General features: G+C 42.7%; 1 protein-coding gene and 1 non-coding gene across 3 annotated transcripts; both read left to right on the plus strand.

The window, feature by feature from the left end:
- The first annotated feature begins 3,368 nt into the window (after positions 1–3,368).
- On the plus strand, positions 3,369–60,367 carry Prkci (protein kinase C, iota). 2 transcript variants are annotated; one of them, NM_008857.3, is made up of 18 exons: positions 3,398–3,712; positions 26,177–26,298; positions 32,757–32,846; positions 33,880–33,930; positions 37,113–37,198; positions 38,711–38,851; positions 40,805–40,856; positions 42,126–42,184; positions 45,473–45,649; positions 46,077–46,174; positions 46,656–46,742; positions 46,995–47,130; positions 49,069–49,156; positions 51,318–51,443; positions 52,509–52,588; positions 54,100–54,189; positions 54,599–54,714; positions 57,817–60,367. In NM_008857.3, the coding sequence occupies exons 1-18, from the start codon at positions 3,612–3,614 to the stop codon at positions 57,902–57,904; spliced, it is 1,788 nt and encodes a 595-aa protein (NP_032883.2). In that variant the 5' UTR covers positions 3,398–3,611; the 3' UTR covers positions 57,905–60,367. The 2 variants fall into 2 exon arrangements, with proteins under 2 accessions (XP_006535474.2, NP_032883.2); XM_006535411.4 differs by lacking the exon at positions 32,757–32,846 and having other exon boundaries at positions 3,369–3,712; positions 57,817–60,359.
- Positions 46,593–46,655, plus strand: Mir7008 (microRNA 7008). Its single transcript, NR_105975.1, has one exon. It is a non-coding gene; the product is annotated as a microRNA 7008 (primary transcript).
- Positions 60,368–60,948: the final 581 nt, after the last annotated feature.

Genomic DNA, 60,948 nt, shown 5'->3' on the forward strand with positions numbered 1-60,948 from the left:
ACAGCTGGGCACTCCCTCGAGATGTTAAACAGTGATCATGTGACCAGGGAGCTCGCTTAGGGCATTGCCCAACAGAATTACAAGTGCATCTGCATCGAAAACATAAGCAACAGTAACAGCAGAGCAGGGCTTCGCCAGTTCTAAAAACAATGATAGCATCAGGAAAACGACAAGATCATACACAAATGTGCATATAAACATTTCTGTATTGTCCCCTGACTGTTGACTATTATTTAACCATATAAAGGAAGTACAGGCACTTGATGCAATGTGAACAAGCCTCAAACATATTAAACCAAGTAGAAGACACGAAAAACGACATAGTCTATGATTCCCTTTGTATAAAATACATAGAACAGAGAAAATCCACAGCTGCACAAAAGGTATTGGTCCTGAGAGGCTGAAGATAATGGACCCAATTTATTGCCAGCGGGTATGCTGTTTCTTTGGGGTATGATGAAGATATTTTGGATTTCAATAGCAATGATCGCTGTCCAACTTTGTGAACATACTGAAAAACTGAACTATGTGGTTTAAATGTGTGATCTGTAAGATATGTAAAGTATAGCTCAGTAGAGTTTCAAAAATGTGAATGTTAATGCTTTCTGTGGTCATCACAATGGATGGACTCTTCCTGTTCTCCTAGCTGGTTGGCCCCTTTCTTCCGTTCCTCATTCTCTATAGACTTAGAGGTAAGTTGGACTTGAACTCATGGTTTCAAATGATCCTTCTACTTCATCCTCTGTAGTAGCTAGGCTTCCAACCATATGCCACCTGCTCTTAAAGTTGTTATTTTGGACAGGCAAAATAGTAGTGGTGGTTTGAATATGCTATTGGCCCATGGGAAGTAGCACCATTAGGAGGTGTGGCCTTGCTGGAGTGGGTGTGGCCTTGCTGGTGTGGGTGTGGCCTTGTTGGAGGAAGTGTGCATTGCCCTGTGTGGAAGACAGTCTTCTCCTGGCTGCCTGAGGAAAACAGTATCCTTCTGGCTGCCTTTGGATCAAGATGCAGAACTTAGCTCCTTCTTTAGAACCATGTTGGCCTGCATGCTGCCATGCTTCTCAGCATGATGCTGGACTGAAGCTCTGAAACTATAAGCCAATCCCAATTAAATGTTTGTTCTTATAATGTTTGCCTTGGTCATGGTGTTTCTTTACAGCAATGGGACCCTAAGTAAGATAATAGTTCAACTGACAGCTGCTGTCAAGGTCTGATACCCAAGTTTAATCCCCAAGACCCATATGGTGGGAAGAGAGAACCAACTCCTCTAAATAGTCCTATATCGCCACATGTGCCCATCCCCAGTAAAAGGAATGTAAATTTTTTTTAGTTTAATTTAATCTTATGCATATGGCTGTTTTACCTGCATGTATGCACCATATCTGTGCCTGGTGCTCACAAAAGCCAGAAGAGGGCATCAGATCCCCTGAAACTGAAGTTATAAACCACTGTCAGTTGCTATGTGGTTGCTGGGACTCGACCCCCAGGTCCTCTAGAAGAACAGTGAGATCTTTAAACTATTGAGACATCTCTCCAATCTCTGTAATGATTATTTTTAAATCTATCATCTTTAAGAAAAGTGATGTGTGTGTGTGTGTGTGTGTGTGTGTGTGTGTAGTGCTATTTATACAAATTATAGTTACAGATTCATATAGCTAACACATTAAGTAGTTAAAAAATTCTTGGGTAACCTTTAAAACCATATTATGAAGCCAATAATGACAGATTTTTCAAAAGTGGTAAGGAATAAGAATTTTTTTTAAAAAAAGAATTTTCTGTGAATTACCTTTTATTTCTTCATAAATATCTACTTCTTATATGCTAGTTATTTTTCTAGAGCTTTATATAATTGTAAACTTGTCACAAAGCATTAAAAAGTTTCAATAATGCAATTAAAAATTGGTGATCTCTGCCTGGAGAGATGGTTCAGTAGTTAAAGGCACTGGCTGTTCCTCCTGGGAACCTGGGTTTGATTCCCAGCACAACTATCTGAAACTCCAGTTCCAGTGTATCTGGCACCCCTTTCTGACCTCTGCAGGAACCAGGCGGTGTGTGGTGCTCATACATAAAATAATAATTAAAAAAAATGACCATCAGCAATCAATCCATATTTAACGTGATGATGCAGCCTCTAATTGTTAAAAAAAAAAAAGTTATTTAGTGGAAATTTTCATATACTCCAAATTTGTGGACGTTGGATGAAGCTAGTACCAAGCTAAGTGTCACACATAGTAGCTCTGATAAAGCAAGCAACCAAATCTAATGTATGATTATAAAGAAAGCTGCTGGGTAGTGGTGACACATGCCCTTAATAGGACCCAGGAGGCACTAGCAGGCGAATCTCTGAGTTTGAGTCTAGCCTGACAGAATGAGTTCAAGGACAGCTACAGAGAGAAAACCTCTTACCAACCAAAAACAAACAAACAATAACAAAAAGAAAGCCATATCTTTGCTTATTTCAACAATTTGCACATGTTGCTATCTGAGCTGACCTGGTGGCTAGATTCAAGCTACCTTAAGGGTAGAGTAAGTGATACAGGCAAGATCTGAGGAAGTCCGAAAGTAAGTTACACGGACAGATTTTTTTTTCTAATTCTCGACCAGACTAGTGTAAGTAAAATAAATGCTAATGAACTGACACACTAGTTAAGTATTCACTGGGCACTTTCTTCTATAGAATGGCAATATTCACGGGTTGAGGGCCTTGAAGAAGTCTCTCTCCTGTGGTATCTCCCAATTGAGTTTCTTCTTTCGTTGCATTCACTAATGCTTTTGCTACCTACATTATTAAATTCTCCCCGAAAAGGATTTGCTGAGCAGGTAATCAAATCTTGTTCCCCCAAAAGGGAACTGTTTAATTTCAATGATCAATGAAATTGACATGGAGAATTTAATTGGAAGGAGATTCTACATCTTGACGAAGCCATCTTTCCAGTGCCCTCAGATACTCAAGCGGTTTTCAGGACTTCCATGCCTACAACTCCCGGGAAGCACAAGATCGAAAACGCGGCACTCTACACTTAAGGAACAAGTCCCAGAATCCCACCGGGACTCCAAATCCCAGAATCCCGCGCAGCAAATACATTCCGGAAGCGTGGCGGGCTAGCTGGGACGAGACTAAATAGAAGAAATAGGGGAAGCAACCTTGAGCGTGGGTGCTCTGTAGGTTGTTTTGTAGAAATCCTTCCATTTAAAGGCGTGGTTTACAATTACTTATATTAATATCCAAGTATATTCCCATTTCAGAGCGTCTGTTAGTAGGCTGGTGGGTTCTGTTCCCTCTGCTAGCCTCTTCTCCCCCCCGTGAGGATGAGAGCGCCGGGGCTCCGCGACTCCTGAGCCCGCCCTGCCGCGGAATGCGGCCTTGGGAGCGAGCGTGGTGGGAGGAGCCGCGGCGGGAGGCGTGTTGTGCCGGGCGGAGGGAGGAGCGCTGGGGCTCGGGCTTGGCGGCGAAGCGACCCCTTGCTCGCTCCGCGCCGCGGGCTAGGCGTGTTGGTCGGCGAGGCGGGCGGCCACGGCTTCCCGACAGGCTCGGGAGGCCGAGACCCTCGCGGCGCCCGGCGCTGCCCCGGCCCCCTCGGCCTCCTGCGGCGAGGCGGGGGAGTGAGGAGATGCCGACCCAGAGGGACAGCAGCACCATGTCCCACACGGTCGCGTGCGGCGGCGGCGGGGACCATTCCCACCAGGTCCGGGTGAAAGCCTACTACCGCGGGTGAGTGTTGGCGGTCAGGGACCCGAGCGATCGTGGGGGCGGCGAGAGGTGCGGTTGGTGGCACCCTGGACGTATGAGTGTAGGTCGCCAGGAGTCGGCGGAGGAGAGTGGGCGCAACCGGAGGGGAGGACAAATCAGCTGACGGAGAAATTTGCAACTGTTTCGGGACTGGGTGGATTGAAGATTTCGAGGGAAGCCTCTGTTCACTCACTACTGTGGGCACGCAAGCCTGGACTGCTTCGTTAGGTGGCTCCTTTCATTGCAGACAGGCCTGAAGCCTCCGTCTTATAAATCAGGTTTACATCTATCCTTCGCCGTGGGAGAGTTCATGAAATAAGTCTGGACTATGGTCAGAGAGCCGCTATAGGTGTTAGAGTTAGTACCAAAGTCGATACTTTTTAATAGGATGTGCACTGGATCCTGGGTGGTCAGAATTAAGGTGCAAATGTGCTGACCCACATTTTGGAAGTTAGGGTGAGCTATCGAAAGGTGAGAAGCCAAGGCTTTAAATTCTAGAAACGATCTTTACCCCACTTGATTACCAAACGTTTAAACTAATGTCTCTGCCAAAAGTAATCCAGTTCTGAGCATAGCCCAAATCATTTTCTATCGTGACTTATCATAAAGTTCTTCCTCTCCTTTGACTTCAGTGTGTGGTTTGAGATAATTTAGGATCTCTGCTGAGGTGAAAGGCCAGCGTGAGCATAAAGACTGGAGAGCAGGGATTAACAGAAGACCTCTCTGCTTGTCTAGGCAGAAATAAATTGCTTTTAAAAGCTTCAAGTGCTACAAGGTTAAAAGAGCTGTGCGTGCTTTCACATTCCTGAGGGGATCAGTGAAGATAGCAGACCTTCCCGGTTCTTTCTTGTTTTCCTTTCAAGAGAACTGAAGCTGCACATGTCTTAATGTGTACATGTAAGGCCTTAGATTTGTGTGTTATCTTCCAGCCTCTGACATTGACTGATTTGGGACTAATTCGTAGAATTTGCAGTAGACAATGTTCTTTTCACTTAAAACAGAGAAAATGAGGTTAAAATAGTCTCCGCAAACGCACTAATTTTTTTTTTTTTTGAAATTTTTAAAAAGTTGGTAGTTGTCATAATAATTGCTTTAGGCATTTTGGTTCATGGTCAGCCATGAACAAACTTTGCAAGATTGGAAGAGCCACAGCCCATCCTTCCGAGGACAAACACACAACTTTCTGATAATTTGAGAGACATTTGTTTTAGAGCAGTGGTTCTCAATGCTGCAACTGTTTAATACTCTTCCTCATGTTGTGGTGACCCCAATTTATTTTGCTACTACCTGTAACTGTAATTTTTCTACTGTTATGAATGTAACATGAATATCTGTGTTTTCGGATGCTCTTAGACCCCTCCCAAAGGGATCTAGATCTACGGATTGAGAAACGTTGCTTTTGAGTAGGTTCCACTTATAAAGTTAGCAGCCTGTGGCGTATTAGGTGTAGAGGAGGAAATGCCGTGGATTCTAAAGAAGCTGTCTAGTTGACAGGTTTACAGACGAGAGTTCAGTGTAAATGCGTGTGCTTGGTAAGAGAGTGCATATTGTGTACATGTGTCAGTAGCACTGTGGCTTTTCACCCTCCAGTCTCCAAAGGCTCTGTTGTGGGTAACTTCTTCTGCAGCTTGCATTTACTGTTTTAAAGGTTGTACTTATGGAGCTGGAGAGAGGGCTCAGCCATGAAGAACACTCGATGCTCTTCCAGTGTATCCAGATTGTGTTTGAAGAACCTGTGTTAGGTGACCCACAATACTGCAATTCTAGTTCCAGGACCCCAATACCCTCTCCTGGCCACTGTGGCACCCCCACCCCACCCCCCATACATATCACATGTGTGTGTGTGTGCATGTGTGTGCGTGCACACAGACACATCAATCTCAAAAAAGTTGCATTTATGTTTCTTTATTTAAATTTATTTTATTTTTATGAGTACACTATAGCTGTCTTCAGACACACCAGAAGAGGGCATTGGATCCCATTACAGATGGTTGTGAGCCACCCATGTGATTGCTGGGAATTGAACTCAAGACCTCTGAAGAGCAGTCAGTGCTCTTCACCACTGAGCCATCTCTCCAGCCCACATTTATGTTTCTTGAGAGATCATCTGTAGATAGTATTTATCGATTACTTCCACTGAAAGATGAACATTATGTTGTATAGTGCCTTCTGTCTCCTGTTTCCTGTGGGTCTTAAATGTTGATTGTTCAGCGATTGATTTTAGTTTTTGACTTTATACTTAGCTTCCAGTGACTTGGTGAAAGACCAAGGAATTAATGCTTTTTCATTTTTCCATATTTTTATTAGTAAATAGGCGCATCATATAAATCATTTCCAAAATTTCCTTGGAAAGAAATCAATACGTCGAACTCTAGAAATTCAGGTATTCCATATGGATTTTCTTTATTTATTGCTCTAATTATTAAGATAAAGAAAATGAGAATATGGATATACGATTTATTTTGTCTAAAAATTTCTCGAGGTACTTTAATATTATCTTTTAAAGTTTAGGAAATTTTACTAAAGATAGGCACACATAACCCCATGTCTTCAGTAGTCAGTGGAACCGTCCTAATACTACATGGTTTTTCAAGCTTCCTCTGAGGACAGCCTCAGCACTCTTAACCGTGCCATTTTCTTTTTTCTGAGTTAGACGTTAAGATTATATGTTTATTAACAGTAATCTAAACTGGTAGTTATATTACAGCCAGCTGCTTATTAGCGTTGATGAGACTAAAATGCGTCACCAGCAAGGAGAGCTAATAAATGTGTTGGTTAACAAGTCCCATACATGACTCCAAAGTAGACTCCCTTTCCCTTGTGCTGGGAAACAGGAGGGTTTGCAATTGGAAAATGTGGTTTGGGGCTGGGGATCTGGTTAGAGGAGTGCTTGCTTAACGCGCACAGGCCAAGGTTTCGTCTCCAGCACTGCAGAAACCTGGTACATGGCGCGCTGTAATCCTCCACTCAGAAGGTGGAGGAAGGAAGAGCAGAAGGGTGAGTTTGGGACCAGCTTGGGCTACATGAGGTTTTTACCTTAGCAACAAAAACAACCTCACAGAGACCATTTTCTTTTCACCCCCTCTTTCTGTAGCTTTCCCCTGCCTCCTCCTAACAGTAGTTCTTCCCAGTGAAGCTTGACTATGAATATTTCCAGTGAATGAACTATCCTCTCCTTTTAAATAGGTTTCATTTTTGGGAAAGTATTTGTCTTCCTATATATAAGAGGCATGTGATTTGACTTTTTTCCAGTTTTTAAAAGCAAGAGACTTTTCTAGTTTGTAAAGGCACTGAGAATCTGGCGTGAGTAGAGTGCCTGTCTCATGGTCTGCGCCCCTTTTTCCCAACATGGGAACTCTGGAGTCAGCGGCCCTTTTCCTTACAGTGCTGTTAGGTTGGAGGAAGAGAAACAGGTTTTTTTGGTTAGTGATAGATTGCCATTGTGTGCTAATCCCTGTATAAAGGTACTTGTGGGATAGAATTTAATGAGGTAATGACTGGGCCGCGCATACCTTGACATTGTATGTGTACAGGACTTTGGCAGAAAGCTTGTAAAAAAGTGAGTTATAAGCCATTGTCGTTGATCAGTGATCGCAGCCCAGAGGATTCCTTCTGTGAACAGTAACTGGTTTGGCAGCACAAGGGATCCTACCCCTGTTTGCAGCCTCTCTGCTGCTGAGCTATGTCCACAGCCCAGGACTGACTCTGCATATTCGGAATGTCGAGTTGTTTGCATTTTTCCTCTTAGAGTGAACAAGCCCTGTCAGGTCTTGTTTTTTAAAGTATTGCAAAATGAGTTGTGTGCTCTCGGTTGTTGGAGCTGAGTGTAGTTCAGCTGGTGCAGTGCTTGCCTAGTGTGCACAAAGCCCTGGGTTCAATCCAAACCCCTCATTAAATCAAGTATGATGGTGCCTGCCTGCAATCCCAGTACAGAGTGGAAGCAGGAGGGTCAGGACTTCTCAAGCTCATCCTTGGCTACATAGTCAGTTAGAGGACAGCACGGACCGTGTAAAACCCTCAGAAAGCTTGACTTTGTAATGCTGAGCTCAACAGCTGGCCAGCAGCACTGAGGCCTGAAAGTGAGGAGTTGGAGGAACTGGGGAGGCCCGAGAGGAGCTCACTGAAAGGCTGAAGCAGCAGCAGAAGGCAGCAGCTGCTTAGAAACTCCCCAGAGGGAGAGGTGCTTCCTGCCTCCCTACCCCTCCCCTCCTTGATGGTCTTTACCTGGTTAGCAGGCCTCAAACTCACTAGTAACCCAGGCTAGCCTTGACCTCTCCTCCATCCTCTGGGCGTGGTGCCTGAGTGCTGAGATTATAAGGTGTTTGGTCACATTTTTGGTATGTGTTCTCTCACCTTCCCTCCCTCCTTCTACCCCTGAGCCCCCCCCTTCTTTTCTTACACAGGGTCCCATGTTACATGCCGACTCTGACATGTAACTTACTCTGAACTTCTGATGTTCCTGCCTGCATCTCACTAGAGGTGGGATAACAGGTGTGTGCTACCACATCTTGGTTTTATGCCATGTTGGGCATAACCCGGGACCTCATGCAGGCCAGGCAGTCATTTCTCCAGCTTAGCTATTTTTCCTTTAAATTTGTTGATGACACATTGATTTGTCTATTAAAATTGGCAGGCATTTCTCAATCTATTGTTTACCTGAAGATTTTAAGATTTATGTAATTAAACCTCCTTTTTATTTTTTCTGTGAGTGTGGTTCCTTGGTTTGTTGCCTTAGATAGATGAGTTTTCATTTACAAGTAGTCTACAGTTCTGTACTGTGCAGAGTTTTAAGTAACCATCTTCTCAATATTATGTTTTGAGGTATAGTCATTAGTAGTTTTCTGCTAATATTTTTAAAAAAGAGGTTTCTTATCACTACTTGTTTGAAATAACTTTTACACGCTGTATTTCTCATAGTGTAGATAGATAATTGTCTATTCTGTGCCATTGTTTGGGGAGAGAGCTTTTTGTTTTGGTTGAATATTGTGCATTTCACCAAGAATTTCTTGCTTTTACAAGTGGGAACTTTTATTTCCTGTTATTTGTATCACTATGGCCAAAATATCTGACCACAACTCCAGGGATAAGTTGTTTAGGCTGCTGGTCTCAGAGGGTTCAGCTCATGATTTCTTGGTCCCATGCAATTGAGTGAAACATCACTGTGGCAGAAGATTTGAGGCAAAGGACAGCTGCTCACATCCTAGTGTACCCAGAAGCACAGAGCAAGGCTAGAAGTGACCATAGATAAACTGTCACACAGATCTCTTCCCCAACGACCTCTGGGTAGGGGTCACCTTTTAATGTTCCCAGAACTGGTCAGAATGGTGCCTCCCGCTGTGTACTACACATTCAGACTGTGAGTCTGTAGGGCGCACTGCTGTTCAAACTTAACTTTCTCTTAGGGTTACTGTATCCTTTCTTATGTTGGTGGAGTCTTGCTGTGCTCCCTGACTGCTGCACACTCCTAGCCTCCTGGGATTTTCTTGCCTCAACTTCCCAAGCTGCTGGAATTGCAGGGCATGCCACTGTGCTCAGCTTTATGTCACCAGCTTTCTGTTTTTGTTTTAAAGACAGGATCTTACTGTGTAGACCATGCTGGCCTCAAACTCAGTTTGTCTATGTCTGCCTCCTAAGTGCTGGAATTAGAGAGGTGCACCACCAGGCCTGGCCTATCAGGTTTGTATGCTTACACTGAATTGTCATTTATTAACCATTTCTTAGTTAACTATCCTGGAGTTTATAGGATAATAACGTCTCTGACTGACAGTCTTGCTGGGGGTTTGTAGACAGTGTTGGATTGCAGTAATGCTTTTATCTTAATGAAGTATAATTGCTACTGAGAATGTTTACCAACTACTTAAAAAATGTAGTGTACCTATGCCTTTGAAGAATTGCAGATACATTGTAATCGCTGTTTTTAATATTCACAACAGTTCTCAGGGAGTTTGTCATGATGTCCATGTTATAGACAATATTGACACTTAGAAAACACTGATACAAAATTGAGTATAACTTTCAAAGAACTCCTTTCCCTTTTATGTGCTTCTTGGCTTTATGCTTTTCTTGTCAACTTTTTTTATTTCAGTTGTTGCTTTTATGTTCATTCTCTATTTTATGAAAAATGGAAATTGCTTTGTGAGTTTTTACTTAATTTTTTTTACTTAATTTTTATTTCCTTTTAAGGTTGGTTTATTTTTGTATTGTATGTAAGATGTATGCCTACATTTCAGTATTTGTACCATGTTCGTGTCTGGTGCCCGTGGAAGCTAAAAAGAGTGTGTCGGATGCCCTGGAACTGGAGTTACTGATGGCCATGAGCGTCCACGGGGGTGCTGGGAACTGAATCCTGGTCCTCTGGAAGGACAACTGGTGCTCTTAACCACTGAGTCTTCTCTCAGACTCCTCTGCTTAATGTTTAGAATTAGGATTTAACAGAATGGGTCTATTACGGCATTTTCATACGAATGCTGTCTGTGTTTTTCTGGATTGTCCCCCTCACTACCCTCTCGTTCCTCTTGCCCTTCCCTGCTGGTTCCCTTCCTAAAGTCACTGCCTTCCTTCTCATCGCTCTTGACTTCTATGACACATACCACCCCACCGATCACATAAATTAAAAATAAGTTCTTCATATGGGAGAAATTATGAGTTAATTGTCTGAGTCTTACATCTTTCCCTCAGTGTAGTAATTTCTAGTTCTGTCTATTCTCCTGCAGATGTTATAATTTCCTTTTTCTTTATGGCTAAGTAAAATTTCATTATGTATATGTACCATGTTTTCTTTATCCATTCATCTGTTACTGGATGTGGTGGTTAGAATAGAAATGGCCTCTATAGACTCAAAAATGCACTGCTTGTAGGGAGGCACTTTCCTAATCCAAAGTCCATATTCCTCCAAACCAAAGCATGGTCAGGCCTATCACAGCAATTCCCCAGTTCCTGGTACCAACTTCTAAGACATGACCAAGGCAGCTCTTATAAAGGAAAACATTTAATTGGGGCTGGCTTACAGGTTCAGAGCTTTAGACCATTATCATGGAGGGAAGCATGGCAACGTGCAGGCAGACACGGTGCTGGAGAAGGAGCTGAGAATTCTACATCTTGATCAACAGGCAGCAGAAGGGGACTATGAGTCCCACTAGGTGTAGCTGGACTGTCCTCTGACAAGGCCACACCTTCTAATAGTGCCACTCCCTATGGCCCAAGCATTCAAACACTTGAGTCTCTGGGGGCCACATCTACTCAAACCACCGCAGGCTCAGAAATGCAGTGTCATGAGGGAGGGAGCAGCGCTGCCTGAGAGGGTTAGGAGGTGTGTGTTGGCGATTGGTTCTAATGCTCTGAATCAACCGGAATCTGTGTCCAAACCCTAAAGGTCCCTTGTCTGCAATTGTTTTTTGATGGATCAATAAAGATGCCAACACGGCCAATGGCTGGGCACTGGGCGGGACCCTTACAGTTGGGCTGGCTAGGATGCAGCTGGGGAGAAGAAAGGAGGGTCACCATGACGGGGAGGGAAATGGATGAGATTTAGAGCTGCAGGAGAGAGAGCCAACCAGCCATGTAAGAATTCACTTCCCTGATTGGGCCAGGGGTAGCAGGGGAAGGTTTAGGAATGTCCAGTCTTTGAGGTAGCCAAGGCATTTTAAAATTAACTGGTGTGTGTGGGTCTTCCATTCTCCAATCCAGATAGTTCCTGGGCAGTTGCGTGTATATGATTCTTAAGGAGCCAAAGCAGTGTAGCCCAAACTCAACGCTACAGGTGTGGCCTTATAGGAGGAAGTGTGTCACTGGGAGTGGTCTTTAGGGATTTCAAAAGCACAAGCCAGGCCTCTTTTCCTGCTACCTATGGATCCAGTTGGAGAGTTCTTAGCTCCTTCTGTACCATGTCTGCCTGCCTTCTTCCATGTTTCCCACCATGCTGATAATGCACTAAACCTCTGAAGTTGTAAGACAGCCCCAATTAAATCCTTTTCCTTGTAAGAGTTGACTTGGTCATGGTATCTCTTCACAGCAGTAGATCAGTGGCTAAGACAGTGGACATCTGGGCTGATTTCCTCCCTCCGGGACTTACTTTCTTTTCTTTTTTTTTTTTTTAAAGATTTATTTTATTTATCATATGTAAGTACACTGTAGCTGTCTTCAGACACCAGAAGAGGGAATCGGGTCTTGTTGCAGATGATTGTGAGCCACATTGTGGTTGCTGAGATTTGAACTCAAGACCTCTGAAAGAACATTGAGTGCTCTTAACCGCTGAGCCATCTCTCTAGCCCCCACTGTGACTTTCTTTTTCTGATTGATAACTGTTATAAGCAGTGTGCTAGTGAACATGTATGTGCTGCTCTTCCTGTGGTGTGCTGACTTAGACGCCTTTAGGTGTACGCCCAAGCATGGTGGTCATACCCTAGTTCCCTTTTGAGTTTCTGAGGAACATACTGATACCTGTAGTATCACACCAGTTGACAGTGTTATCAGTAGTGTACAAGGCTTCACCCCCCCCCCACACACACACACACACTCTAACAGCAGTTGTTGCTTTTTTTTCTTTTTTAAAAATTAATTAATTAATTAATTAATTATTGTTGTGTTTGAAACAGAGTTCTGTAGACCAGGCTAGCCTTGACTCTGCCTGGTTCCACCTCCCAAGTTCTGGGTGTGGCATATTTATTATTTATATATTTTATGTGTGTGAGTGCTGTGCCTGCATGGGCCCACAGAGGTCAGGAGAGGTCATCAGATGCCTGGAAGATGAGTTAGTTGTGAGCCACCATGTGTGTGCTAGGACTGGGACCCAGGACTTCTGTAAAATCAGCAAGTGCTCATAATGGCTGAGCTATCTCTCTCTCCAGCCCTCCGGCTTGTTTTCTTGATGGTGGCATTGCTGACTGGGGTGACTGGGATCTCAAAGCAGTTGTAATTTGCATTCTCCTGATGCCTAGCATGCTGTGCATTTTCTGTGTACTTATTGTCATTTTGATTTCTTCTGAGAACTTTGTTCAGTTCGTAGCTCCTCCCTTTCTTGATGGGGTGATGTTTTGAAGTTTAATTCGTGTTTATCCTCACATATTCTAGACATTAATCTCCTGTCCTGTCCTGTGTGGTCAGCAAAGGCTGTTGTTTTCCACTCTGTGGGCTGTGTCTTCACTCAGGTATTGTTTCCTTTGTTAAAGAGGTTTTTAATTTCATGTATCCCTGCCTATCAATTCTTGGGATTATTCCCTGTGTTTTTGGAGTCTTTTTCAGAAAGTTTTTGCTTCTGTGTATATTTTAAAGTCTTTTTCTGTAGCATTTTAAGAGTTCTAGGTCGGACATTAAGGTTTTTTGATTCATTTTAAGTTAATTTGAAAATGTTTACATTTATTTTTTGTCTGTGCGGTGTGTGTTGTTTGTGTGTTGTGTGTGAGGGAGTACACACATGCTATCACAGATGTGTGGAGGTAGAGGATAATTCTCAGGAGTTAGTTCTCTCTACCATGTGGGTTCTGGGGATGGCATTCAGGCTTAGGCTTGGCAGCAAGCCCCTTTATGTGCTGAGCCATCTCACAGGCTTCCATTTTCAATGGAGTTTTATACAGAATTACAGGTAGAGATCTTAGTTTTCTACTATTTATTATATTTTACTACATGCTAAATGTGGAAATACAATTTCCTAGGACCATTTTAAAATTTTTTTCTTAAAATTAAAGTTTAATTACATCATTTCCTCCTTCTCTTTACTTCTTCCGACCAGTACCATGTTTCCCACCCTCCCCTCTTGCTCCTTCTCAAATCTATGATCTCTTTTTCTTTGTTACTGTTACACACACACAATACATGTATACATAGATGCATTAAATATGTAATATGCTGAATCTGCTCAATGTTACTTATATGTATAAGGTTTCCAGTTTGACCACTTTGTTTTGGATAACCAATTAGAGCCTCATCTTGGGAAGACTACATCTACCTCTCTCAGCAAGCCTTAATTCCCTAATTGCCTGTAGTTCATTGTTCTGGGTGGGCTCAGGTAAGATTTCCCTCTTCCATGCTAACATGTTGGTAGCGTCCTTAAGGTCTCCGTTGGTCAGCCATATTATTTGAGGTTTAGCTTCTCTGTCATTTGTAGGAAAGAGCTGGTTCTCTGGACTTGAGTCTTTCCAATCCCTCTTCTGTCTTCTGTGGTGGTGTTCCCTGGGCCTTTGGCCTAGGACCACTTGGTGAAGAGGCTATCCTTTCCCAGTGTATGTTAGACTAAGGTGGCAACTGCTGTGAGAGCTCATTTCTGCTGTCTTGGTTCTGTCCCAGTAACTATGGTCTGCTGCTGTGGCTCTGTGGTGTGTAGTGTAGAGGTCAGACACTGTGATACAGTTATTGTCATTCTCTCTGCCTAGGACTGCTTTGGCTATTGCGGGGGGCGGGGAGGGGTGTTTCTGTATGAATTCCAGGATTGTAATTTCTAGTTGGTTGAGAAATGTAACTGGAATTTGATGGGAATTCTGTTGAATCTGGATATAGTGATATAGTCATCCTTTATTAATTTCGCCAGTTTTTGAAGATGGAAGTCTTCCCGTCTTCTCAGGCTACCTTTAATGTTGACTGTAGAAGTCTTTTACATTCTTGGCTAAAATTACATTTAGGATTATTTATTTGTTTACTTATTTAGAAGACACTATGGATGGTTTTTTTTTTTCCCCTCCTGATTTATTTCTGATATATAGAAAAACCGCTGATTTTGTAGTTGTTTTTCTTCTTTTAATTTCTGCCAGTTTGCTGTGGAAATGCTATAATTTATATGATTTTGACTCTTGGCTCGCCTGCTTGAGCCACTTTTTTCTCTTATGACTTTTGTGCAGACATAATGTTATTGTGCACTATGTAAAGTTTACCCTTGCGTTATTCAAATGCTGATTTGTCATGCCTTGCTGCAGTCTGGGCGCAGCATTGTAATGCTTATGTCAAGAGTCTCCTGTCCCAAGTTTGTGTAAACAATTCTCATTATGCTCTGCCTTATCAGTAAAAGCTGGAAAAGCCAATAACTATGCAATATAAAGAATAGGGCAGTACTTCTGCTGCCAAGGGCGGTGGGAGAGGAAGAGGGATGTCACTGTGAGGAAGGGGTCCAGAGAGGCATCAAAGCAGAACACACCTGAAGCCCAGAGGGACAAAACAATACAAAAATGCCAGTATCTCGGGGATTTTGGCTGGGAGGTAGCCAGATTAGAGGATTATGATATAATTATAATGCCTAGTTGTTGTGATTTTAAGTTGAAGATAAATCTTGGGGCACTAACTAGGATAAAGAAAAACAGCCGCTGTATTAACTTACTGTGTACATTTATTTTAAAGTTACCATTACAGCTCTAGCTTAAAGATGGAATACTTCTAAATAGGAATATGAGCATATGTCTTGTTCTTATTTTAGAGGAAATGTTCTCTCTATAATATTGGGTGATTTGTCATACACAGCCCCTTTTCATTCTTTGTTTATTCATTTATGTGTGTGTGTGTGTTGTATGTGTAAATGTATGTGAGGGAGTGCTCACCTATGCATGTACACATGGATCAGATGATGTCAAGTGGCTTCCTCGATTGCTCGCCACCTCATTTTTGAGACAGGGTCTAACCTGTCTCATCTTGAGACTAGAGCTTGTTGTTTTGGTAGAGTGGTAGAGCAGCAGACCCTTGGACCCTCCTGTCCAAGGGTGCTTGGTCCTCTTCTCCACAGGTGCTTGCTGTCATGCTCAGGGTTTGTTTTGTGTTGTTAACATGGGTTCTGGGGATTAAAATTCAGGTCCTCTTACAGGTATGGCAGCCACCGCTGAGCCATCTTCACAGAACCCATTTACAGGCTTGTTATTCACTTCTGCTCCTAGTTTCCTCAGGGCTTTTATCATCAAGGTGCGTTAAACTTTGTTGAGGGCCTTTTTTATGACTATTGGGATGATCATGTGACTTCTGTCCTTAAGTCTACTTATGTGTTGTATTATAGTTAATAATTTGGGTGTGCTGAACCAACATTGCATCTTTGGGATTAAACCAGCTTGGTCTCAGCCTCTGATCTTAATGTGTCCTTAAATTCAGTATACAGGTTTTTTGTTGGAAAGTCTTATGTCTATGCTCATCAAGGATCTTTAGTCTTCGCTGTTGCATCCTGATTGTCAGGATGGTCCTGTGGTGCTGGCCTCCTAGAATGAGGATGGGAGCGCGCCATGTTTCCGTTGTGTAAGCAGGTTCTGAGGGTATGGGGGACCCTCCTTAGAGGTTCGATAGGACTGAGCAGTGAATCCATCCACTCCTGAGCTTTTCTGCTGCTTCAGCCTGGTTGCTTAAGTCGTTCATGTCTTCTTGATTTAATTCTGATAAGTCATGTGTGTGTAGTTATCCATTTCTTGTAGGTTTTCTATCTTTTTCCAGTGTATGTTTCAAAGTACTCTCTAATCATCTAGATCTCTAGGAGAGTCTTAACTGCGCCCTGCTTTATCTCCGTTTTATTAATTTGAGGCTTCCTTTGGTTAGTTTGTTGTCTTACTGATTTGTTCAGATTGCTCCGATTTTTTTGGTTTGGTTGGTTTGCTTTGGTTTGCTTTTAGTTGAGACAGTTTCTTTGTGTAGCCCTAACTGTCCTGGAACTCACTCTGTAGACTAGGCTAGCCTTGAACTCTGCCTCCTGAGTGCTGGGATTAAAGGCATGTAACACCATTGTCTGGCAGATAGTTCTAATTTTTAATGGCTATAGACTTCCTTATCTCTTTCCTGGAAGTTCTGGTAAATCGTGCTTTCATTTTTAAACATCACCTAGATTTCCTCAGTATCTCACTGGTCATACAAGAGTATATTGTTCTGTTTTGAAGTAATTGAGTACTTTTTGTAGTTTCAGTTGCTATTGATTTCTACTTTCTTCCACTATGATATGAAAAGTAAATAGTATTGCCTTTTCTTTTTTTTTTTTTTTTTTTTCCATTTTTTATTAGGTATTTCGCTCATTTACATTTGCAATGCTATACCAAAAGTCCCCCATAGCCACCCACCCCCTCTCCCCTACCCACCCACTCCCCTTTTATGGCCCTGGCGTTCCCCTGTACTGGGGCATATAAAGTTTGCGTGTCCAATGGGCCTCTCTTTCCAGTGATGGCCGACTAGGCCATCTTTTGATGCATATGCAGCTAGAGTCAAGAGCTCCGGGGTACTGGTTAGTTCATAATGTTGTTCCACCTATAGTGTTGCAGATCCCTTTAGCTTCTTTGGTACTTTCTCTAGCTCCTTCATTGGGGGCCATGTGATCCATCCAATAGCCGACTGTGAGCATCCACTTCTATGCTTGCTAGGCCCAGGCATACTCTGACAAGAGACAGCTATATCAGGGTCCTCTCAGCATAATCTTGCTAGTGTATGCAATGGTGTCAGCATTTGGAAGCTGATTATGGGATGGATCCCCGGATATGGTAGTGTCTACATGGTCCATCCTTTTATCTCAGCTCTAAACTTTTATTGTATTGCCTTTTCTAAGACTTGCTCTGGTATGGATTGTGCTCCGTTTCTGAAAATGCTTTTCTTTTCTGTTCAATGGGATAGTCTGTACATCTGCAAAGGCCATTTGTTCTGTAGTCTAGTTTAATTGAAGTTTATTTATTGGTTATTTTTAATTTGTATGGCCTCTCTAAAGATGCAATTGGGGTAGTGAAGTTACCCTCTGTTGGCATTCTGTCTAAGCTCCTCCCCACAGTTACCTGGCAACAGCCAGGTATGCCTGACTCACTATAAAAGGGGCTGCTTGCCCCCTCCTTGCTCTCTTGTTCCTCTCTTACTCTTGGGTTTCCCTTCTGCTCCCGTTTTCTCACCATTCTCTTCCCCTCTTTCTCCATGTGCTCATAGCCTGCCTCTTCTCCTCTATTCCTCTTATTCTCTCTCCCTCCTTCCTCCCCTCTCTCCCTCCCCCCATCCCCCTTTCTCCGCCTCTCCTACTCTCTTGACTCCCCTCCCCATGTCCTAAATAAACTCTGTACTATACTGTCATGGCTGGTCCCCCATACCTCACCACACCTCCATAGAACATACTCCCCCTCTCTTTATCTTTTTATAAACACATCATACTCTATTGTATCCGGACTTCTGGGACCATTTGTAACCAATAGTATTTTTTATAAAATTCGGAACCCCAGTATTTAGTGTATATGCAACTACAGTTTTTCCATCCATCCATCCATCCATCCATCCATCCATCCATCCATCCCCGCCCGGTTCCAGGTATCCCAGGGTGATCTGGAAACCTGCTGTAGCTGCAGGTGATCTTGACTCTGACCTTCCTGTCTCTGCCTCACCCACCATACCTTGGTTTGAGTGGTATGGTTACCAAATCCAGGGCTTTGAAAACTGTTTTTAAATTTTATGAGTATTTTGCCTGCTTTGTATATATGTACATACCACGTTTGCCTCTTGTACAAAGGGAGGCCAGAAAAGGGTGGTGTCAGATCCTCTAGATCTGAGAGTCACCTGGTATGGGTATTGGGAACTGAACTCTGCCCCTCTGGAAGAGCAGCAGATGCTCTTAGGGCAGAGCCATTTCTCCACTCAAGGCTTAGTGCATGCTAATTAAACACTATCAACTCAACTACATACCCAACCTCGTTTTATCCTTTTGATTAGTTATTCCTTTTATTAATATGTGGTGGCCTTGTTTATCTTTAATTTTGCTTTGAAGTCTACTTTATCTGATATCAGAACAGTTGTACCCACTTGCTTTCAATTCATTTGCTTGTTAGGTCTTTCTCAGTCTGTGGCGTCTACACACACACACACACACACACACACACACACACACACCTCACCTCAAGCTCAAGGCCACCAAGCTTCTGACCTATTCTCTGTTGGTGAAATCCGCATTCAGACTGAGGCTGTGTCTAAGCTTGACAGCATCCAGCCTTCCTGCTCTCCACCACTGAGACCTGAGGTTGTGGCGGGTTAATCCCCGGCTTTCTGATTGTGGGGTCCAGGTCTCTGGTGTAGATCCCCAGGGTAACTCAGCATTCATCAGCAAATTCCCTCTTGACATAGCATCTTACCTCTGCCCTCTAAATCATGCAAACTGTAGAGAGATTTCTGATGTAATGTAGAGCTGACCTGTCAGCCATATTCTCACCTGTTTGACCAAAACCTGCAAGGGATTTGAGGCTTGTGAGTGGAGCCTGTGGGCAGACAGCCAGTGTTTTCTGAATGGAGCTTGTTTCCTCTCTTCCTGTTAGGAGTGGCACTAGCCTCCATACCTTTCTCCTATTCTGTCACTATTTAAATTTTTTATTTTTTTTGTTTTTCGAGACAGGGTTCCTCTGTGTAGCCCTGGCTGTCCTGGAACTCACTTTGTAGACCAGGCTGGCCTCGAACTCAGAAATCCTGCCTCTGCCTCCCGAGTCCTGGGATTAAGGGCGTGCACCACCACCTCCACCCGGCTCTATTTGAATTTTTGAAGAGCCTCTTCCACTGTTGGAACAGAGTAAATTTTATTTTGTGCGTGTATTTTGCCTGCATGTATTATGTAAGTGGCACCACGTGTGTGCCTTATACCTACAGAGGTCAGAAGAGGGCACCATTAGATGCCCTGGAGCTGGGGCTATGGTTGGCCATGAGCTTTCATATGGCTGCTAAAAACTGAATCTGGGTCTTCTGCAAGGGCAGCAAGTACTTTTAACTACTGAGCTATCTTGCCAGCCTCTTATTATTTTTTTAATCCATGTGTGGTTGCATATATATGGGTGTATGCTGCAATACTCCTTTGGACAACATTGGGTGTCAGTATTTCAACTTCATTGCAGACAGGTGCACCCCATGCTGGTCTGCAACTGACAGAGATCCATCTTCCTCTGCCTCCCAAGTGCTGGGATTAAAGTGGTGTCTCTAAGTGGACACTTAGAGAGACAGAGTCTCCGGATCACTCCTGTGTACCCTGGATCCTGCCAGCGTCCGAAGTTTCTCCCATCTCCCCTCCAGTCTCAATATAGGTTACCACGACCTGCTTTAGGTGAAATCTGGAGATTGGAACTTCTATCTGAGCCATCTCCCGAGCCCTCGTCTGTTGCATTACTTCGAAGACATCAATGACATTTTACATAATTACTAATTTGAGATTATGTGACTCTTTTCTACTTTGAATACTTTGATCCAATGATTTTACCATATTTGGGTAATCCTGTGAGGCCAATTATTACTGATGAATTCAAATAAAACATTTTCTAAATAATTTATATTTCAGAAGAAAAGTTTATATTTAAATAGCAGAACTCAATGTTGCTTTTAAGCAAAGGGACTTTTTTTTTTTTTTAATTTATTTCACGTATGTGAGTACACTTGTCACTGTCTTCAGATACAGAGAGGAGGGCATCGGATGTCCATTACAGATGGTTGTGAGCCACCATGTGGTTGCTGGAAACTGAACTCAGGACCTCTGGAAGAGCAGTCAGTGCTCTTAACTGTTGAGCCATCTTTCCAGCATGTTGCTTCTTGCATTTACTTTTAAAATCAGCCCCCAGGAAAGCTTTAGCTTTATATTTTACAGAATAGTTTGTTGAGCGCCTGACCAGTTAGTCTGAAGCCCACTAACATAGTTAATGATGTCCCACCTTTTTTCCTTTAAGAATTAAGTTAAACTATGCCTAAATTTACCATTTAGGGAATCTTTGCAGTAAAACACTTTTGATCTGTGGCCATCAATAAAATAATTTATGCTAATGACAGAGTGAAGACAGAAGAATCCCGAGTCCAATCTGTTTTCTACCTTCTGAGTGCAGTGTCTTCATCCGCAGCCTGTGCCTGACTTGGTTATTGTAATAGCGATCTGGGAGCTGAGGAGTATTGTAGACATGGTGCTTTCTTAAGCAGAGAAGTGTTTACACAGACGTTCCTTAAATGCTTTAGTTCCTGGGACTTACGGAACGACGGTTGATAAACCACCACCTTCATTTAGTCTCTTAAGGAAGTTCGTACTTAGGCTTTCTAAATATTACACATACAGTATGTGGTATTGTGATTATCCCTATCTGTAAACCTTTCATTTGGGAGGCTCAGCAGAAGGATCAAGAATTCAAAGCCAGCCTGGGTTGTTTTTTAAACATGATTTTTAAAAATATATCGGATAATTGACTTCTGCATTCTGAGTGCTGGTGTGACTTGCTGAGAGGAAGGAGTGCTTGTGTCCGTGAAGGCTCTCCGATTCTTCTCACCTGGATGGTTTGGCCTGCTCTAATCTGGGCTGAATGTGTCCTGGCTAGCATGAGCCGTCCAGACCTGTCTCATACTCTCCTTTGATGCTGGTACTTTTTAGTTTCCTGCAACCTTGCTAATTATTGTCTCCTATTTCTGTCACACGGGGGCTCTGAGGGGAAAAGTGGGGAATACACACATTTGCATTCTACTAACTTAAGTAGGTGCATCCCTCTGTTAACCTTTCCGAAGGTGGGGTACTTTTTAAAATGACGTTTCACTTGTTTAAAGTACTGTATAAATATGTAATTAAAATTATTAAATACATAGTGTGTTATATCTTAGTGGTATTTTAAGTGCTAACATTAATTACAGGTTGGAATTTATACCTGAGTGATAGAGTGCTTGTCTACCATGTTTGAGACCTTGGGTTCAAACCCCAGCACAATAACAAGGGAAAATATTCTTTAATTTAATCTATTAAATCTATAACATCATCTGAGGTATTATTATCCCATTTTATGGATGAGACAAGTCACAGGGAAGGCAAATAACTTGCTTCAGGTCACACAGCAATATGGAAAAAGATAGAGTTTAGATTTAAACATAGTCTCCTGGGTTTGCATGTCAAGGTCTTACCTGTTTTACAGTGACTACGTACTGTGTTCTAGTCATTCAGTATGGAGCACTGACACCTTTGTTTGTTCAACATTTATTCACTGGAGATCCGCTATAGGCAGACATTGCTTCAGGTGTTGGTAATATACAACAAAATGCTGTCCTCCTTGATAGCATGTTTAGTCATGGGAGACACTAGAAACTCTGTATACTTTATGTGTGTTTATATACATATATGTATGTATATGTGTTTATGTGTGTGTGTGTGTGTGATCACTTTATTTTAACTGAAGAATAAAGATTAACATCATGTATTTAAATGGACTAAATTATTTTTTTAAAAGATTTGCTTAAAACACTTAGATTTACTTTATTTTATGTGTATAAGAGTATATTTGCCTGCATGTATGTATGTGTATCATGTGCAGGCCTGGAGGTCAGACATCAGCTTTCCCTGGAACTAGATTGTAAAGATAATCATGTGGTTGTTGGGCACTGAACCCAAGTCCTTTGCAAGAGCAACAAGTGCTCCCTGCTGAGCCATCTCTGAGCCCTAATATTTATTTGATTATTTATGTATGTGTACATACCTACATGAGTTTATGTGTGCCCATGAAGAGGCCAGAGGCATCAGATCGCCTGGGATTAGTTACTGGCAGCTTTGAGTCATGGGAAACCAACCTGAGTCCTCTGGAAGAGCAGCAAGTGCTCTTAACCACAGAGCCATGGCTCCATGCCCAAAACTAAGGTTTTAAATCAAGGATTAAATTATTCACTAGCCAGGCTCTTAAAAACAGAGCTGTATCCATTGCGCTTTTTGTTGACAAATATAAATATAAATCTTTTATATACTGTAGTGGTCTAAATATTTGTGTCCATCCCCCACCCCCAGTCCCAGCATTTATTGTAGAAATTGACATAAAATGTCTTAGAAGGTGAAGGGTCTACTGGAAGTTGCATTGGCTCTCATGAATGGGATTAGTACCTGTGTGGAATGGCGCAGCTAAGGCCTGTTTCTGAGGACACAACTAGAAGCTGCAAGTCTTTCAAACAGAAGGTAGCTAAGGCGCTTTCATCTTGGACTTGTCTCCAGATAGACATAATAAACTCATTCTTGTTGTTTGTGAGTATTGCATGTGTGGAGTTTATTAAACCAGAGAACTAAGCATTGCCTGGCATCTGCTGTGGAAAGGCATGGTGCAGGGTATGAGCGCGGCATGGGTGAGTGCTCCTATGATTGACAGTTATGGAGGAGAAGGGAAGGGAGGGGGCTTTGAGAGTCTGTCTGTGCTTCCGTAGCAATATTACAGAAAGCATAAGCTATGCCGGACAGTAGTGTCTCAGTTCGGAAGCTGGAAGGTATGGCACCAACGGGTTTGCTATCTAGTTAAAGGCCTTATTTCTCTGTGCAGGACAGCACTGGCTTGCTCTGTTTTCCAGTGAAAGAGATATCCTCACATTAGTGGTAGGCACAGAGGATGTGTAGGATAGCTGGGTGAGTAAGGTGTACTTCAGGGTTAATCTGTATGGAGTTTTCTTTTGGTGTTTTGTCTTGCTGGTTTTTGGTCTTGATTTTTGGGGTTTTTTTTTGTGGTTGTTTGAGGAGGGGTGGGAAACTTAAAGAGCATGACATTAGGTGGGAAGGATCTAGGGGAGAGGAAACATGATCCAGGTATAGTGTAAGGAGAACTTTTGTTGTTCGTGTTTCTTTGATTGAAAATAGACCCTTTAACAAGGTACTTAGATTATAGTCCGGCCCCCCCCCCCCCCGTTCTTTCCTCCTTTTATCCAGATCCATAGCCTTTCTGTCTCTCAGAAAACAGCCATCTAAGGAATAGTAATAAAATACAGTAGAATAAATCAAACAAACAAGTCAAATATGACAAAACACAGGCATCCCATCAGAACCCAAACCAGAAGCCATAACAGTATTGGCAGAGGGTCTGTAAGTGTAAACAATGAAAGCCCTGCTTAAAACCTCCAGAGCGGCTCTTGAGTTGGGTTGTATTTCCCTCTACTGTCGGGGATAGGGCCTGCCCTTGAGAGTGCTTTCCCTGTGAAAAAACTGATTTTTCCTTCACAAGCAGCTATGAGTTGGAGCTAGCTTCTGGGTTAGGGATGGGGACGGGCTCTGTTCCTTCTCTTTCAGCTCTAGGACCCATCGGGTGCAGACCCATGCAGGCCCTGTGCACGCTGCCGCAGTCTCTGGGAGCTCATGTGCGTGCCAGCCCTGTTGTGTCTAGGTCTTGATTTCTTGATGCCCCCCACTCCCTCTGGCTCTTACACTCTTGCTGTCTCCTCTTCCTCGGTTCCCTGAGTTCTCAGGGCAGGGATTGGACGGAGGCATCTCATTTAGGGCTGAGTTCCAAAGACTCCCTCAGTGCCTAATGCCTGGCTGTGGCACTCTGTACTTGTTCTGTCTGGTGCCGGAGGAAGCTTCTCTGATGATGACTGAGCAGAGCACAGATTTAGGAGGAGTTGAGGGAGGGGAAAACATGATCAAAATATATATAAAATATTTAAGTAAAAATAGTGTCTTGTGTTTTGTTAATAAAGACGGGAGAGTAAGTGTTTAGACTACTAGCTGGATTGCCAAGAAGCAAGCACATTGTTAGGGAAGCCATGGCGAGAGGCGTGCGTGTGACCGTCCCTGAAGAGGCAATCCAGTTTCTCTGTCCTCTTGGCTATCTGCTTACCTTCTGTAGCTCCTGAAGACTACAGGCAGCTGTCGCTTCTTTGGCAGAGAGCACGTGGCAGCTCTGCGGTTCCTTGGAGGCATCAGTAGGCCTCAACTGCCCAAGTCTGTTTTTCACGTTTCCTTTCTGTCGTCATTTCCTCCCTTTCACCAGTGAACAGGCATCTATTGTGTGAGTGAGAGAGAGTTCCTGGAAAGAGCAGTACCTTCCACCACACCTTCTGCAAGCCTGTTAATTATTGGTGACCCTCAGTGATAGTGGAGAGGTTGGAACACTGCAGGTGCAGAGCCCAATAGTTTATTTGGAACTCTTTTTAGAAGCTCCCTAAGCAGCCATTCCTTGCCCATCTCTGTATCTGACCTCACGTCCTGTGTCTAGCAAGTGAAACATTTGGAATTTATTAGCTTGACTGACCACTAACTTTGATCATCCAGAAGGCTAAGAATGTGCTCAGCTGGAATCTGAAGCCAAGAGAAGGGGGTGGCCCGTTTTGTTGTAAGCTGCCTCTGTGATGGTCCTCTGGTGTATTTGAAAAGTGCATTTGATTGAAGACTTTCTTTCTTCTGTTACTAAGAGAATTTCACGAAAATGTTACCGTGTTGAAACATGGAATTTGGGGTAGCTTGAATCTGTGACCCCTGGTCATGGCACTCACATTTAGCTCCAGATAAGGATCTCTTACGAATTTTGAGGTGAGAGCTGTGTTTTGACAGTAAAGTATTATTCTGTGCTAGGAACTGCATTGACCTCTAGGAGTATAATGGGGAAAAAAACAACAACAACAACAACAACAAAACAAAAAACCACATCTCTGCCTTCACTTCACCAAGTTTCATTGTGTTCCATTTGGGACAGGGGGTAATACAAGCACACGTTTGTGTGCCATTGGAGAAGTAGGCCTGGCAGGTAGCCAGGGACAGCTCCTGAGGGGCCTGTAGACCCCGATGTTCAAATCTTCTTCCCAGTCGCTGAGATCAAATCCTCCAATAAAAGCAGCCTAGGGGAGAAGGGGCTTATGTTAGCTCCACTCCATTGCAGAGGGGTCAGGTTAAGGGTGGACCTTCCAACCTCAGTTTCTTCCACCTCAATTAACTTAAAGACAATACCACACAGGCATGTCCCCAGACCAACCTAAGCTAGACCTCACTCTGCACTCTTTCCTGGTGATTCTGGACGTTATCACATCCACAGAAAAGCTAACCCTCCCACCTGCCTAGGGACATTAACATTTACTCTGTATGATAGAGCCGTGTGGGTTACTGCAGGAAGCGAATAAATTATGTTGATTTTATCAATGGCTTACAGAGAGTCCAGCTCCTCCAGTGCTGAGTAGAAGTGGCTCCTGTGTAGAGGTCCCAGGGCTGCTTAGCTGCAACGCCAGGCATCTGCTGGACAACAGCACAAGGCACACTGGATCTGCTCATCTAATGGAAGGAAAGGAAGTGTGCATTCATAGATATTATTCACTATTTTATATTCCTTATTGTCACTTTCAATAATAAAAATATGTTCCTGTGTTTGGGGAGGGAAATTTATACTAAAGGAAGCTACTTTAAATCAATTTTTGGAAACTATCTTTGGGGGAAAGCTGGAAATGAGAGAAGAGATGTACAACTCGTGCTCTACAGATTGATGCTGGGTTATTTGTGAAGTTAAGGGAGCCAGGGTAGCAGAAGCACGGGTCTTCATGGGGTGCGGGACCTGGGGAAAGCATTGAAACAGATTTTCCGTGAGTACAGGGCTAGTGCTTGTAGAGAGTGGATGTGGGGTTGCAAGGCCTCCCGCAGGAGATGGAGCAATGAGGGTGGCTTCCTCAGTGAGAGGACATGGAGGTTCATGGGTCCAGCTTATTTCATCAACATTTTAATGTTTCATGCAGCACAGAATGACCAACTAGTCTGTCGCATAGGCGTTGAGTCACACGGAGCTCAGTATGGTTTTAAACATAAAAGTCTTTCTTTTTCAGGGATATTATGATAACACACTTTGAGCCTTCCATCTCCTTTGAGGGACTTTGCAGTGAGGTTCGAGATATGTGTTCTTTTGACAATGAGCAGCCGTTCACCATGAAATGGATAGATGAGGAAGGTGAGTAACGGGGCGGGCGGGCGGGCGGGGTGGGAGCGGGCGGGTGCTCTGTGAGCTTGTGCTTTAAGATAAAACTGGGCTTCCAGGAAATTCAGGAAACTCAAGCAGGAAGGGTAAATCAGAAACTTAATGCCATGCACATAGATTAAGATAGAAGATTTAAATCAAAGCATACAATCTTTGTTTTTTGCCTCTTCAAAATGAAGCAAAAGTAGTCCTCCCCGCCCCTGGCAGTTAAGGTGGGTGTTTCATCAGTGTGATGTCTTAACTTTTATTTATTTATTTATCAGATCTCATTACAGATGGTTGTGAGCCACCATGTGGTTGCTGGGAATTGAACTCAGTACCTCTGGAAGAGCAGTCAGTGCTCTTAACTACTGAGCCGTCTCTCCAGCCCTTAACTTACATTTTAATATAAGAGTTTTCCTGTTCTTGACTGAAATGTAGAGCAGTCCTAGCAATTGTGTTCATTTAGGGTGATGTCAGAGCCTTAATCACCTAGTGACATGTACTCACAAGCATTTATGACCTGTCTGAGGATAGTGGGGCCTTGTTACCCATAACTGGGAGTATGGAACATCTCAGAGATACTCAGTTTCCACTGGTCAACTCAGTCTGTTAACAACAGCCCTACTAAGTTATGGGGGTATTAGAAATTGATAACCATAGGAGAAGATCCTAAAAGACATAAACTCCATTAGTTAGCACTTTTATAAATCTCTTCAAATGCCAGCACTCACATGGTAGATCACCACCATCTGTAACCAGTTCTGTCAGGGGGACTAAACCCGTGCAAGAGCCACAGTGAGTACTTTCAACTGCTGAGTCATCATCATCTCACCAGCCCCTAAGTGGGCCTGTTTGTTTGTTTGTTTGCTAAAAGCAGGTCTTGTTATGTGGTCCTGGCAGACCTGGAACTTGGAGTGACAGGTCCCCACCCCTCACCCCCACCTCCACCCCACCCTGCTTCTTTGGTCTCCTAATGTGAGTGAACTAGTAGGCCACAGTAGCAAACCATTTTAGGTGAACAGTAAACTATCACTAAGTATGTTCTTGCACAGGACAGGGAATGATGGATGTAAGTTATTTCTCTGATAGTTTTAAAGGTTAGTTCTAACTGAAAGTGATTATAAGGTACAGTATGATGCTTTGTCTTTGGTGTGTGTGTGTTTAATGTATATGGGTGTTTGCTTACATGTATCTCTATGCACCATATGCATACAGTGTCTGAGCTGGCTAGAAGAGGGTTTTGGATCCCATGGAACTGCAGTTACATTTTTAGCCACTATGTGGTTACTGGAAATAGAACCCAGGTTCTCCAGGATGGGGCTGTTTCTGTGACAAACTGACCTTTTTTTTTTTTTAAAGAATTGTAGAAGACTTTGGGATTTTGAAAAGTTACATTTGAATGCTGTAAGCAGGGTTAAGTAGTCCATCCTAGAAGAGCTTGGAAGACAGCAGTGCTGAGAGCAGTGTGGGCTGTGTAGGCCCTGCTCAAAATGGTTCAGAGAAGCACTATTAGCAATGGCGCCAGCGAAACTATTCCTGTGGCTGGCTGCTTTGGCAAAGAATGTGGCTTCTTTCTTCTGTAGTTCCAAGAATTTGCCTGAGGCTCACGTGAAAAGAAAACTTGTTGGAGGATGAGGTTTCATGACGACCTGCTCTTGTGCAGGTCTCTAGTGAAAAGAGCAAGTGGGACAAGCAAGAGAAATACATAACTACAGTTGAAGAGAAAAACGGGAGGCAATGTAATGTTGTGGCCAAGGCTTGTGCTGAAAGAGGAGAGAGGATTAAGACTGCTCTTCCAGAGGTCCTGAGTTCAGTTCCCAGCAACCACATCATGGCTCACAGCCATCTGTGATGGGTTCTGACGCCCTCTTCTGGTGTGTCTGAGGACAGCAACAGTGTACTCACATAAAATAAATAATAAATAAATCTTTTTTTTTTTTTTTTAAGAGAGGCCCAGGACCCAGGCGGTCACCCGACCTTCCAGCTTTAGAGTAATGAAAAAACCTGAGGAAGGGTTATGGAAACTTCTCCACAGTTAAGGAGAACCACTGAGGGCACTGGGGCAAGAGAGTTAGTTCCGGCATGGAAGTCACAAGATGCCATTGTGTGAAGTTGTGAAAGCGACTGGATTGTTAGAGACCCCTAGATGTTAGAAGTGCCAGAGTCGTGGGAGATCTGCCAAGGGATGTGCACACATGGAGTGGAGCCAGCCTGGGAGTATCTTGCAGGCAACAAAGCTAAAAGGGCGGACCCATTCAAGACTTGCAGTTTGCCCTGCTGTAATTTAGTCTAGTGGTTCCTCTCTATGCCCTCATAACTACCTTTTTGAATGACAATATATATTCTGTGCCATTGTATGTTAGAAATATGCAAATTTGTTTTATTTTCTAGAGGGTTACAGTTAAAAGTTTGACTTGAGTCTCAGAAGAGACTTTTGACTTTTAAGCAGTGTTGAACATGAACAATTTTGGGGACCTTTGAAGTTGGACTAAATGCATTTTGCCTTATGATATGGCCATGAGCCCAAGGGGGGCAGGGAGTGGAAAGTGGATTTAAATACAGTGAACTGTTTCTGCATCTTGTCAGGTTATTTTACACAGTTGGATCTTTCATATTAACATTTTGTTTGAAGCCTGCTGCTTATTTGCTTCTTTTTATAGCTAAAAACAAACAAACAAAAGGGCTGTGTGGAAAATAAGAATAAGCCTACTGGTCAATATCCAGATTTTATTAATTCTTTAATTACCTCAAAATTAACTACAATGAGCAAATACTCAGAATGTACTTGTATTTTATTTTAGACATTTAGAATTTGGTAATAGTGTTAGCTTTGAAAAATACCTTTCCTGGTCATTTTTGTTTTGTAATGACTTACATAGAGTGCTTTATGCATCAAACATATGGTCGAAAAAGGTCACATGTATCACGCAGGCCCTCAATCCAAGAAAAACAGAACAGGTTCAATGTGTGTGGTGTCTGTGCAGGGGTAAGTTAATGTATGGTTAACTAACAGGTTGAATGTGTGTGGTGTCTGTGCAGGAGTAAGTTAATGTATGATTAACTCACCGTCTTCTCACAAACCCCCTCAGAGCCTAGCTCATCATGACATTAGGTCCACAGTCCAAAGATGGTCATCTAATCCTGTGTCTTGCCCATCTATGGTTTGGGTTCCTTGACTGCCTCTCTGCTAGTTCTAAAGATCCATGAAATGGTGACAGGATAGTAAACTAGAGACAGGAGTAGTATAGTAGCTACCCCTAGTCACCAAGAGGGGAAGGTTCTGGTTCTGAACTATAATAGAATGTATTGTCATTCCCTCAGGAAAGCTCACTGCTACTCTCTGGGATTGGATCCCATGACTCTTAACATTGATGCTCTGATTCATCCTTCTCTCTTCCTAGGCTCTGTTTTGTAGTTCACTAATTTGCCTAGATTCTCTCCCACAGTTGAAAGACATAGCTCTTCATTTTGAACATTGTAGACCACCTGTGTATGGAGTTGTAACTGTTCATTGGACAAAAGCCATACTCACATCAGACTCTTCTAGACAAGGACTACATGTGTCTGAGGTTTGGGGACTAGAGAAATGGCTCATCAGTTGAGGGCACTGGCTACCTTACAGAGGACCCAGGTTTAATTCCCAGCACCTTCATGACATCTCACAACTATCTGTAACTACAGTTCCAGGGGATCTGACACTTTGACATATGCACATTCAAGAAGACACCACACCAATGCATATAAAAATAAAAATAAATTATTTTACAAAAAGAAAAGCCATTTGCTACTTTGGCCCTTCTGCCCAGTCTTCTGATCTTTGTATTTGCAGCCACTGATTCTGTAGATGCGTTTTCTGTTTGCTGTATTGCCTTCAGTGAGTGTCACCACACTCGCTCATTCATTTTGTCTATTGTCCGAACCGTTTTCTCTGTCTTCTGGCCTTCACAAGCAGTCCGTGGCTGCCATCTTCTGCCTTTCATGAAATAGAAAAGGCCACGTAAGTCTTCTTTTTGTGCCAGTTCTGGTTAGGTTTTCTATTTCTGTGCAACTTACCTTATAACTTAGTGATTCGAAAACTGACTTTCACAGTTCTGTGACTTATCAGAGCTAATGTTATAAATGTCCACAGAACATAAAAGGGAGTGAGGACTTGGCAGCTGAGTTGGAGAAAAGAACAGACACTGTTTTCTTTGAGACCATGTAGATAGGAAATGGTTTCTCTCAAGTAGTAAGCTGGGTTCTGTGCACTGTGTAATTGAAGATTAGTCAGAGCCAGTGGCATGTAGCATGCAGGAATGTGTCATAAAACCACAGGAATGAGCACCAGAGTAGCAGAGGGGAGGATCCAGTTCAAGCCCAGCTTTGCTCTAAGTGACTTGTTCATTGAGGAATGCACCTCGGATTTCCAGGGATCACTCTGCACTTCGCCTGCTTAGTTGAGAGAGGTGTGTCCTCCTCCCCTTCTGTGTGTGTAACTAAAATTCACCACTTACATTTAAGAGTAGCTGGAGCTGGTGTCCAGCCCTAGGTAGGACATCCTTCCCACCAAAGGCTCGGAACACGTCAGAGGAGGGGCATCTCAGAGGAGGGCTTCAAAGAATGTGAGAGATGCAGGAAGGCGAGGAATGCAACGCTGCCTTTGGGCTGTGCTGTGGCCTCTGCAGCCGAGGACTCACTGCAGCTGTGACCAGTGCAGGGAGGTCAGTCATCATCCCAGCAGAGAGGGCTCAGTGGGCAGCTGTGAACAAAGAAAGAGGCAGAAGGGGAGAAAGGCTCGTGGGGTGCTTCAGAGGAGTGGGAGGGAAAGTGGAGCTGGGGTATACATCATCAGGACGCATTGTTTCTATCTATGCAGTTGTCAAAGAGTAAAAGATGCTTTGTTTAAAGAGAGAAGAGAAACAAAAAGAAGGTGATGGAGAGGTGGGTGAGCAGTGAAGAACACTTGCTGTTCTTTTTGCAAAGGACCCAGGTTCAAATCCCAGCACCCACAAGGTACCTTACAACTGTCTGGAACTCTAGTTCCAGGGGATCTGATGCCTTCTGACCTGCCATAGACACACACACACAGTGCACAGACATATCTGCTAGCAAATATTTGTCAAATAAATCTAAAAAAAATTTTTAGTAGCTCAAGCTAGACTATTCTTAGTCCAGAGTACTTTAGTGGTTTCTTTCTTGTGACTTAATTGACCAAGGTTGTAATATGATACAATATCCATTACAGTCACTGCCTGTGTTAGGGTCCAAGAATCACCAAGGAATGATAACCCAGACTCAAATAGTATGCAAAAGCAAAGAGCATTTTTTTTCCAGCGGAATTTCCTGCATGCAGGGGTCTTTTCATTCAGGAATAGAGACACCGAGTGGGCTCGCAGGCCCAGCTTTTATTGTCAAGGGAATTCCAGTGTGTGTGTGTGTGTGTGTGTGTGTGTGTGTGTGTGTGTGTGTGGTATGTGCCCCTTTACCGTGATTGGTTAGCTCTACTCTAGGGATCCTTCAGGCCAAAGGACAAGGTGTCCTCAGATTGGCTGCCCATGGCTGCGGTTGGCTGACCACAGGTTCCTGGATCCCAGTTCTGTTTGTGGGAAACACAAACTTAGGCCTAGTCTCCCAAACTGTTTGCAGCCTGTCATGGAGTCAGCCTGGCTCTGGCTCAGTCCTCTCACCTGGAAGCCCTACCCATCCATAGTGTGGCAGTGGAACTGCTTTAGCTCCTTTTTAAAAGAAACTAGCAGCCAGGTCTGGTGGCATTAGCTTATAATACCAGTACTTGGTAGACTGAGGCAGGAGGATTGTCTGTTTAAAGCCAGCCCAGGCTATAGAATAAGTTCCAGAGCAGCCTGAGTAAATTACTGAGATCCTATCCCCAAACAGAACAAAACAGGGGTGGGGCTGGCTCTATGCTCTCCGTGTTAGAATGCATGCCAGGCCTGGTCCTGGGCTCCATCCACAACACTGAAGACAAGGAAAAGAGCTGAAAACTTGTTCTTAACCATACCCATGTGAGTGAGCCATGCCTGTCTGAAAGTGGTTAGAGTACATTTGCTTCTCTCCCTCCCCTTCTCTCACCCTCTCCCTCTCCCTCACCCTCTCCCTCGCCCTGGCCCTCACCTTCTCTCGCCCTCACCTTCTCCTCACCCTCTCTCCCTCCCCTTCTCTCGCCCTCTCCCGTGTGTGTGTGTGTGTGTGTGTGTGTGCGTGTGCGTGTGCGTGTGTGTGTGTGTATTAGGAGTAGAGTGGTTTTATATGTAGAAGATGGTGCATCTGCGTCCCATGTGTCCTTTTGTGCAACTAGAAATGGATGTGAGAACATCTGCAGAGGTAAAGTTGCCTAGGGTAGTGTCTAAGCATCTGTCCAGGTACATGCTCCCTCAGTCACAGCCTAGCGAATTTGCTTACTGTTATCGTGCTCAGAGGTTTGGGGACTGAGCTTTCCGTTTTGTTTTTAGGAGACCCATGTACAGTGTCTTCTCAGTTGGAGTTAGAAGAGGCTTTCAGGCTGTACGAGCTGAACAAGGATTCTGAACTCTTGATTCATGGTGAGAGAGCCATCACTTGACTCCCAAAGCTCTAATTAAGACATAACTCTTTTATTATGTGTGCCCTCCTCCCTATGTAATTGGCCTTCAGATTCTTTTTCCTGGAGTAGAGCAAGTAAGACGATTATGCGCTCTATAGTCTAGGAGAACTGTATATCTTTCTATAGTCTTTTAGGATACTAAAGTGCCGTCTCCCATTGCTTCACAACTTAGACATTCCTGCACAGCTTTAGAAGTCTATTTGGGGTGGGGGCAGTGGCCACCCTTTTCTAGTGTAAAGTTTTAAAATGTTGAGAGAAATGATCAGTTACGCAGGCAGGCAGCACCTGCCTATCGTCCTACAGCTTGGGAGGCAGAGGCAGGAGGAGCCAAGATAGGCCACAGCAGCCTGAGCTACATAGTGAGACCATGTCTGAAACAAACGGGAGCTGAGATGAAACTCAGTTGTGGAGTGCTTGCCTGGCACGGTGCTAGGACTGGAATCCTGCTCTGTTCTGTGTACTCTTCCTCAGTGTGGCCCTTGCTTCACCACAGAGCACATTAGTTAACAAGATAGTCTTCGTTATGAAATGCTTTGTTTGGTGTGTTGATAAATTTCCAGCCTAGAATATATTCTTATATTGGAGGTTGGTACTACTCCTGGTATTAATTCACTCTCTAATTGAATGCATATCTTTTAAAAACTGATTTTTGCCATTTAATTCTTTGTTGTACAAAAGTTCTCTGCAATGAGGATTTTAAAAGTAGTAGTGAGTTTCTTTGAGGACCAGTGTTTAAAAAGTGATTATTTACAGGGGACTAGAATTAGTAATTTAAGCTTCTAATGTATTACCTATAGACACATTTATTTTCACAGAAACTTACTTTATATAGACTTGGTAAAAGCAAGAGCCTTTAGTAGACTAATATTAGCCATATGTTGGAATTCTGCCTCTAGTATCTCAGGGCACTTTAAATTTGTGTTAATTTTAATTTTGTATAGTTTGTATTATGTAAATATTCTGCTGATTAATTTTAGTTTATTTTCTTTCAGTATTTCCATGTGTACCAGAGCGTCCTGGAATGCCTTGCCCAGGGGAAGACAGTGAGTGTTCTAGTGCTCTGCACACTTATTACTCACAGTGGAAAACTAAGAACTTTTTGTTTTGTTTTATTTTTTGAGACAAGGTTTCTGGCTGTCTTGGAACTCTCTTTCTAAGACCAGGCTGGCCTCCACCTCTCAGATCTGCCTGCCTCTGCCTCCTACGTGCCAGGATTAAACATGTGTGCTTCCACACCTAGCTTAAGAAACAGAACTTTTGGTTTGTGTGACTTATTCTGTTTTTCACTCTAATTTAGAATATATTACAACTGCCTAAGCTGTGCTTTTGACAGATGGGACTCACCTAACTGTCTATATCTTACATGATGGTCTGTTGTGCATATGAAAAGGCATGTGGCTTCATGTTTTTCAATGTTGAATGTTTTCAAATCTGTGGGAAATTTGAAACCTCTGAGAAAAAAGGATACCTCCATATCACCAGATTGGACAGTACTTCCTCAGCGTTTTCCGTGTGCCTGTTTGTTTACCTGTGCATGTTTTCTAACTCTCCTGACTCACTCAGCATATTCTCAGTCACTGTTTTCTTATGCTTGCTATAGCATGTGAGAATAATTGACTAGACACTCCACTTCTAGGCACCTTTGTAGATCGCACATTGTTAGGAATTGTTATGGAATCTCATTTTCATTATAGTTTCACTACATATCCTTCAGAAGGAAAAGTAGTAAATGCTTTGCTTTGAATTACATGAAATTTCCAAGTGTCAAATTTTTTAAAAAATTTATTTATTTATTTTATGTATATGAGTATAGTTTCGCTGCCCTCAGACACACCAGAAGAGGGCATCAGATCCCATTACAGGTGGTTGTGAGCCACCATATGGTTACTGGGAATTAACTCAGGACCTCTGGAAGCACTCAGTGCTCTTAACTGCTGAGCCGTCTCTCCAGCCCCCCACCCCCCAGTATAAGTTTTTAATTGTGCTGATTCTAGTGGAAGGAGAGTAAAAGCCATGCTGGCTGGCTGTACAGAGCTGCTGCAGACAGTGGCTGTCTTCTGTGCCTAGAGCCAGAATTTTGAAAGATACCTTGTAGCATATCCTGTCTAAGAGTTCCATGTCCACCCCAGCCCATTTTAGGTTTATGGTGTCCTTCCCAGGTAAAATACAGTTCCAAGTCTTTCCACTATACTGCACACTCTTTTCCCCTTTTAAAATTTAGTGGTGGAGGGCCAGCATCACCTTCTCCCCAGCAAAATAAATATTAAACTAGAGTATAGAGGAAAATTGATAACCATGACTGTGGCCTCTTAGTCATTTAAATCCTTGACAGCAGTAAACTATTTAAATTTGGGAGATATATACATATATACATATACATATATATACACACATATATATACTAGTTTATATATATATACTAGTTTATAAGAGTGTGTGGTAAGCCAAAATGTGCTGGCCCTCGAAGCATTGGTTTTTGCAAAAGAATGTCTAGTGTTAGCAGTTTTGCACAAGGCTTCTAGTGTTCAAGGCTTCGTTCCCCAGCTCCGCAACGAGCAAAAAGATTGCTAAGAGCACTGTAGCTGGGACTTTGTACTTTAACTTGAAATAGTGAACTCAGTGCTACGTCTGCTTGAACATAGTTTAGAAATGTTCCCTACTATAGTTACCACTGAGGGAAGTCACCAGTACACAGTACAGTGTCTGCAGTGTCTAGGGGACAGTGCGTGTAAGAGTGCTGGGTAGCCACATTACGAAGGATTAGATTTGATTATTTGGAACCTCTGCCTATGCGTTTAGGAATGAGACATGGCTCAGAAGTTAAGAGCCTTTGTTGCTCTTCCAGAAGTCCCATGTGGTGGCTCACAGTAACTCTAGTTCCAGGGATCCAACTTCCCCTCCTCACCTCCACAGTCCTAGGCATGCACATGCTATACTTACATATAGACAAGCACTAATGCACATCAAAAGTAAGCAGGAATAATAACATTCATACACAGCTTAGGAGCGGGCTAGGCTCTGGCTAAGAGTAGAATGCTTATGTAACTAACATGTCTGAGGTCTTGGGTTCAACACCTAGTATTGTACCAGAAACAAGCCAAAAAGGATAAACGTTTGTTGTAGATGAAGTGATGTAAAATTCACTTATAAATAACTCGCATGAAGTAAAATTAAAATGTACCTCACTACTTGTAAAGGTAATTATCTGTAGTGGGTGCTCACATTCTGACATTTGTATGCCTCTTTGATGTAATACCATAAGAGAAATATAACTATCTTATCTGTATTTTTAAGATCTATTTTATTTATTTATTTATTTTGTGGGTGGGTGGGAGGGTGCATGCACACACGCGCACATACACAGATGAGTGCCTAAAAGTTTGAGAGCATCAGGACCCCGACCTCCGTCGTCTGTGTGCCTGCCGTAACTGGAGTTAGAGACGCTTGTGAACTGCTTTTGATTAGGTGCTAGAACTGAACCCAGGCCCTCTGCAGAGATAGTTCTCTAGTCCCTCCTCCCTCTAAAGATATCTCTACTATTTTTGCCAAAAGTATTTAGCACTGACTCTGATCACCCAGAGACAGAAAACCTGGATGTGGAGCACAGACACACTGCCTAAGGTGTGAGGAAGACACGGCGGAGCGAGGGCTTTGATAATGCGAAGATCAGCCGAGCCTGGACTGCAGCTTGCTCCTCTTTAGAAAAGGACAGCTTTGAAAGGCACTTTTGGGACAGCTCAATCTTGAACATGAACTTTCCCCTGAGGGATGCTAAAGTTCATTCTCTAAGGCACAGCAGTTACGTTGTTATTGTAGATGGCTAGAGCGGATGCCCGAGATCTTACTGTCAAATCATTCTGAGGGGAGAGGGACTTTTGTTGGTCTTTGTTCGTATTTGTTTGTTGGGAAGTTGGCTAGACAGAAGAGTAGTGGCTGTAAACTCAGGTGAAGGATGCAGGCAGGCATTCCCTTCCTCAGCTTGTCCGTGAGTTTCCGTTTTTCTCAAACATTAAAGGTGAGTCCCTTTAAAGAAAAGCGGTACTACTCACTGACTGCAGTGTGGGCACCCTGGTGCTTGCTCTCATCCGGCCCTTTAGCGAATCCATTTTTCAGTTTCTAGTTTGTGTTTCTGTATTTTTTTTCCAGCAGTAAGTATGGGAAACTCAGATTTAATTAAGTGGCTTTATTCAAACTTGCTCTTTTTAAACTTTCAATCTCTCTTCAGAGTCCATTTACCGGAGAGGGGCACGCCGGTGGAGAAAGCTGTATTGTGCAAATGGCCACACTTTTCAAGCCAAACGTTTCAATAGGGTAAACCTATTTTATTGAATTCTAGTATTTTGAGACGTCTATTTTTTTTCTTTTCTATGAGAGAAAGATAAGTTTGTTATTAAGGTTGATAGTCCTTTTAACAGAGGTAAGCAGCAAGGCCTTGCACCCCGGTGCTACGGCCCCTTGCGTCCTGCTGCGTCAGCGCCTCCAGTTTTCACAGCCCTTCTTCTCAGTGCCCTGCACTCTGCTTCACTCTGCTGCACTCATAGCCTTCTCTCTAAAAATACCTCAGGTTTTTTAAAAAGGTCAGGCCCTTTTTAAATTCGATGAATGACTGTCATTAGTCTTAGGTTAAACTCCTAATGTCTGCTCCTTATTGTCAAATGAGTCTGAAAAAATATATGTTTTTAGAATTACAAAAAAAAATTATGTTTAAATGCATTCAAATTGGCAGAAATTATCAGAGTTTATTGTGTAAGCCCTTTAATCTCACTGTTTGGAAAACAGTGATAGTAGCAAACACTTGGCCAGCTCTAACTCTGTATCAGTTTCCTGAGGCCTTTACCTGTGTTGGTTCACTAAATCCTCACAACAGCTCTGTGACATAGGTACTATATATTCCCATTTTATAGATGAGAAAAATGGAGTCTTGCCTTAGAAGTTTCAGCCAGTAAGTGCAAAGCCGGGGTTTGAGAGCATGCAGTGTGCTGGCATAGCCACCCCCACCCCAGCCCTTTTCTGACACAATGCTTCCTTCCTATGTTGCTGCAGTTGCCCTGATGCTTAGTATACCGCTGGAGTTAGCCTAGCACTCATGGCAGTCGCTCCTGAGTGCCTCAGTGCTGGGAGCGCCTGCTCCTAAACATCGGTGTCAGCACGAGTGCATGCCGGGGGCCCTGGCATCACTGAGATTTGGGCACCAGGCTCTAGGAGAGCAGGGCTTTGGCTTGCCCTCTCCTCAGCCTGCAAGGCTGCATGCTTTATCAGCCACTCTGTTCTGTGTTCATTACTAGGACATTTTTATAAGATGAGGCTTTCTTGAGTGTGACATTGGAAAGCGGCATGGCTGTACATTCACTGACTCTTTGAAACCCAGTCTTGTTCATTTCTCATTGGTCCGCAACAACCTTTGAAGACAAATTATGAGGGAGGAGATTTTATTTTGTTTGAGTTTTGCCATAGGCTGACAACTGATGTCATGATGAGAGGATTTAATTAGAGAAGAAGAAAAGCCACTTATTTTTAAATATCTTAGGTTTATTTGTTTGGCTTTTTTGAGACAGTCTCACTCTATAGCTTTGACTGGCCTGGCAATCACTATGTAGACCAGGTTGGCCTTGAACTCTGTGTGTGTGTGCCTCTGCATCATGAATGCTGGGATTAAAGGCATAGTGAGTAAACTGTTGGGAAATAACTGGGAGACAGGTAATGAAACCCTGGCGGGCCTGGAACTCCCAGTGATCCACCTGCCTCTGTCTCCTGAGTGCTGGGATTGAAGGTGAGGGCCAGCACGCCTGGCTGTGATAAAGTGGTCTTGAATTTACTCTGCAGCGCGCCCACTGTGCCATCTGCACAGACAGAATCTGGGGCCTCGGACGACAAGGATACAAGTGCATCAACTGCAAACTGCTGGTTCATAAGAAGTGCCACAAGCTGGTCACAATTGAGTGTGGGCGGCACTCTTTGCCACCGGTAAGGCATGGGGTTCTGTTAGTTATATACACGTGTGGGTGCTTCAGTTAACAAGGCTGAAACAGGAAGGCATTGTAGAACTACATCTCAGGAAGTCTTGAAACTGTCTATAGCCTCATTATTTTAGCATAATAAATAGTATATGTCTTGACCATACATTGTTTATTCTGTTGTTGAACATTTAGATCATTTTCTAGGTTTTCCTATAAAGAAAATCATAGTGAACTTCTGGCAAATAAATCTTAACTCCTTAAAGGTCCAGTAGTAGAGTTACTTGGTTAAAGGATACACATTTTTAGAAAAATCAGGATGTATTTTATATTGTCCAGTAGAATGATCACCCCATGTTTATTCCTAGAACCTTGTTCTAGGAACCTTTCTGTCGTGTTGTGCCATGACTAAAGGCTGCTTGGGGAAGGAGAGGACTTAGTTGGCTTGTGCCCACAGGTGACAATCCGTCAGGGAGGGAAGTCAGGCAGGAGCTCCTGGGAGAACTCAGAGGCTGTGGAGCGGTGCGGTTTACTACCTCTCACGCGCATGCTCAGCTGCCTTTCTTATGCAGCCAGGCCCATTTAACCAGGGTAGCACCGTTCATAGTGGATCAGTCAGCAGTCAGGAGGAACCCCTCGGTGATGTCCACTCTGGCGGAGACAGTTCTTCATCACAAGTTCCATCTCACCAGGTGTCGAGTTGGCAGCCAGCCTGTTTGGGAAATAGGTCATTATTTTGTGGGTAGCTCATTTCTGTGAGGATAATTTGGCTGATTTGTTCAAGTTTTAAGTGAATTTATAGTTTGGGGGTTGGGGGGTGGGTTCCAGGTTTTAGGGAAGAAAAGAAATACTAAAAATTGTAAGCATAATTTACCCAACTTCCTGTTTGTTCTGGTTATTAACTGTCAATCAACACAAAGTAGAATTACCTGGGAAGTCTTCATGAGGAATTACGTCAAGTGGATTTTGGGTGGTGAGATTGCTTTGCTCCGTAATTGAGGTAGCATGACCCTCTCTGAGAGAGGCAGTACCCACGCAGGAGCGGGCCTGGGTGCATGACTAGAGAAGGCTGCAGGCCTGCCTGTGTCCATTCCTCTTATGCTTTCACTGTGACTGACTGTCATGGCACTAGCTGCTTCGTGTCTTCCTTGACATGTGTCCTCCATGGTGAACGGACACAGCCTGGAATTCATTGTTACCCTTCTCAGCTGAGGTGCTCGTTTGTCAGTATATTTTACCACAGGAATGAAAATGAGTTTCCTTGAGTAGTCTTAGTTGGTATGCACATGTATGGGAGGGAGGAGGTGGCCAGGGTGAGCGAGTGTATGAGATGTCGGGGTGGGTACTGAGCGCATGCTTAGTTAGCGTGAAGGCATCCTAGAGTTAGAACTGCATACCTAACCCTCATCGTATGAGTTAGGGACAGTTGGCCTGGGGAAGCCTTGTCCCTAGGGTGCTGGCAGGGCCTTGCTTGAGTCCATGTCCCAGAGGTGTTTGTTCCTGTTTTCTGGCCCATTGATATTTTTGAGAATATATAGAAAAATAGGAAACCTACAAAATATTGTGTATAGATTTAAGAGGTTTATAGACTCTTACAGCCAACCTCTGGATCATAGCAAGAACTCCTGTTCTAAACCTTTCTGCCAGAGATTTAAAATGCAGCTCAGAGAAAAAAAGGTAATTTAGAAGGAGGAGTCACAGTAGATAGTTCAGTTTTATTTTCAATTGACCTGAAGTCACTGTGTTTTTCTTTTTTTCTGAAAAAAGTGCAAAATCACATCATTCATAGGAGTATTGTATGGCTTTATAGAGCTAAGTATTATAATGATAATGTCATTTAGAGTTTTTCACAGTTAAGTCTTGGTAGGATACAAGTCATTGAAATACTGTATTTCTGGATTTATAGAGGTTTGGGGAACTTAAAGAAAATCTTCTAAGTCACTGTCTTTGGCAATGTTTGTAGGAACCCATGATGCCAATGGACCAGACCATGCATCCAGACCACACACAGACAGGTGAGTGGGAGCAGCCGCCCCAGGTGCTGTGGGTGCTTGCTTAAAGTGTCCTTTCTCATAGTAGGGCAGCTGGCTTCCTTCCTTCCTCCCTTCCTCCCTTCCTCTTGTTTTTTGAGACAGGGTTTCTCTGTGTAGCTGTGGCTGTCCTAGAACTCACTCTGTAGACCAGAGATCCACCTACCTCTGCCTCCCAAGTGCTGGGATTAATGGTGTGTGCCCCGCCACCTGGCTCATTCTTTCTTTTTTGAATTAGCATACAGAGTATAAGATTTCATTATAGCGTTTTCAGATAAAACTGGTTGCTTCTCCTCTCCTGTTTTCTCCTACATGTCCCCTATCCTAAGCCCTTCTGCCCCCAGGAGCCTCCTCTCCACTGTTTTGCGGTAACTTTTTTTAAGTCTAAGTTTAAAAGCATATTGTACCTAAGGATATTTTGTGGTGCTAAAACTGGTCACAATATTTTAGTATACATATTTGAAAAACCAACTGTGTAAACTAACAGTTGGCTTTCTCAGGTCAAAAAAATTATTTTGAGAATCCTTTAAATTCAGCAAACCTAGTTCCTTTTTCACAGTGAGAAAGTACAGAGGTGTTTGGAGCCATGTGACTGTTCTGGAAATGTGGGGTACAGCATAGCAGACTGACTGTGAGATGGGTGTAGTGTTAAGCAGGAATAAACCTTAAACACGTGCTTGGGAAACTCTGAAGCTATAAGAAGCTTTCTGGAAGGGCAGACGGGTCCATTGGTCATAGAAGAAGCTTGAAGAGTCTGAGCCAAGGGCCTGTCACTCCCGGCATCAGCAGCCTTGAGGAGTAGAGCCCCGCCTTGTCAGCCCTTCATCTCTGATGGTCAGGGGCTCTTAAAGTGGAGACAGGAGCTGAAGACCATGGGCTCACCGTTGTCTTGGGGTGTGAGAGCATTAAGTAGGACGTGTAGTCACATGCACAGACCAGGTTATTCATAAGGAGGAGGAGCAGAGTTGACTGCTGAGTGGGCACCCTTCTCTGCCCTCGGGGCCCGGGAGGGTGTTTCCCTGGCTGTCCTGGAACTCAGATCTGTCTGCCTCTGCCTCTCCAAGTACTGGGACTAAAGGTGTGACCCACCACTGCCTGGGCCACAACTCTTAATATATAATTTAGGACAAATATTAAACTTTAATTAAACTTACTCACATGTAAAAACTAAAGAAAAGCCAGGAAAAGAAAAATTTTAAATAAAATTCATTATTAATTATTTTTCTTTTTTAATATTTGGGTTTGAATTTTCAGTAATTCCATATAATCCTTCAAGTCATGAGAGTTTGGACCAAGTTGGTGAAGAAAAGGAGGTAAGATAATTTGTCTAACTGTGTACAGTGTCTTTAGCTCTTTAGAAAGACATAATTCTTTAAGAATATAACACTTTGGGGCTGGCGAGATGGCTCAGTGGTTAAGAGCGCCAACTGCTCTTCCGAAGGTCCCGAGTTCAAATCCCAGCAACCACATGGTGGCTCACAACCATCCGTAACGAAATCTAATGCCCTCTTGGAGTATCTGAGGACAAACACAGTGTACTTACATATAATAAATAAATAAATCTTTAAAAAAAAAAAAAAAGAATATAACACTTTGACCTGCTTAGATAATAGATCATAATAGTAAAATATGAGGATTGTATTTAATGATTTTAGAGTTTTATTTTGATTTAACTTTTTAATTAAATAATTTTAATTATGAAATAATTTGAAAATTTATCACTTTAAGATAGTATAAACAAAAATTACAAAATATATGAGACTAGCATTTAGTAATTGATATTATTTGAAACATATTGTTCATTCTTCCATTTTGTGGACTGATAGCTTATTTTAAGTATAAATGATTGAATGTCTTCATTAGTATCTGAAGCATCGTCTGTGTATGATATTCAGGGGTGGGGTGGGCCTGCTGCTCTGTGCTTGTGGAGGTCAAAGGTCAGCTTTGTGGAGTAGCTACTCTGTCCAACCGGCTCCTGGGATCCAAATCAAGTTGCGAGGCCTGTGTGCCAGACACTTTTTATTCTGCCTGCTCTAAGGCCACTTGCCTTTTTTTTCCTTTCCTATTAGGCAAATTGTTGGGTTTTAATATGTATTTTTATGTGTATCTATGTAAGAGAATGCCATATATGTGCAGGCAGTTATGGATGGCAGAAGGAAGGGCATGTCAGACCAATTTGAGCAGTCGCTATGCTGCTGGGAGTTGCCTGTGTGGCTGCCGAGCTCTGATCCTGTGTAAGAACACCGTGGTCTTAACTGCTGCGCTGCTTCTGCAGCCCAGGCCTATTTATTTCTAAGACAGAAATTAATTAAAACAGTGACCAGTTTAGAAAGACTTTTGGTAAAGAAGTCATGTCTTACCTATTGGCATGGAGGCAGCCTTTTCAGCCATTTTTAGTTGTGCATATAGTGCTTATAGCTCTGCTTTTCAGATGTATGTGTTTTTGGCCATGGAAAATGACTCCTTACCCTTCTCCTTTCTCTCTCTAGTGTTTGATGGGTATGTTATTTTGGGTTTCTCTTGTTTAACTTTCAACTGTTACTATGAAAATTATGGACAGAATATTGTAGTAAAGTATTATTAACTTCTTTATGAACACATAGTGGTTAATCTTGTCCACGCACTTGCTTTACTCCATCATAATTTTGAAGTAAATCTGTTGACCCAATTTTTTTTTTTAAGATTTATTTATTATTTTATGTAAGTACACTGTGGTTGTCTTCAGACACACCAGAAGAAGGCACCAGGTATCATTACGGATGATTGTGAGCCACCATGTGGCTGCTTGGATTTGAACTCAGGACCTTTAGAAGAACAGTCAGTGTTCTTAACCACTGAGCCATCTCTCCAGTCCCCCCAATTTTTAATATGACATCTTAGACTCTCTTTCTAATTTAGTCAATTACTTTTTGTTTCTTTTCTTCTTCTTTTTTTTTGGGGGGGGGCGGGGGAGTGTCAAGTTCTTATGTAGCCCAGGCTGGCCTGGAGCTCCCTGCATAGCTGAGGATGGCTCAGTCTCTTGATCCTCCTCACTCTGCCTCCCAGATGTGGGATTACAGATATGCAGCACCCTGCCCAGCCAGCTGCACACATATGACCGCCCTGCTTATTTCTCCCTCCCCCTTTCCTCCTCCCTCCCCCCTTCCTCTCTCTCTCTCCTCTCTCTCTCTCTCTCTCTCTCTCTCTCTCTCTCTCTCTCTCTCTCTCTCTTTCTTTCTTTCTTTTTTGGTTTTTTCAAGACAGGGTTTCTCTGTGTAGCCCTGGCTGTCCTGGAACTCACTCTGTAGACCAGATTGGCCTCGAACTCAGAAATCCGCCTGCCTCTGCCTCCCGAGTGCTGGGATTAAAGGCGTGCACCACCACGCCCGGCTTCTCTCTTTCTTTTCTTTCTTAGACCACATGTTTACTTTTACATTGCCAGGGTTGTTAGCACTATAGGCCATCCCACCACTGTAGCAAAACCTTTCTTGTTTTGTTCCTAGTGAGTCAGACAAAGGGAGAAAACCCTACTAATAAGGCCTGAGACCTCTGTTCTGAGCCCATGTGCTGCACATGCTTCTCTGACCAGCTCCTCGGGGTCCTTTAGTTCCTTTCTGCTCCTTTTAAAACTGATGGCATTTTTATCATCATCATCATCATCGCTATCCATACTGCGTGGTTGCTCACTATTGAGATTTGTAAGACCTTTTAAATGATAGGCGCATATATAGCAAACACCCAAACGATGGCATACAGCTAGATGAATTTCCAAGCAGTGAGCACTATGTAATGGCCTGGCTTGTAGCTTCTGGTCCCCGGCAGTCCCTTCTCCCCTGCCCTAAAACTAAGCATGGTCTGTACCCCTTGGATCACCTTTGCCTTCCTTTGCTCTCCTCCCAGCTATAGAAACAGACTCTTGGGACATGCAAGTCTCTGCCGTCCTGCATGGCACGTAGATGCATAAACAGAACAGTCTCCCTTCGTTTTACCATTTCCATTGTCTGTCCACTGCTCAGTCTCCCCTTCCGGTGGCGTTATTACCATGCGTTATGAGGAGACAACTGGCCCTGCTGCTGAAAGGCTGTCATCCCACCCCCTCAGGAGGCTGAGGCACAAGGATAACTTAAAGGGCCTTCTGGCTACTGAGCCAGCTGGCTCAGAGCCTGCCTGGCAACCTAGTGAAGACCTGTTTCAGATTGAAAATTGAAAATTTGTTTGGAGAAGTGTTTAGTGGTAAAACACTAACTTAGCATACATGAGATCCTGGGTTCAGTCTTTCATATCACATAAAATACATAAAAATCAGTTCCCAGCATTGCATGAAAATGTGACAATGTAAGTAAATAAACAAGTTAAGTGCATGACCAGTCGCCATGCGGAGTCACATGTAACTTTCACTGGAAGAGACAGTGCCAGTTTTTAATCGTGACTTTACACTGCCATCAACAGTAAAGTTCATCATGTCTCTTAAAGATCGAATGTTTTGGAATATATATGCGAGAAAAGAGTTAAGAACTGAAAATATCTTTATGTTAAGAAAATACCTTAAAATCATCCTCATTAGAACAGTTTGTTAGAAGTAAAAGTTTTTAAAAGGTTGTTGCTGTAAATGCTCTCCACAGGCAATGAACACCAGGGAGAGTGGTAAAGCGTCGTCCAGTCTAGGTCTGCAGGATTTCGATTTGCTTCGAGTTATAGGGAGGGGAAGTTACGCCAAAGTACTGTTGGTTCGGTTAAAGAAAACAGATCGCATTTATGCAATGAAAGTTGTGAAGAAAGAGCTCGTCAATGACGATGAGGTAAGTGTGGGGCTGGGGGTGGGGGGGGATGGTGTCACTGTTTCTAGACAGACCTCACGTGCGCGAGACTCTTGGTGCAATCCAGAGTACCACACATCCATGTACACATGCACACGCACACACACACATACTATTTCAGTGTTTGTGGGTTACTTTCTAGGCACATGCTTTAGGTAAAAGTAAAGTCAGAGCATATTATCATCAAGGGAAGTATCATTTGAGCTTTCCTTGCTTTCTAGACTATTTCATAATACTGGATATTTGTCAATGGTATTCTCTCTTTGTATAAGGTTTGTTTCATGACAGTGTGTGGTTTTGATATTTAGTCTGTTTGGTTAACACTTGTGATCATTGACTTGCTAGGAACAAATTTATTATTAGTTTGGGTCATCTCATTTGACACAGATTTCTCTGATATTGTAAATAGGATATCGATTGGGTGCAGACAGAGAAGCATGTGTTTGAGCAGGCGTCCAATCACCCTTTTCTTGTCGGGCTGCATTCTTGCTTCCAGACAGAAAGCAGGTAAGGCTAAAGGATAACAAGTGTCATTAGGTGTCATACTTTTTGGCATGTTATATAAGAAGACTCTGTTTCCCATAATTCTTGAAGTAGGAGGACTACTTATAATTTCCTGCTACAATCAGTGATACCAATTTAACACCAGTCACTCATAGACATATAAGGAAGAAAAAGGGAGCGGGGAGGGGCTCTTCAGAAGCAGCAGTAGCTAGCCAACCCTTTACGTATCCTCCGGATTCTCGCCTTATGACATAATGTCTCATTACCTGAAGTGACATTTAAACATGACTCACCTAGTTCCTAAGATTGCAGTGAAACTCCTAAGAGTGGGATCGATTGGTGTAGAAGTAGAAGTTGGGTCACACCGGGTCACATGTGTCCACTAAGGGCAAAGGGTGAGTCATCTCAAGAGCCTTCATGCTGCTCTGTGGGAGATGCCAGGAGCCGTACGACTAACTGACGTGTGCTTCTTGCCTCTTCTCAGGTTGTTTTTTGTCATAGAATATGTAAATGGAGGGGACCTCATGTTTCATATGCAGCGACAGAGAAAACTTCCTGAAGAGCATGCCAGGTAAGTGTTTTGTTTGAGTTGGATTTTTTTGCTCAGGGCTGCCTGACCTTTTATGTCTGCTAGTTGAAAACAGTACATAAACAAGTTATCTTGTTACAGTTTATTCTTTGTAAGTCATGAGGTAGTTAAGTTACATAATATATTATATCTACCACATATTATTATAATCTGTTGTTTGTGTTTATTATGTGTTTAGGGTTTTACAGATGGTTATTATTCATAGCAAGGCCATATTTTTTTTTTCAATTTAAGGTTTTACTCTGCAGAAATCAGTCTAGCACTGAATTATCTTCATGAGCGAGGGATAATTTATAGAGATTTGAAGTTGGACAATGTACTGCTAGACTCTGAAGGACACATTAAACTCACTGACTACGGCATGTGTAAGGTGAGAGACCCCCTGGATGGCTTGTAACCTGTCAGCTAAGTAACTTCACACTTAGATGGGAAGAGATCACTGCCTTGTTGAGGATGTCTGAGAGTTCTGGTCTGAAGACAGGTGTACTCTCTGGCCATTTGGCCACGTGGAGAACTCCATGTCTTCTGTGATGTGTGTTATAAATGGGCCACTTTTTAAAAATTGGTTGTAGCTTTTTTGTTATACTTTTGAAGAAAATTTGGAAATAACATTACCTACAGTCCTGTTACGTTAACACAGTATTTGCATGCCACCTTCCAAGCTTTTACCATTTATCAGACCTGAACCTACTTTCACATTTTTCCTAGGCATCTTTTATATTTAACTTTTAAATCTCTGACATACAATGTGACATTCAATCAAGTAAGCATTTTACTTTGTCTCAGAATATGTCTACTAATCTCGCTATTTTACTCCTTTGGCAACAGTGTTTTACTTAGAGGTTTGATCTTTTCCCACAAAATGTCTAGAGAACTATTCTACTTATTAACCCTGTCCTAACAAAACATGTGCGAGTGTGTGAGTGTGCGCACTGCATCCCCATCCATCAGGAGGAGGTACCGTAAACACACACATGGTAATGAGGATTTAATGTCACCCTGCACACCTTATATCAGGTAGTAAAGTCATGCAGTGTATACAACTCAAGACCGTTTTCCTGTCATGCACCTTAAGTCATTCTCTTTGTAACTAGGGAAGAGGGTTAAGTCACTGGACCCCCTGCATGCCTCATTTGTATTCACGATGCCTTTTTGCTCTGTCATGGTTTTCCATAGTGTTCTTCTCTCTGGTTTTAAAACTCATCACAATAATAATGGATTCTTACAAGTTCCAAGGGCAAATGAAAAGCATGCAGAGTATTAATCTGCAAGTTAGAACAGTGTTTTGGATTTTTTTAGTCACAATCTGAATGTTAGTTAAAATTACAGGTAGCTTGAGGAGGCAGAGGCATGGTGACACACCTCTATAGGGTGAAGCAGGGTGATCATGAGCTCAAGGCCAGCGTGGACTGGACAGCAAGAGTTTGCCCACCGAGCCATCTTCCCAGCCTGGGAGGAACCTTTCTTTCATGACTTCTGTCCTTCCCTTGTCCCCCAAACATGTATGTCCATATTTATACTGTGATGTGAGTATATGGGACACATTTGGTGGTTGGCTTGGTTTTATTTTGTCTTTGTTTTGGTAGGTGTTTCTGTTTGGCTTGGTTTTATTCCTTAGAAACAAAATATTGGTGTGTAGCTGAGATTGACCCTGAATTAACAATCCTCCTGTTTCAGCCTTCCAAGTGCTGGGATTACACGTGGACCACCATACTTTTTTAAGTCGTCTAAAAATCACTGTTTATTAGTTATTGGTGTATAGGGTATGTTTTCTGAATGTTGAAACCTCATAATCAAAGACCATGAAATTTTCCTACTGTGTTCATTTTTATTCTTTTTTAGAAAATGTTAGTAGGTATACAGAAACTTATATTTGTTACAGCTCTTGATGGGTGTTCCATTTATTGTTGGGTTTTCTCTACTTAGTTTATTTGTGCATTGTTCACCTTCCTACAGCTATTAAAATATCAAAGCAGAAGACACAGTCGGTAGGAAAGAAAACATCACAATGTCAACAGTCATGAAGTAGTCACTGTAGTCACATGATCTCTGTTTTCATAGTAAATTTTAATAAATGTTATTTTAAAAGCAGTTTTATGTTAACTGAATTGACTTTAGCAACGTCTAAAGTGAATACGTTTTCTTTTACTCTGTTTAGTAGTGATCACTGTTCCTAGTGACGCTGTTCAGGTTTAACATATTGCATATACATGCTGAGTTTAGACACATGAAATGGAAGAGGTGAATGTAAAATGGTGTTGTCTCTTATCTTTTCCCCGTCTTCTCCTTTCCTTTTTCCCCATGAAAGGAAGGATTGCGGCCTGGAGACACAACCAGCACTTTCTGCGGCACTCCCAATTACATTGCTCCAGAGATCTTAAGAGGAGAAGATTATGGTAATAAATTAATAGGTGGTATTTTAGGTGTTACTATAATTGGTACCAACTACAACATAAATAGTATAGCATTTTAATATTCACTAATATATAAGCCTTCCTTAGTTCAGTTAACCTACGTGGAGACCCTCAGATTCTGAAACTGGACCCATCCATAAAAGGTTTGACATTTGGGAGAATTACATTTAAATAGTATTTTACTAGTGACAAGAACTAAACAGTGGCAAGAACTTGGTAAGCAGTTCACTCTAAATTCCCTCACAAGCCTTCTGAGGTACATGTTGACTTATTTGACAAAGAAGGGAAGCAATGTACAGAAAAGCTTAAATTATATGCCTGGGTCACAAAAGCCAAGGCAGTGCCCAGGTATGCAGGTACGTATTAACTCATCGGCTATGTGAATCCAGGGTCACGAACTTCAGAAGATTGTTCAGATTCAGGGGATATTTCCCTTAGTGTTCTAAAAGTTCCTAAAGGCTGGGGGCCTGATAGGTACCAGGAAATACCTACCTTCCTTCCTTCCTTCCTTCCTTCCTTCTCTTTACAGAGTTAGGGTGTCTCTACATAACCCTGTCTGCCCTGGAACTTGCTCTGTAAACAAGGTTGGCCTCTAACTCAGTTCCTCCTGCCTCTGCCTCCTTAGTGCTGGGATTTAAAGTATGGATCTTTGGCGGCCATTACTTTTCTTCACATTTATTTTTATTAGTTCTTTTGAGACTTTCCTACAATATATTTTGATCACATCTACCCTTTCCTGTTCCTCCTGTATGCCCCCACTGCCAACTTCCCTAATCCAGCTTTGTCTCCTCCTCCTTTTTACCCAGCTAGTCCATGCTGCCCTTGTGTTCTTGGATCTGTGGACTTCCACGGGAGCATGGTCAACTTGCAGGGAACAACTCTTTTAGATAAAAGTTCCTCTCCTGTAGCTATCACTTGCCATAGCCCCGCCTGTCCACCTCGCTTACCATGCTGGGATTTGGTCTGACTTGAATTTACACAGGGCTTGTGCATGCTATCCCAGTTTTTGTGAGCTTGTGTGTACAGCTGCCCTACTATGTCTGGAGACATGTTTTCTTATGTTCACCCTCCACCTCTGGTTGTTACAGTCTTCCCCCTTTCTACAATGTCTCCGTATGCTTGGGAGAAGGAACATATATGTTGGGAGAAATATTAAAAAATGAACCGGCATGTTCCCATTCTTGTGCCTCTGCCTCAGCGGCCTGACCAGCAAAAATATCTCGTGGAGACTCTCTGACCTGGAGTTCCCAAAACATCTTCACCCAGCTCGCTAAGTTCCCACTGGCGGATATCTACCATGACAGCCCTAAGCTTCAATCCTCCAAGGCCTGTGTAGTACACCTCAGGCAAACCTGTGCTTTGCCACCAGAAGAGCCGATGCTTGAAGGAAAACGCAACACAAACTTAGTTCAGAAACAATTGCTGGCACAACAACAAAAATCCTAACTTGTAAGCCTTATTAAATCTAAATCCTCCAGTGGCAAAATCCTGACAGATCTGCCATTGAATCTGGGAGACACTTGTAATTACATCTTGTCCTCATGGTATCCCTGTCCAAAAAGACCTAACTCTTTCCTGCTTCCTCTTCTTCCTCCATCCAACTCGGAAGTCCCTCCTACTCGCCCAGTGATTGGCTCCTTTAATCATTAGGGGGTTGGTTCACAAGAAGTCACCTGAGTATGACTCACTCCTCCCAGGAGAGTGGAATTAGCATCAACATACAAACAGCACCAGGCTCATCCACACACATACAGATAGTCATTTTAGGGTTGCTTGGACCAAGTATCTCTGTAGTTTTTAGTGCCTACCATATTATTTATACTCTAATTAGACTTTGCTTTTCCATTATGTTTACATTTCCATCTCATGATAAAATAAAATTTCTGGGAGGCTGGAGAGATGGCTCAGTGGTTAAGAGCACTGACTGCTCTTCCAGAGGTCCTGAGTTCAGTTCCCAGCAACCACTCACAACCATCTCTAATGGGATCTGATGCTCTCTTCTGGTGTGTCTGAAGACAGCTACAATATACTCAAACACATAAAATAAATAAATAAAATCTTTAAAAAAATAAAAAATAAATTTCTGACTGCTGGATGTTCACACATGCAGAGAAGGTTTATTACTTTAAACTTCTCTCTAAAGGCTTCAGCGTTGACTGGTGGGCTCTTGGAGTGCTTATGTTTGAGATGATGGCGGGAAGGTCTCCGTTTGATATCGTTGGGAGCTCTGACAATCCTGACCAAAACACAGAGGATTATCTATTCCAAGGTAATTTGCAATACTTCGGGGAAATTCTGTGAATAACCTAGAGCAAAGTAAGGGCTCTCAAATTAGTATTCTCAGTTAAAAACAAGGAGAGTAATTTGGACACACACCTGACTTCATGATAGTTTGGAGAATTTTTAGATAGTCCCTTCCCACTTCTCTAGCCTGTAGCTTCGTCTGTAATTTCCTTCCCACACTCAATTCATAACAAAGCATTTAAATGTGTCGTCATACATGCTAGAACAGGGAACTCCTGGGGAGATGGAGGCATCTGTTAGAGACTAATCTCTGCACATGAGCCCCAGACTTAGTGCCCGGGTTCAAGAAAAGTGGAGTGTGATTGTGATCCAAGAGATCACAGAGCTTTGCTAAGGCCTCCTCAGGGAGGGAGTGTCATGGTGAGGAGTGCTGACAGTCAACAGAGCAGAGGGAGGAGGCCAAGCACAGGACCTCTACCAGAAAGTGTGCAGCAGCCACAGAATTCTGCACCTAATAGTTAAGACCCTCACAGGACATGAGGAAGTGTTCCATAGAATAAGGAACCAGAGTGCCTGCCATTAAGACTATAGAAAGAGAATGCAAAGTGCTAATGAGCTACTGTTTCCTGCCTGTGCCCCTGACAGAGATTTGAGATTGAGAGTAACTGCCTGGTACTGATGAAGGTTCGGAGCAGTGGGAGGTCTTCGGGACTGCTCGTGGGGGTTGAAGTTGACAGGAGCTTTGCAGAATAATTTCACATTTCCCAGTACAGTTCTGTGTTACATATATATGCAAACACTTTACAGTACTAACTTTTGTACCTCAGAAGAGCCCCGTGAAGCAGGGATTGTTTTTATTGAGGCACACTAAGTTGGTAAAAATAAACCAGGCTTGTAAATAATAAATGCAGTACTAAGGCAAGGGGCCAGCTCTGAGAAGGAGAGCCAAAGGCAATGCATGAAGTGTTGCACTTATGCAGATGATGTATATTCTGCTAGGATGCCTTAAATAGCTTGGGATTTAAAGAAAAAACTTAGATTCAAGCCACATAAACACTAAAAATGATACTGTGATTCTTATCTTTTTAAGTCATTTTGGAAAAGCAGATCCGCATCCCGCGTTCTCTGTCTGTAAAAGCAGCAAGTGTACTGAAGAGTTTTCTCAACAAGGTAGGGATGATGTGGACACTCTTCTGTGCTTTCTTCCCTGAGGAAGCAGAGCGCCTTGTCGGCGGAGGCTCAGGCGCTGGGATGTTTCAGAGCAGGGATATGTAACTTTCCAGTTAGAACTGGAATTTTGTTTCATAACCAGACACAGGGTCAAATCCTGACCTGATTATCCTTGTCATGTGGCCAATATCATTGATTTACCTCCAGCTTGACCTTTAAATATAAATGATACACACATATGCTCTCCTCAGTGAAGGAAAATGGAGTCTGTAATTTGTTATAACTGCATTTTTAGCTGTGTTTCTGTATCTTTAGCCATAAAACCGATTTCTCACCAAGTGGCCAAGAATGTTCTCTATCCATTTCATAATAACTCTGTATTTAGATAAAATTCAGAAGAAATGGAATGAGATCCTAAAATGTAAGCATCATTCAGTTGCTTGTGGAAATTGGTAAGCCAGAAGCATTTAGGTTCTAAGATTGTGAATTTGGGATTCATAAAATTTATTCCAAATAAATGAAGGTATAAAATGGGTTACCTCTGTGGGCACATAAGGATGAAATTAATAAAATTGGAAAATTGCACCTAGTGAAGATGGCTATGTTTTTATCATGTGTATGTGTGTGTGGGTGTTGTGCCGGTGTGTAATCTGTAGCACATGCGTCACTGGTGCCCAGGAAGGGTAGAAGAGGGCACTGGATCTCCCGCACCTGGAGGTAGACATGGTTGTAAGCAGCTGTGGGTGTTAGGAATCCAACCTGAATCCTCAGGAAGGAGCCATCTCTCTGGCCCCTGCTACAATGTCTTAAATATCTTGGAATTTAAAGAAAAAACTGAAAGCTTTAAGCCACATAAAAGCTAAAAATGATACTGATTCTTATCGTTTTCATCGTTTTGGAAAAGCAGATTTGCAGATATTTACACGAGGGAGGGTTTAAACTGGGACGCTTCTGCACTATGAAAAGTGAAGTTGAGAGATGCTAATGTATAAAATAAAACGCCTTTCACCCAGAAGAAAACATTGTAATCCATAGAGCAAAAGCTAAGTTCCAGCCTCTGCCTCGGTCCAGTGATCAGATAATTCTGTGTCATTGTCTTAGACAAATTAGGATTTGTTGCTGCAGAGGCTTTAACGATGAGCTAAACATAAGTGTGCTGTAACGTCCAGAGGTTGCTGTAATTATTAAATTATTATGCTGCCCTTGTTTTTCCACATTCTTTAGCAAAGAGTGATGAAGTACTCTACCATTTTAAAACAGGGTCTTATGTAGCCTAGGCTTGCATTCTAAGATTCTAAGATTCTAAGATTCTGGGTATGCCCCACCAGGGCTGGTGACGTGGTGAGTTGATAAGAGCCAGGAGGAAACCTTACCTGCTGTGACCTCTGAATTACTCACTTGGCTCTGGACCATGCTTTCTAGAAATAGCTAGACATTTCAACTTCACAAATGAAGCCATCATAAAATAGGAATTATACTTGTCTAATTCCTGAACACTACTCTTGCTATAGGACCCAAAGGAACGATTGGGTTGTCACCCTCAAACTGGATTTGCTGACATTCAAGGACATCCATTCTTCAGAAATGTGGACTGGGACATGGTATGTAAATTTTATTTTCCTAGCTTGGGTTTTAGTGTAATCAAAGTCCAATTTTTATCATGTTTATCATAAGTTATTGAAAAACTAAGATATTATAGCTTAAGTAACTTAAAACTACTCTATAGCACTTATATAAAACTTAAGAAACAAACAGAATAGTTAATGTACTGGAGGAGGTCATACTGGGGCCAATAGCAATGTTCCTCTTACTAAGATTTGGCTGTGGCTGCTGATCTTGTGTAGCAGCATACATGGTGAGACATCAGAGAGCACATCAAAGTGTGAGGGGCAGTGTCCCAAGTGCACACCTCGGCTGTCGTGAGGGGCAATGTCCCGAGTGCACACCTCGGCTGTCGTGAGGGGCAGTGTCCCAAGTGCATACCTCAACTGTCATCTGCATGTCTTTTAGATGGAGCAAAAGCAGGTGGTTCCACCCTTTAAACCAAACATTTCTGGAGAATTTGGTTTGGATAATTTCGATTCTCAGTTTACTAATGAACCAGTCCAGCTCACTCCAGATGATGAGTAAGTAATTATACACACTAAAAGTGTTCTCAAGTTTCTTTTGAAATCTCTGAAACCTTAAAGCTATTTAATTGTTTATGAAATTATTCTATGGTTTATACGTAACCATTACATTGCTGGGTATTTGAATCATTAGCTGTTAAAATCTCTCTAGCAACGATTGTATCTACTAACTTGTATGGTTGTTCCAGTTCTCTCAGCAGCCTCGTAAGGTGGGTATTGTCATCTTCACTTTACAGATGAGGAACTAAGGCTCAGAGAGAGAGCAAGAGCAGGTGTCAGGGCTCACACCTGGGCTGACTGACCACGGCCTGTGGGCTGCATGGCTCCATTCTAAATATGCCATCTCCTCTAGTTTCTGGGTGTCCCTTGTAAGAGTGACAGCAAGTTTCTCAGTCTAGCCAGCAGGGGTCAGAATGGTGTCTCTGTCGCATCCTTTAAAAATGTAATTTAAAGTGATTTGAGATCATTTTGATTCATTCTCTTTCTCCCTCACTCTCTTCCCCCAAGATATATTCTCTTATCCTAAGGGGCCTCTGCTCCTTGGCATTCACTTTCTTTACTTACATCTTAGTCCTAGCGTCCTTCAAAGCTGTTCCTTATTATCTCAGGTTCTGAAGCCTTCTCTCAGTGGAGTGTATGTAATCATTCCTTGACTTTAACTGTAAGAATCGAGACTTCTCTGATGTGGCTTGCTCCCTTCTCAGATGAACTCGGGCAACTCTGTGTCTCAGGACTGTCCCTACTATCTATTCTGGGCCTTATTTCGCCTCCTGCTGGGGAAGAGCACTCTTCTGGAAGCACTGCTGTCCCACCACCATCAGCCACCACACCATTTGCGTCTGCCTTCTCCTTTGCCAGCTGTCTCATTGCTTTACCTCTGAACACTTTCTTCCTACCTAAAAGCACGCTTAGTTTTGCTTTTCCACAGAATCTTATCCCCTTTTTGTTATTTAATTCTTTTCATTTTCAGACATGTAAAGAAGTAGTTAGTGATGTTCTTACTAAAGAGGGGTAAGCGGTGTCTACCAGACTCTCTCTCATCAGGCCAGTGAGCATTGGCTGCCTCATATGTTCTTACCACAGACGCTTGCCTCTTAAGCTTTGCCAGATCAGGCTGGCTTCTTACTTTCCAAGTTTCAAAGCACTGTTTGGCTAATCCTCTTCTCCCCTGGCATCTGTAGAAGGTTTGACATCCTGAGCAGTGCCAGTTTCATCTCTATAACAATTGCCTGTTATCTTTTTCCCCTTTGTATGTCACCAGGATGCTCTGGGCTCAGTACCTGCCAACCCTCTTTGCAATATTCAGTTTGTACCTTAGAGGCTGCAGCAGGCCCTGTATGGTAGATACTAGCTGTTTAGTGACTACTGAGTAGGCAAATGAAGCAAAAGGCATTGCGCTAAGTGCTAGATGTTCACGGGTGATCAAAATAGTGTGGTTTCACACAAAGCTTTCTGTCTAGTAGGAGAGCTGTAGCAGTCATTCCCCACAGAGCTGTGTGCTAGAAAGAACAGGGAGTTCATAAGAGATGCTCAGTCCATGTCCTTCTTGCCAGCTGTGCACCCTGCTGTAGAATTGTATAACTTCTCTGAGCCTGTTCCTTCTCATTGTCTCTACCTCACAAGGTACCTATGAAGAAGTAAGTGCAAGATGGCTTCTGAAGCCTCCTACTGCCCCTCCGCAGCTCTCCTGAGCACTTCCATCTGTTTAGCATCTCCCCTCAGATAGCTTGAGTCTAAGAACCTTTGTCTACTAGCCTTTGTCTCTCTCTGTTCTTTGCCACTCCTCATGTCCGCCCATTGCCCCGCCGCCGTCTGCTCCTGTAGTTGTTGACATCTTTCACTCCTCAGATTCTACAGTGCCCACTGCTGATGGGCTTGCGTGGTTTCCCTTTAACACTTGATCTGAGCTTCCTTTTCTTATCATGTTGCCTTAACCCTAGATCCAGACTCTTGCAAATCAAACTAAAAATGTAGTGCCTACTAGCTGATTGCTTCATGCCTTTACCATGTTATTAGGGCTTCCGTTCTTCAGCCCTTCATCAGAAACCTTCCAGGTAACAGCTGTCCTCTTGCCTGGCATTTTAACCTACTCATGCCAACAGTGCCCCGGCACTGGTCCTGCCTGACTTTTAGGCATATCACCAAGAGACAAAAGATGTTTGGAGCAGTCCACCATTTACCATTCCCTTACAGCAGGTGTCACTCTCTCTGTCTTGTGTCTATTTTCCTCTATCGTTTTATCAGTTGAAATGATCTCATTTATTTCAGACAAACCTGAAATACAGCTAGGTCTTTGATTGGTGGAGGTGAAATACCTTATATAAGCATCATTAGCGGTTTTTAATCTAGCCATGGCGTTCTGCCTGGTATCACCTACCACTTAGCACCCTTCTGTTCCTAAACTCTTTGATTTTCTTGCATTTCTAACAGTCTTTCAAATTCCACTTCTATAATGAATGCTGATTTCCTTGATTTCTGCAGCTAAATGTCACCCTCCCGGTATAGGTGTGGTTAGCTCACACTGTATGAGATTTAGCAGACAGTGGGGTTTGGGAGATGGGCAGATGCTTGCCATGTAAGCATGAGGACCTGAGCTCAGATCTCCAGCAGCTGTGTAAAGCCACGTGTGATGGTGCATGCCTGTAATGCCAGTACTCGGGATGCGATGGAGTTCGGTACCCTCGAGTGAGGTGGAGAGTGATCAAGGAAGACTCTACAAGTGTGTGTACACAGATGTACTTGCATATATATGTGCGTGTGCACACGTGTACACACACACAATTTATCAGATAACTGCTTTCTCTTAAGACTTTCCTGCATGAGGGGCCATGCTGTCTGTAGCTCTGTGCTTTGCATTTCTGCCTTTTAAAAACCCTCAGTCTGATTCTGGACCCTCTCGGTTATAAGGTTGGTTGCTTGTAGGGCTCTTAGTCTTCTTGTGAGGCTATTGTTTTTCCTGATTCTTCTAGAACCCACTTTGTGATTAAGAACTCATTTTTCCACAGTAATGTCATTTAGCCTTATGTTTTCAGTTGTATTTCAGTTTGAAAGATGAAGATATCTTGATTATGATAAATATTTGTGTTTTTCTTTCAACAGTGACATTGTGAGGAAGATTGATCAGTCTGAATTTGAAGGTTTTGAGTATATCAACCCCCTCTTGATGTCTGCAGAAGAGTGTGTCTGATTCTGCTTGCCGCCATTCAGTGCATGGATATCCACCCGTCAGCCTGCTCACAGTTAGCATTTTATGTTGCCCCTGCAGAAGTCGCTCTCGGTATCCTGTTGGAGACTAGGAATCATACAGATAAATAGAACTAAGAAACAGAAGCTAGCTTCCTGACAATCATGTCGACCCTGCTTATGCTTGCTCTCCAGACACTCCTAATGAGGAAGGACGGTCTTTGTGTAAAGGAAACAACACAGCTTGTCAAAGAAAGCCTCTGCTGCGTTGTGACACTCGACGGGATGACATCATCAGTCTCCCACAGTTGTTGTCACTTTGTGTTAAGTCATTGAAGGCTTAATTGCGCAGTGGAGGGCCATGCAGAGTAGTGCATCTGCTAGTGTTACTGGTTGCCGAGGTCCCTCAGTTTAAGATTTCCTCCTATAAATAAATCTTCTCATTACTTTGGGTAATTAATAATTATGAATTGGGTTCTAAATTATTAGCTGTGTTTCAAAAACTGGCACAGTGATTTATTTATTTGTTTTTAATTTTTTAAAATTATTTTTACACTAAGGGGTTAGCTTCTGAGCTTGCCTTTTCAGTGAAAACTAGCATGCTGATGTGTGTTCAGAGGCAGGATTCGAGAGTGGCAGCTGCTCACATACAGGAAAAAGTAGACGTCTAAAGTAGCTACAGAAAGAACGATTGTAGCATTTTCTTTCTTACTGTAGAGTAAATCCTACAGTTGGTGTTTAAGATTTGATGTAAATAATGAGGAGGCTCTCACTTCTTAGCCAGCTTAGAAAAGCATTCCGTTTATTCAGGGGAAGCGGAGTGAATATATTTTTATTATTATTTAGTATATGGGAAAATAAATTATCTTCTGAGTAGAATGTCTTAACTACTTTTGGTTCCTTCTCCAGAGTACATTATCTGTACTTTGACCTTTCGTGGAGTCTGCGGTGAAATTCAAGACCAATGATGATGACCACGGATAACTATGTAACACACACACACACACACAGTTCCAGCTCTTCCTGAGCTCCTATGTCATAGCTAACATGTGATACAGAGTGAAATCCATTTCAGGGCAGGGTTCCTCAGTTCTCTACACTATTTTTATTAACAGTAAGTAGTATTTAGCAATCTCTTATTTAAAGAAGTACCGTTTTAAGCACCATTCTGCTGTTTATTTTAAATATTTTTATATAAAGGACTTTAAAATGATCGTCTAAATAAGCTACAGTTGTCAAATCAGTAAATTTAACTTTAGGAACGCCGCGCAGTGCTGAGCTTGTGATGATTTAAAACCTGTAGGCATTTGAAAATCACTTGGAGAATGCTACGTTTCATTAGAAGTGTGAGTTGTGTCAAGTTTGTGTCATGCATTTTCAAGTAATGTAAGACAGAGAGCAGTGAGAACCCCCATTGATAAAGCCAACAAGGGGCCATCGAGGCCACTTGCCAAAACCTGAAGACCTGATGATGCCTGCAGCCCACGGGCTGGTGGCCATGGCGCGCGCAGCCCTCCCCTGCAGGACATAAATGCGAGGGAGCAGACCAATAAGTGCAGTGCGTGCGCTGACACATTTCATGTTGAAGTGTGTGTTTCCCCTAAGACCTGGAACAGCTGTCTTAATCTAAAGGCAGCATTCACGCCCTAAGCTGCTAGGAGCTCGGGGGTGTGTATGCTGTGACCTAAGTGGTGCTCTCCCTTGGGGCATTTTAGACTGAGAGCTGTTGAAGTGCACAGTGTCCAGCCTGCCTGGGACTCTTTGGGGCTTTGTATTCCATTTTGAGAAACTTTTTCTTCAGGTTATTCTTTTTCTTGTGGCCATATTTCTTATTGGAGTGTGAGTCTGTGTTTTTTTGTGAAAAACATTTTAAGAAAGGATAACCAGTGAATTATCATGCATTTGTCAACAAACTTAGATGAGTAAATTCAAGTTGTATGTCTTCCCTACCCTCACCCACAACAAAACCTGTACATTTTCTGCCAATAACATTTAAATGATGAACAGTTTTCTGTGATAAGGTTTTAACCATAATTAATGGTGGTCTTTGTTTTTAAATCTTTTTTTTTTCTTATTGTTGTTAACTAATAAGACTTACTATGTGTGTTTTATACAGAATTATTACAGATGATTTTAATTCAGTTCTAGTTTTCAGTCCTTAAGTGCCATGCAAACTCTCTGTATGTGGTGGAAGCCTCCTTCTCTCAGAGTCTCCGGGGAGACAGGCAGAGGGATGGGCGCTTGGTGTCTTAGACACCACTTATGTTGCATAAGCTTGTGATCAGATCGGTTTATCACATGCAGCTGGATGGGTGTCTAGTTATCTGTGTCCCTGTTGCCAGTACTTATTTAGAAAATTGTTTTAATTTTTATCATGTAGAACACTGCCTTGTTCACTATAATGTAATCTGTATTTGTATAATTTTTTTTACATTAAAATCTTTAAATAAAATGTTTAATACCTATGAGGAGTGGACCATTTTCAACTTAAAAACAAATGTTCCGGGCTAGAGAGATGGCTCAGTGGTTAAGAGCACTGATTGCTCTTCCAAAGGTCCTGAGTTCAAATCCCAGCAACCACATGGTGGCTCACAACCATCTGTAATGAGATATGATGCCCTCTTCTGGTGTGTCTGAAGACAGCTACAGTGTACTTGAATAAATAAACCTTAAAAAAAAAAAAAAAGCCGTTCGTGGTGGCGCACGCCTTTAATCCCAGCACTCGGGAGGCAGAGGCAGGTGGATCTCTGAGTTCGAGGCCAGCCTGGGCTACAAAGTGAGTTCCAGGACAGCCAGGGCTAAAAAGTTCCAGACCAGGACTGTGAGCATTTGTTCCAGTCAGTAATTATTTCTGTAACTCAGACAACATTTTGGTAAGGAGGACTAAAAGATTCTAGTACCTTTTAACTTGTTCCGCTTTGGGTCTTTTCATGGGAAAAACAAGAAATCAACCGAACAGAGAACATTGTGCCATACTTCTAACTGAAGCTTATTCAGTCCTTCTGAGCAGGTCATCCTGTGTTAGGCTTCACGCTGATCTATTGTGTT

The sequence above is a fragment of the Mus musculus genome, chromosome 3, assembly GCF_000001635.26.
Source record: "Mus musculus strain C57BL/6J chromosome 3, GRCm38.p6 C57BL/6J".
NCBI lineage: Eukaryota > Metazoa > Chordata > Mammalia > Rodentia > Muridae > Mus > Mus musculus.

Excerpts from the sequence above, each read along its gene's own strand:
- Prkci (NM_008857.3), top strand. The coding sequence starts at position 3,612 with ATGCCGACCCAGAGGGACAGCAGCACCATGTCCCACACGGTCGCGTGC. Across the intron at positions 33,931-37,112 it reads GCCTTGCCCAGGGGAAGACA|AGTCCATTTACCGGAGAGGG; the intron begins GTGAGTGTTCTA and ends ATCTCTCTTCAG. Across the intron at positions 51,444-52,508 it reads AGAGGATTATCTATTCCAAG|TCATTTTGGAAAAGCAGATC; the intron begins GTAATTTGCAAT and ends TATCTTTTTAAG.